General features: G+C 45.7%; 1 protein-coding gene, 1 long non-coding RNA gene and 7 other non-coding genes across 9 annotated transcripts; 2 read left to right on the top strand and 7 right to left on the bottom strand.

Annotated features, from left to right (window-relative positions):
- Positions 1 to 9145: 9145 nt before the first annotated feature.
- Positions 9146 to 9219, bottom strand: trnat-agu (transfer RNA threonine (anticodon AGU)). The gene has a single exon. It is a non-coding gene; the product is annotated as a tRNA-Thr (tRNA).
- Positions 9220 to 14536: 5317 nt separating this feature from the next.
- Positions 14537 to 14607, bottom strand: trnag-ccc (transfer RNA glycine (anticodon CCC)). Its single transcript has one exon. It is a non-coding gene; the product is annotated as a tRNA-Gly (tRNA).
- A 14197-nt stretch (positions 14608 to 28804) lies between these two features.
- Positions 28805 to 30203, top strand: LOC137318770 (uncharacterized). Its single transcript, XR_010961981.1, has 4 exons — positions 28805 to 29022; positions 29655 to 29833; positions 29903 to 30000; positions 30076 to 30203. It is a non-coding gene; the product is annotated as an uncharacterized lncRNA (long non-coding RNA).
- Positions 30204 to 30285: 82 nt separating this feature from the next.
- On the top strand, positions 30286 to 32232 carry LOC137318783 (zona pellucida sperm-binding protein 4-like; the record flags this gene model as incomplete). Its single annotated transcript, XM_067981434.1, has 5 exons — positions 30286 to 30479; positions 30714 to 30861; positions 31008 to 31080; positions 31874 to 31987; positions 32062 to 32232. Coding segments are annotated over 5 exons (678 nt in total), but the record flags the coding sequence as incomplete, so codon positions are not given.
- A 7890-nt stretch (positions 32233 to 40122) lies between these two features.
- On the bottom strand, positions 40123 to 40196 carry trnan-guu (transfer RNA asparagine (anticodon GUU)). The gene has a single exon. It is a non-coding gene; the product is annotated as a tRNA-Asn (tRNA).
- A 7487-nt stretch (positions 40197 to 47683) lies between these two features.
- Positions 47684 to 47765, bottom strand: trnal-uag (transfer RNA leucine (anticodon UAG)). Its single transcript has one exon. It is a non-coding gene; the product is annotated as a tRNA-Leu (tRNA).
- A 3928-nt stretch (positions 47766 to 51693) lies between these two features.
- Positions 51694 to 51775, bottom strand: trnal-uag (transfer RNA leucine (anticodon UAG)). The gene has a single exon. It is a non-coding gene; the product is annotated as a tRNA-Leu (tRNA).
- Positions 51776 to 57011: 5236 nt separating this feature from the next.
- trnal-uag (transfer RNA leucine (anticodon UAG)) lies at positions 57012 to 57093 on the bottom strand. The gene has a single exon. It is a non-coding gene; the product is annotated as a tRNA-Leu (tRNA).
- Positions 57094 to 61052: 3959 nt separating this feature from the next.
- trnal-uag (transfer RNA leucine (anticodon UAG)) lies at positions 61053 to 61135 on the bottom strand. The gene has a single exon. It is a non-coding gene; the product is annotated as a tRNA-Leu (tRNA).
- Between the last annotated feature and the right edge of the window lie 10308 nt (positions 61136 to 71443).

The following is a 71443-nucleotide window of genomic DNA, read 5'->3' as shown; positions in this document are numbered from 1 at the left end:
GTAAATAGGGGCATCGAATACAAAAGCAATGAAGTCACACTAAACCTTTACAAATCACTGGTTAGGTGTCAGCTGGAGTATCTTGTATACAGTTCTGGGCAGTACACCTTAGGAAGGATGGAGAGGCATAGAACGGGATTCAGAGAAGGTTGACCTGGATGATACCAGGGATGAGGACTTCAGTTTTGTGGAGAGATTGGAGAAGCTGGGATTATTCTCCTGACAGCAGAGATGGTTAACTGCAGACCTAATAGAGGTATTCAAAATAATGAGGGGTTTTGAAAGAGCAAGTAGGGAGAAACTGTTTTCTCTGGTAAGTTGGTCGGTAACCAGAGGTCATAGATTTAAAATAATTGCTAAAAGAACGAGAGGGGAATTGAGGAGAATTTTTTTCACACAGAGGTTTTGTTAAGATCAGGAACGCACTTCCTGAAACGGTGGTGGAAGCAGATTCCACAGGATCATTCAAAAAGCAATTGGACATGTACTTGAAGAGGACTAATTTGCAGGGTTATGGGGAAAAATCTGGGGTGTGGGTCCAATTTGGACAGGGATTCGAAAGAGCCAGCACAGGTACGACGGCCGAATGGCCTCCTTCTGTGCGGTAAGATTCTATGATTCTATGATTATCTTCTGAATCATTGCAATTGATGCTATTCAGTGTTGACGAAACAAGAAAGTTATAACCGTGATATTCGGCTTCTCCATTCCCTTATGGATATCGCAGATTATAATGTCCAGGCGGGGGTGGGTCTGAATGGGGGATAGAGTGCGGAGATTGGAATGGAAGCCCAGCAGAATGAACTTGGTCTCATCAGTTTTTGTTATTTTTCCGACCAGTTGCCCGAAGCAGGCGGTGAACCTTCTTCGCGAGAGAGGATGGTCATTTCAGTTCAGAAGGAAAAAGGTATCGAGAAAATCGGGTGACACAGGCACGAAATGATCCGGGTCTTACAGCACATCCCTTTTAAACAGACAGACACGGAATGATCCGGGACTTACAGCACATCCCTTTTAAACAGACACAGACACGGAATGATCCCGGACTTACAGCACATCCCTTTTGAACAGACACAGACACGGAATGATCCGGGACTTACAGCACATCCCCTTTAAACAGACACAGACACGGAATGATCCGGGACTTACAGCACATCCCTTTTAAACAGGCAGACACGGAATGATCCGGGACTTACAGCACATCCCTTTTGAACAGACACAGACACGGAATGATCCGGGACTTACAGCACATCCCCTTTAAACAGACACAGACACGGAATGATCCGGGCCTTACAGCACATCACTTTTAAACAGGCAGACACGGAATGATCCGGGACTTACAGCACATCCCTTTTAAACAGACACAGACACGGAATGATCCGGGACTTACAGCACATCCCTTTTAAACAGACACAGACACGGAATGATCCGGACATAAATCATAATTATGACCGATAAGTTTCTCTTACGTTGACCATAAGATAGACTCTTTTTACAAAGACACCACTGTACACTTTGATACTTCGTGATCTGACAATCTCAACACCTTCGTGGAAGGAACTGTTGCTGATTCCAGCAAACAACCCAAAAACCTCTCTCTGCCGTTTCGAGTAGCATGGGACTGACAACCACAACTTCTGGATGGACTGAATGAGAGAAACAAGAATTGAACACAAAAATAGACGAAGATGGGATCCGAAGCCACGCGTGTAAAGCACAATACATTAATAATCCATCGCCTTAAACTCTCGACCACTTCGTCACATAAGCAACTAATGGAAAGCCCTTTTATTCAAAATGAAAATATTGGCTATGTTGCCAATCTGAAACAATAATAGTAAATGCTGGAAATCCTCAGCAGGTCAGGCAGAATCTTCAGATATTGAAACAGAGTTAATGTTTCAGGTCGATGACCTTTCGTCTGAGCTGAATCAGAATAAAAGCGCTTTTATGTTCTTTTTTGAATGTAAAGCCCTGGACTCCGAGGACAAGAAAGTCTGACCGTACAATATGACCTGCCCACGCACCTAAATCGAGAATGTTGAAAATGTCCAGTCAGCTGCTGAAAGCAAACTTCGGTGGAAGAACAGCTTTTGCCAATGGATGCAGCGATGTTAGAAGGACCTAAGACTGTAATGGAGAGCGTGGAGAATTGCCAGGATACCAAGCAAAACGATTCACTCGATATTTTGGCGGAGAGGCCGTTGATGAATTTTAGATGGAACAGCAACATGCTGAAATCCAGTGGGTGTGTGAAAGAAAGTTAGTGCTGATGGAAGGGGCTAGGAGTTCAGCAGTGTGGGACCGTGTGCCGAACCACAGCAGTTAAATCCGATTCCCAATTAGTGAACCGATCCAAATGGTTTGTTTGTTTATTCGTCCATGGGATGTGGGCGTCGCTGGCAAGGCCATCATTTAATGCCCATCCCTAATTGCCCTTGAGAAGGTGGCGGTGAGCCGCCTTCTTCAACCGCTGCAGTCCGTGTGGTGACGGTTCTCCTACAATGCTGTTAGGTAGGGAGCTCCAGGATTTTGACCCAGCGACAATGAAGGAACGGGGATATATTTCCAAGTCGGAATGTGGTGTGACTTGGAGGTGGACGTACAGGTGGTGTTGTTCCCATGTGCCTGCTGCCCTTGTCTTTCAAGGTGGTAGAGTTCGCGGGTTTGGGAGGTGCTGCAGTGCATCCTATGGATGGTGCACACTGCAGCCACTGTGCGCCGGTGGTGAAGGGAGTGAATGTTTAGGGTGGTGGATGGGGTGCCAATCAAGCGGGCTGCTTTGTCCTGGATGGTGTTGAGCTTCTTGAGTATTGTTGGAGCTGAACTCATCCAGGCAAGTGGAGAGTATTCCATCACACTCCTGACTTGTGCCTTGTCGATGGTGGAAAGGCCTTGGGGGAGTCAGGAGGTGAGTCACTCGCCGGAGAATATCCAGCCTCTGACCTGCTCTTGTATCCTTAATATTTATATGGCTGGTCCAGTTAAGTTTCTGTTGAATGGTGACACCCAGGATGTTGATGGTGGGGGATTCGGCGATGGTGATGCCGAATCACTCACAGAAGAGATTTACTGGAAAGATTCCAGGGATGAGGGGCTTTAGTTACATGGATAGACTGGAGAAGCTCGGTCTGTTCTTTTTGAAACAGAAACGGTTGCGAGGAGATTAGATGGAGGTGATCGAAATCATGAATGGTCTAGACAGAGTACATAGAGAGAAACTGTTTCCATTGGTGGAAGGGTCAAGGACCAGAGGACAAAGATTTTTAAGGTGCTTGGCAAAAAAAATTATACGGTGACATGAGGAAAAACTTTTTCACACAGCGAGAGGTTGGGATGTGGAATGCACTGCCCGAGGGGGTGGTGGAGGCAGATTCAATCATGTGCTTCAACAGGGAAGTGGATAACTACTTGAAACGAAAATAAATGCAGGGCTGCATGGAAGGGGCGCAGGAATGGGTCTAGCTGGATTGCTCTTGCAGAGAGCCGGCACAGACTCGATGTGCTGATTGGCCTCTTTCCTTGCTGTAACCTTTATATGATTCTGTTCTATGTGTAGGAGGCGATGCAAAGCGACAGGAGCGTGACGTATATCGACCAGCTCATGTACTTTCCCTGATAATAAATCCGAGTATGAGGCAAAGATGAAATACATAACTATGGTACATATTTTTTATCTTATGCTCACCATAAGAGATACCCGCTTTACCAGGGGGCCATTGTGCACTTTGATTGATACTTCACCGAGATCACACCTTACACTCCCAAAACCTCCGTGCAAGAAACAGTTTGGGTGGTAATCAAGACTTTGCTGATTTGAGCAAACAGATGTAAGCCAGCAATGCGGAAAGGCACTTCTGAGGAAAGAAGGGTTTTTGGTGAAGAGGCCAAAATAAGCAGCGCCATTAATTCTTACAGCGGTGGGATTTGAACCAATATAATGCAGAGATCAAAATCCAACATTTTCGAAAACTAAGCTGCTCTCCCACATGGCAGTCGATTCATTTCGGATGAAAGATGTCATAGAGCTGAAACGTTACCTCTGGTTCTTTCTCCACAGGTGCTGTCTGACCTGCTGAGTGTTTCCAGCATTTTCTGTTTTCATTTTTGTGATTTCACAATGGCTGTTTTCCTGAAAACACCCAATTTGACTCAAGGACGCAGCTCGCACTTCACTTTCCTCACGCGCTTTAAAGTCTGTCGTTTCGGAACAAAATCCCCTCCGTGCCGAACATTCAAAGGACCTTTCGCTCACGGCCAACCTCCTGTAATCGACACTTTTTCGCCAATGCCGCTCTTTGCATTTCTCCTTTTCAATCGGACATTTCAACAGGCCTATTAAGATCAAGCGGAACATTTCCGACCTGACTGCACCGCCCAGATTGCCAAAAGTGCACCTTTCAGCCGTCATTCGCAGCTATGTAGCGCCGCCCGTCTCTCCCGCACATCAACTGCTCGGGGAAAAGCGCCAACGACCATGAAAACAAAACCCAGTTCTTCAGTTAACATCCCCCGTATCACAAGATATCCCATTGAAATTTCACAGAAAAGTCTGCCGCGGTCCTTCCGAATGCCCGCCCTGCTTTCTTAGTGCTTGTCTCTGGAGCAGACACGCAGATCCAAATGTATCGATTGGTTTCAAGGCACAAATGTACATTGATGCGAACGGGACATGTGTCCCCGAGAAACAGCGGTCGATGTAGAGCAAACTTAAAAGCGTAAGAATGTGAAAGTGAGTGTTAGAGTAGGCAAGGCCGCAGTAAAGTCTCAATAAAATGGACCATGTTTGTGGAAGGAAAAAAAAGCTGGAAGAAGCGGCGGGTCTGAATTTTGGATCACCCAGCAGGGACACACGAGAGAACAAAGACAGGATACAGACAAAGGTGCAGAAAGAAAAAGAACGAAATAAGAGGAATGAAAAGAGAGTGAAAGAAAGGATGGGAGAGAAGGCGGTGAAAGAAAGAAAGAAAGAGAGAAAGAAAGAAAGGAGTGAGAAAGTGAACCCTGCAATTGGGCGCTGCTCCCAATCAGCTGCACTTCGCTCCACAGACCCTCGTCCCATTCACACCATCCTACAATACACTTTCAATGCTGTGCAGTGAAACAGAGAATTTAAAGGTATATATATATATATTTTTTATTCGTTCACGAGATGTGGGCGTCGCTGGCAAGGCCGGCATTTATTGCGCATCCCTAATTGCCCTCGAGAAGGTGGTGCTGAGCCGCATTCTTGAACCGCTGCAGTCCGTGTGGTGACGGTTCTCCCACAGTGCTGTTCGGAAGGGAGTTCCAGGATTTTGACCCAGCGACAATGAAGGAACGGCGATATATTTCCAAGTCGGGATGGTGTGTAACTTGGAGGGGAACGTGCAGGTGGTGTTGTTCCCATGCGCCTGCTGCCCTTGTCCTTCTAGGTGGTAGAGGTCGCGGGTTTGGGAGGTGCTGTCGAAGAAGCCTTGGCGAGTTGCTGCAGTGCATCCTGTGGATGGTGCACACTGCAGCCACAGTGGGGCGGTGGTGAAGGGAGTGAATGTTTAGGGTGGTGGATGGGGTGCCAATCAAGCGGGCTGCTTTATCTTGGATGGTGTCGAGCTTCTTGAGTGTTGTTGGAGCTGCACTCATCCAGGCAAGTGGAGAGTATTCCATCACACTCCTGACTTGTGCCTTGTAGATGGTGGAAAGGCTTTGGGGAGTCAGGAGGTGAGTCACTCGCCGCAGAATACCCAGCCTCTGAACTGCTCTCGTAGCCACAGTATTTATATGGCTGGTCCAGTTAAGTTTCTGGTCAATGGTGACCCCCAGGATGTTGATGGTGGGGGATTCGGCGATGATAATGCCGTTGAATGTCAAGGGGAGGTGGTTAAACTCTCTCTTGTTGGAGATGGTCATTGCCTGGCACTTATCTGGCGCGAATGTTACTTGCCACTTATGAGCCCAAGCCTGGATGTTGTCCAGGTCTTGCTGCATGCAGGCTCGGACTGCTTCATTATCTGAGGGGTTGCGAATGGAACTGAACACTGTGCAGTCATCAGCGAACATCCCCATTTCTGACCTTATGATGGAGGGAAGGTCATTGATGAAGCAGCTGAAGATGGTTGGGCCTAGGACACTGCCCTGAGGAACTCCTACAGCAATGCCTTGGGGCTGAGATGATTGGCCTCCAACAACCACTACCATCTTCCTTTGTGCTAGGTATGACTCCAGCCACTGGAGAGTTTTCCCCCTGATTCCCATTGACTTCAATTTTACTAGGGCTCCTTGGTGCCACACTCGGTCAAATGCTGCCTTGATGTGAAGGGCAGTCACTCTCACCTCACCTCTGGAATTCAGCTCTTTTGTCCATGTTTGGACCAAGGCTGTGATGAGGTCTGGAGCCGAGTGGTCCTGGCGGAACTCAAACTGAGCATCGGTGAGCAGGTTATTGGTGAGTAAGTGCCGCTTGATAGCACTGTCGACGACACCTTCCATCACTTTGCTGATGATTGAGAGTAGACTGATGGGGCGGTAATTGGCCGGATTGGATTTGTCCTGCTTTTTGTGGACAGGACATACCTGGGCAATTTTCCACATTGTCGGGTGGATGCCAGTGTTGTAGCTGTACTGGAACAGCTTGGCTAGAGGCGCAGCTAGTTCTGGAGCACAAGTCTTCAGCACGACAGCTGGGATGTTGTCAGGGCCCATAGCCTTTGCTGTATCCAGTGCACTCAGCCGTTTCTTGATATCACGTGGAGTGAATCGAATTGGCCGAAGACTGGCTTCCGTGATGGTGGGGATATCGGGAGGAGGCTGAGATGGATTATCCACTCGGCACTTCTGGCTTAAGATGGTTGCAAACGCTTCAGCCTTGTCTTTTGCACTCACGTGCTGGACTCCGCCATCATTGAGAATGGGGATGTTTGCAGAGCCTCCTCCTCCCGTTAGTTGTTTAATTGTCCACCACCATTCACGACTGGATGTGGCAGGACTGCAGAGCTTTGATCTGATCCGTTGGTTGTGGAATCGCTTAGCTCTGTCTATAGCATGTTGCTTCCGCTGTTTAGCATGCATGTAGTCCTGAGTTGTAGCTTCACCAGGTTGGTACTTCATTTTTCGGTACACCTGGTGCTGCTCCTGGCATGCTCTTCCACACTCCTCATTGAGCCAGGGTTGATCCCCTGGCTTGTTGGATAATGGTAGAGTGAGGAATATGCCGGGCCATGAGGTTACAGATTGTGCTGGAATACAATTCTGCTGCTGATGATGGCCCACAGCGCCTCATGGATGCCCAGTTTTGAGCTGCGCGATCGATTCTGAATCTATCCCATTCAGCACGGTGGTCCTGCCACACAACACGTTGGATGGTGTCCTCAGTGCGAAGACGGGATTTCATCTCCACGAGGACTGTGCAGTGGTCACTCCTACCAATACTGTCATGGACAGATGCATTTGCGACAGGTCGATTGGTGAGGACGAGGTCAAGCAAGTTTTTTCCCTCGTGTTGGTTCGCTCACCACCTGCCGCAGGCCCAGTCTTGCAGCTATGTCCTTCAGGACTCGGCCAGCTCGGTCAGTAGTGGTGCTCCCGAGCCACTCTTGGTGATGGACATTGAAGTCCCCCACCCAGAGTTCATTTTGTGCCCTTGATGCCCTCAGTGCTTCCTCCAAGTGGTGTTCAACATGGAGGAGGACTGATTCATCAGCTGAGGGAGGGAGGTCGGTGGTAATCAGCAGGAGGTTTCCTTGCCCATGTTTGACCTGATGCCATGAGATTTCATGGGGTCCAGAGTCAATGTTGAGGACTCCCAGGGCCACTCCCTCCTGACTGTATATCACTGTACCGCCACCTCTGGTGGGTCTGTCCTGCCGGTGGGACAGGACATACCCAGGGATGGTGATGGAAGAGTCTGGGACGTTGGCTGAAAGGTATGATTCTGTGAGCATGGCGATGTCAGGCTGTTGCTTGACTGGTCTGTGGGACAGCTCTCCCAATTTTGGCCCAAGTCCCCAGATGTTCGTGAGGAGGACCTTGCAGGGTCGACTGGGCTTGGAGTTTTGCCGTTGTCGTGTCCGGTGCCTCGTGGTCTGTCCGGTTTTATTCTTGTTGTGACTTTTCGTAGCGAGATTTTACAACTGAGTGGCTTGCTCGGCCATTTCAGAGGGCAATTAAGAATCAACCACATTGCTGTGGGTCTGGAGTCACATTTAGGCCAGACCGGGTAAGGACGGCAGGCTTCCTTCCCTGAAGGACATGAGTGAACCAGATGGGTTTTTACGACAATCCGGTGGTTTCATGGCTATCATTACTGAGACTAGTATTTTAATTCCAGATTTTATTTTAATTAATTGAATTTAATTACGCCAGCTGCCGTGGCGGGATTTTAACTCATGACTCTGGATTTTTTTAGTCCAGGCCTCTGGATTACTAGCCCAGTAACATAACCACTATGCTACCGTACCGTCCTACAGTGCACTTTCAAAACCTGTGCATAGAGACAGAGAGTTTACAGGTACAGAGACACTCACACACCGTCCTGCGATACACTTTAAATGCACGTGCAGTGAGACAGAAAGTTTAAAGGTATCGTGACGCTTACCTTTTATTTCAAAAGTAGCACAGTGTTGATTTAATGGAATACCTCCAGCCTGACCGAGGTTAGGCTGACTGGCCAGTAATTACTCGATCTACCCCTTTCTCCCTTTTTAAACAACGGTACATCTTTAGCAGTCCTCCAATCCTCCGGCATCACACCTGTAACCAGGGAGGATTAGAAAATGATGGTCAGAGCCTCCGCTATTTCCTTCCTTGCTTCTATTAACAGCATGGGATATATTTCATCCGGGCCTGGGGATTCAGGTGGAGTGATTTGGGGACTTTCTTTTTCCTCTTTGCGAAAGCTTGCACCGCAGGTCAAGATCACAAGTCCAGATCCAAATTCGGACTACTTCCGGGTTTGAACCTCAAATCGTGAATTATACCACAACCCCAACAACAAATAAATTAACGCGTTGCAGACACATTCTGTGAGAGGTCTGTCTGTGCAATGAAAGGGCGTTTTTGATCAGTCATTCTGATATCCGTTTCCTCCTGAAACTTGAACTAATCCAAATACCACACTGTTCTTTTGTCATTCAATTCCACAAATTAGGTGAAAATAACAAATTACGGAAGGCACTGCTGGGAGTTGAACCCAGGATCTCCTGTTTACTAGACAGATGCTTTAACCAACTAAGCCACAGCGCCAATTGATAGCATCGTTTACCCACCTCCTCTCACTAATATCTAACAGCGACACGTTACTGTCGGTTTGGGGTTCAGACCGTTTTATCTTTGTCCATTTCGCTTGTCCGTTTCCCTGTGCATCCCAATTTCGCCTGCATTTCTCTCTGTGTTTAACTTTGTGTATCCCTCAGTGCGTTGATACACGGATGATTATGTGTGCTTGTGTTTGTTACATTAAATAAATTAGGGGTTCAGACAATTCTCGCTCTGACATTGGACAACTATTGAGCCAAACTTTACAGCGAAGTGTTGTTTATTATGGTACCGAAACTAAAAAATCGTAAGAGGTCCAAAAAGGGAAAAGGAGAAAAACTTGTGAGGGAAAATATTGACAACAATCTAGGTTTTTACACGTATATTAAGAGAAAGAAGGGTGACTAAGAGTAACGTGGGCCCCTTAAAGACAGATGGGGGTGATATTGTAATTGAAAATCAGGAAATGCCAGAGTTGCTAAATATTTACTTTTCATCGGTCTTCACAGAAATGGATGGAGCTAACATACCAGAGACACGAGGAAAACTGAAAATAAATCAAGGGGATTCGTATAAGTAAAATAATGGTAATGGAGAACATAATGAGACGAAAGATAGACAAATCTCCAGGACCTGATGGTTACCATCCCAGGGGACGAAGAGGAATAGGCGAGGAAATGGTACATGTTTTAGTCATGATCGTTCAAAAGTCTCTTGATTCAGGAATTGTTCCTTTCATTGAAACATTGTCACTCTCACTCCATTATTTAGGATGGGTAGGAGAGATAAAGTTAGAAATTAAAGACCCATTAGTCTGAAGTCTGTTGTGGGGGATTGACCATTATCTGTTATTAGGGAAATAATGACTGAACACTTGGATAAATATGAAGTCATCAGCGAGAGCCAGCATGGATTTGTAAAGGGTAAGTCAAGTCTAACAAAACTAGTTGAACTTTTTGAAGGTGTAACTAACGTGGTAGATAATGGAGTTTCCTTGGGTGTTATATAATATTCACTTCCAGATGCATTCGATAAGGTACCACATAAGAAGCTGTCAACAACAATAGAGTGCGTAGAATTTAAGGCAACCTAATGAAATGGGTTCGGAGTTGGTTAGAAGGTGGGAGACAGAGAGCCAGAATAATAAGGTATGTACTCAAATTGGCAGGATGTGATCAGTGCTGGGACATTAGCTTTTGACTATATGTATAAATAACGTAGGTGAAGGTATAGGAAGCCGTATCGCCACGTTTGTCGCTAGCATCAAATTCGATATCACAGTGAGTAGCGTTTCTGGGTGTATAAGGTTGTGGTGCAATCGGTCAGCCTGCGGTAATTAGAGGGTTCTAGAAATACCCAGGTTATGAATTCAAGTCGCACCTTGGATAGACAAACCTTCCAATCCGAGCATTTTGACCGGAGTTCAAGGTGCAACTGGCATGTTCCATAAGGCATCTAATTCTTAGTGTTCCTATGTAGGCACTTGTGGGTACTTGAGTTCCTCTGGCCGACCGCCTTGCAATAGCAGGTGCGAGTTTACTTGTTTATAAGGGAAGAGGGGGCGATTAGCGACAGCTGATAAAGCAAAGCGGCCGACACGAGGTCTTTAAATCTGAAGAACCAAACACACAATCCTTCTTTTCGTTGAGTGGATATTCGTCGATTGGAAGTTTCGTGTGAGGAAAATTTGGAAGGGAAATCTGCTGCCTGGTGTCACTGTGTAACGGGTGAAACTATTCAGTTTACAGATGTTAATACGCTGAAAGGTCGAGAGGTTTATTCCAACTCCCGTGTGGGACAAGTTTAGCTTTTGAGCCACTATATAAAGTGTTATTTTAATTGGTGCTAACGATTGACAAGACATTTGGCACAAACAAACAGAATTGTAAACTCACGAGTTCACTGTCCATGTTTCTCACATCATGTTCAACAGAAACAAGGATTCTCCTCAACACGTCACTGAGAATTTTCAAAAAGGGATCCTCATCATGGTTCGACGTCAACGATGGATAATTCATAGTGCAGGAATCTGCATAATGGAAACTTTTCTAATCGCGAGTCCGGGTAGCTCAATCGGAAGAACATCGGACTTTAAAAACCGATAATGATCTGAAGGTTCAAAGTCTGGTTCAGGCTGTAAATTTTGAAACAGCTGGCAAGTTCTGTCTTTGCAGCGGAGCAACAACTGCGGGAAAGACGAGGCCTGCGATGTGCTGTCAAAGCTTCGGTGGTATCCTGTTTCCCAAGGATGGACAGAAATGCGCTTTCTTCGGCGGCATTCGCTTCTTTCCGCCAGCAACGTGTGATTGGAGAGAGCGGGGCCGGACAGGCGGCCTGAATGTTGTTGCTGTCGTGGCTTCACTCAATCCGGGAGCCGGGGAACATCGAAATCGAAAAACTGATGGATGCAGTGCTGTTTCGAACTGCAGTTATTAACCGAGGCAGCGCTGCAGGATTCTTTAATGATCTCTCACAAATCAACTGAAAACAGTCGCAATGTGCAGCTTTGAGAGGGGCTTTCTGCACCGTTAGGGCAGGAAACGGGAGTGAGGGAGAGACACTGTCGGTATCTCTGTAATGCTTGAGTTTGTGTAGAACTGTGCAGAGGTTCTATGAGGTGTTGTGTTTTTTTCATATTTAACTACAGAGTGAATTCTTGCTTCATTTATATTCACTAATTGTTGGTGGATAACGTTTTCAAAATGTTTCCGCTCGGTTTCGAACCGGAGTTATTTAGTGCGTGATAATTACTGCACGACGAAAAGTTCACTGTGTAAATGCATATTGGCATAACTCAGATGATAGCTGCCGTCTACAAATGCTCTCAGTGCGAGAGCCGGGTCAGATTCCCGTTCAGGGAATTAAGTTTTACAAAATAGTTTATTGTATTAATTTCGCAAAACTCATTAAACTCTGTAAAAAAAGACGAATACTCGTTCTAATCGCAATTAATCAACCAGCAACATTCTGTTTCAGACTGAAGGAAATCCTAACATTTTTTTCATCATTCATGGGATGTCAGCGTCGGTGGAAAGGCCAGCACTTATTGCCCAATCCTAATTGCCCTTGAGAAGATGGAGGTGATCCGTCTTCTTGAACCGCTGCAGTCCGTGTGGTGAACGTTCTCCCACGGTGCTGCAATGTAGGGAATTCCAGGATTTTGACCCAGTGACGATGAAGGAACGGCGATATATTTCCAAGTAACGATGGTGTGTGACTTGGAGGGGGCGTGCAGGTTGCGGTGTTCATATGTGCCTTCTGCCCTTGTCCTTCCAGGTGGTAGAGGTCGCGGGTTTGGGAGGTGCTTCTTGTGGATGGTACACACTGCAGCCACGGTGCGCTGGTGGTGGAGGGAGTGAATGTTTAAGGTGGTGGATGATGTGCCAATCAAGTGGGCTGCTTTTTCCTGGGTTGTGTCGAGCCTCCTGAGTGTTGTTGGAGTTGCACACATCCAGGCAAGTGGAGAGCATTCCATCACACTCCTGACTTATGCCTTGTAGATGTTAGAAAGGTTTCGGGGAGGCACGAGTCTCCAGTGCAATCACATCTTTCATGTAATTTGATGACCAGAACTGCACGCAGTACTCAAGTTGTGGCCTAACTAATGTTATGTACAGTTCGAGCATAACCTCACTGCTATTACAGTCTATGCCTCGGCTAATTGAGGAAAGTATCCGGTATGCCTTTTAACCACCTGATCTACCTGTCCATCTACCTTCAGCGATCTGTGGACATGCACTTCAAACGTCCCTGTGTTCATCTACACCTCTCAGTATCCTCCCAAGCAATGTAGTTTCAGAGCAACTAATTCTGAAACGTCTTACTTGATAATACAGGTCGTACAGTCAAAACCATTTGGTAAAGGGAGACTAATATTAGTGACTGAAAATAGTAAGTGCACAAGTTGATATTGCTGTACACCAGAATAGAATACGAGATGGGATGGACAGAAACGGTCTGAAAGATGGCTGATCGGCTATGGGAGGCAGCGGACATTTATACTGGCTGTCCGACAGCCAGTGGTTTGTTTTTCTCGGGGTATGTTTCTCACTTGGGGGATTATATTGATTAATGATACGAACGGTCCCGGGTTCGAATCCACGACGAACCTGACAACCACAAGGCTTTTTGTGAAAAGTCACCAATTGGCTTCTGATACATTTTCAGTGTTGCTGTTGGTCGAAGTGAATTATATCGAGAGCATTTTTAAGATCCAGAGGAGAGAGTGCGGAACTTTCCAAGGCGAAACGCATGTGAAGTAAATAAATGTCTCAAGCTGATGAGGAGATTGAAGCTCGATGTGAATTTACCTTCAGGCGGCCTCATTGACATTAGATGACAGGATAGAACGCCACATATCCAAGTTAGCCGATAACACCAAGATGGGCAGCATTGTACGCAGTGCAGATGGAAGAACAATATTACAGAGACATTAATATAATAAATGAATGGGCAAAACTGACAAATGGATTTCAATTTAGTCCAGTGTGAGGTCATCCACTTTGGACCTGAGGAGGATATTTCAGAATACTTTCTAAATGATGAAATGCTCGAAACTGTGGAGGTCCAAAGGGACTCAGGTGTCCAGCTACATAGTCATTAGAATGTCATGGACAGGTGCAGAAAATAATCAAAAAGGTTAATGTAATGCTGGCCTTTTTTATTTAGAGGAATAGAATACTAGAGAATAGACATTATGCTACAGCTAATCAAAGCTCTGGTTTGACAACACCTGGAGTACTGTGTTCAGTTTTGGGCACCGCACCTGAGGAAGGATATATTGTCTGTGGAGGGAGTGCAGTGTGGATTTACTACAATGATACCTGGACTCCAAGGGTTAAATTCCAAGGAGAGATTACACAAACTCGGGTTGTTTACCCTGGAATTTGGTAGGTTAAGGGCTGATTTTATCGAAGTTTTCAAGATATTAAGGGGAATTGTTGTGGTAGTTCGAAAGAAACTATTTCTGCTCGTTGGGTGCCTGGGACGAGGGGACATCGCTGAACCATTAGAGTCAGCAATTTCAGGAATGAAGTTGGGAAACACTTCCACAAGCAAAGGGAGGTAGAAGTTTGGAAATCTCTTTCGCAAACAGCAGTTGATGCGAGCTTAATTGTTAATTTTAAACCTGAGATTGATAGGTTTTTTTGAACCAAAGGAATTGAGGTATATGATGCTCAGGCGGTTTTATGGAGGGAGGTCACAGAACAGCCATAATCTCATTGAATTGCGGAACAGTCTCGAGGTGCAAAATGGCCGACTCCAGTTCCCAAGTTGCTCATTGGTGCAGAATGCAAAACGATTCTGCATTGGCCGGGAATCGAACCCGAGTCCCTCGCGTGGGAGGCGAGAATTCTACCACTGAACCACCAATGCTGGCACATCTGCTATCTGCAAATGCCCACTTAGGTCTCTTCGCTCACATAGTGAATGAAAGCAGCAATTTGAGTAAAGTTCACTGATGGTCAAGTGTGCGTTGTGACGATATCGAGACAGTCGACAATATTCAGCGCAGTTGATTCTGCAAATTGTTGCTTGATATTACAAGTCGTACATTCAAAACCATTTTGATAAAGACACTCTAATATTGTTGATTTGAAATAATTGGTGTAGAACCTGATATTGCTCGACATCGTATTTGGTACAAGAAAGAGAGATTGGATGGACAGAGCGTTCTGAAAGGATGGCGGATCGGGTATATGGGAGCGGAATTTTACCCTGGCTGAACATCTCCGTTGCCTTTGGGTCTGATTTTTGCTCAGGGAGTTTCATTGGTTCAAACCGGATCAGCCCCGTTGTGTCCCCATTTTTAATCAAAAATCACCAATTGGTTTCTCACATCTTTTCAGCGGTGCAGAAGGCAGGTTTGACTTATCTCCAGCAGAGCATGTTTGAACACCAGAGGACAGAATGCAGAGGGTTTGTCCACGTAACACACGTAGACGAAATGAAGATAATCTTTCAAGAAGTTTTACAGATTGAAGCCGGCACGTGAATTTATCCCAATTCAGTCGATCTCATGTGCGCAGAATGAAAAGGTAAAGAATGCTGCATTGGCCTGGAACCAAACCCCTGGTTTCCCACAGGCAGACGAGGGTTCCACCACTGAACCGCTAATGCACACACAGGGGCAGGTTGCACGTGTAGCGTTGGATATATGTCTTGAATATGCAGTCAGCAAAGCTCCTGTGCAGCCTGCTTTTGCAGCCGCGCGAGCGAACGAGGCAAGGCATGGACTTTGAAATTCACTGTGCTTTCGAAACCAACTGACAATCATGGTGCAAAATGCTCAAATAAATAAGAGCTTTAATTACCAGGCAGTGCTTCTCTCAGAGATAAAGAGATAATCCAGCCAAATGTTTACCTATAAGATTTCACGATATGGGATTTAATTTAAGTTGCACCTTAAATTCAGTTTGATCACCGAATGTGGAGATTTATGCTATTATTTTCTTTGCGTGCTTCTCTCTATCTCTGTCTGCATTTCTTCTCTCTCTGTGTTTTCCCCTACTGGACTTATCAGGCTTCCTTGAACGGCCAGGTCTGGATGGGATATGCCTGTCGGATCTTCAGTCAAATGTTGTATTTCGACGGGATGATCTTTGCGATTTTCCGTCTCTGTTTTCGGAAAATATAAACCCAGATGGGATTCCCCCTCCTCAGGTCCCGTCACCTGCGGGTAATGAGAATGAGCCTGATCTATCACTCGGTCTTAATATCTGTATTCTCATTGCTTAAGAATAAGATAACGGGGTTACAGTTATTTTCAGGTCACATTTTAGAAATTAACACATGACAGATTTATTCGAAAACTAGAAGCACGTGGGGTTAAAGGACCAGTGGTAATGCGGGCACGTAATTGGCTGAGGGATAGGAGACAGAGAGCAGTGGTGAACGTATGTTTTTCTGACTGGAGGGAAATATGCAATGGGATCCCCCAGGGGTCGGTACTGGGACTATTGCTTTTCTAGTTACGTATAAATGACTTGGATGTGGGAATAGGGAGTACAATTTCGAAGTTTGCGGATGTTACAAAACTTGACAAAGTAGTAAATAGTGAGGAAGATAGTAGCAGACTTCAGGAGGACATGGACAGAATGGTGAAATGGGCAGTCACGTGACAGATTTAATGCAGATCAGTGTGAAGTGATGCACTTTTGGAAGACGAACATGGAGAGGCAGTATAATCTAAATGGAACAATTTATGGGGGTGGGGGGGGTGGGGGGTGGGGTGGGATGCAATAGTAAAGGGACCTGGGCGTGCATGTTTTGAAATCAGGGCAAGTTGATAAGGCGGTTTACAAATCATAAAGGATACTTTGCTTTGCAAATAGGGGCATTGAATACAAAAAAAAGGAAGTCATACTAATCCTTACAAATTTGTGTTTAGGCCTCAGCTGGAGTATATTGTAGGGTTCTGGGCACCACACTTTAGGATGAAAAGGCATTGAAGAGGATCCAGAGCAGGTTGGCCTGGATGATACCAGGGATGAGGGACTTCAGTTATTTGGAGAGATTGGAGAAGCTGGGATTATTCTCCTTACAGCAGAGATGGTTAACCGGAGACCTAATAGAGATATTCAAAATAATGAGGGGTTTTGAAAGTACAAGTAGGGAGAAACTGTTTCCTCCGGCAAGTGGGTCGGTAAACAGAGATCATAGATTTAAAATAATTGGGAAAAGAACGAGAGCGGAATTGAGGAGAATTTTTTCACAGGGAGGGTTTGTTAAGATCAGGAACTCACTCCCTGAAAGGGTGGTGGAAGCAGATTCCACAGGATCATTCAAAAGGCAATTGGACATGTACATGAAGAGAACTAATTTGCAGGGAAAAATCTGGGGTGTGGGTCTAATTGGACAGTTCTTCGAAAGATCCAGCACAGGTACCACGGCGGAATGGCCTCCTTCTGTGCTGTAAGCTTCTGTGATTCTATGATTACCTCCTGAATCATTACAATTGATGCTATTCAGTGTTGAGGAACCAAAAAAATTATTAACGTGATATTCGTCATCTCCATTCCCTTACCAATATCGCAGATTATAATGTACAGGCGGGGGTGGGACTGAATGGGGGATAGACTGCGGAGATTGGAATGGAAGCCCAGCAGAATGAACTTGGTCTCATCAGTTTTGTTAATTTTCCTACCAGTTGCCCGACGCAGGCGGTGAATCTTCTTCTCGAGAGAGGCTCGTCATTTCAGTTCAGAAGGAAAAAGGTATCAAGAAAATCGGGTGACACAGGCACGGAATGATCCGGGACTTGGAGCACATCCCTTTTAAACAAACACAAACACGGAATAATCCGGGACTTACGGCACATCCCTTTTAAACAGACACAGACACGGAATGATCCGGGATATAAATCACAATTGTGGTCGATTAGTTTCTCTTCCGCTGATCACAAGATCAACTATTTTCACCAGGACACCGCTGTCCGTTTGATGCGTCGCGATCTCCCAATCTCTGCACCTTCGTGGAAGGAACTGTTGCTGATTGCAGCAAACAACCCAAAAAGCTCGGTCTGCCGTTTCGGGAAGCACGGGACTCACATCCACACCTTCTGGATGGAGTGAATGAGAAAAACAAGACTTGAACACAATCACGACGAGTATGGATTCGAACCCACGCGTGCGAAACACAATAGATTAATAATCCGTTGCCTTAACATCTCCGCCATCGCATCACAAGAGTAACACTCCGAAAGTCCTTTTATTCAAAATGAAAATACTGGCTAAGTTGCCAATCTGAAATAATAACAGTCGATGCTGGAAATCGTCAGCAGGTCAGACAGAATCTTTCGATACAGAAACAGAGTTAATGTTTCAGTTCGATGATCTTTCGTCTGAGCTGAGTCAGAATAAAAGCGCTTTCATTTTCTTTTTTTGAATGCAAAGCCCTGGACTCTGAGGACAAGAAAGTCGGACCATACAATGTGACCTGCCCATGCACCCAAATCGAGAATGTTGAAAATACCCAGTCAGCAGAAAACTTCGGTGGAAGAACAGATTTTGTCACTGCATGCAGCGTGGGGAATTGCCAGGATGCCAAGCATTAGGATTCACTCGATATTTTGTCAGAGAGGCCGTTGATGAATTTCAGATGGAACAGCAACATGTTGAAATCCAGTCGGTGTGTGAAAGAAAGCGAGTGCTGATGGAAGGCGCTGGGAGTTCAGCAGTGTGGGGCCGTGTGCCCAAACACAGCAATTAAATCCGATTCTTAATTAGTGAACCCATCCAAAAGATCTGTTTGTTTGGTTGAGGTTTTTTCTTATTCGTTCATGGGATGTGACCGTCGGTGGCGAGGCCGGCATTTATTGCCTATCGCAAATTGCCCTTGAGAAGGTGGTGGTGAGCCGTCTTGTTGAACCGCTGCAGTCCGTGTGGTGAAGGTTCTCCCACAGTGCTGTTCGGTAGTGAGTTCCAGGATTTTGACCCATCGACGATGAAGGAACGGCGATATAATGTCGATGAAAACATAAATTACAAAGGGAGATTGATAGATTAGGTGAATGGGCAAAATTGTGGCAAATGGAATTCAATGCAGACAAATGTGAGGTCATCCACTTTGGATCAAAAAAGGATAGAACAGGGTACTTTCAAAATGGGAAAATGTTAAAAACAGTGGATGTCCAAAGGGACTTAGGGGTTCAGTTACATAGTTCATTGAAGTGTCATGAACAGGTGCAGAAAATAGTCAATAAGGCTAATGGAATGCTCGCCTTTATATCGAGAGGACTAGAGTACAAGGGGGCAGAAGCTATGCTGCAGCTATACAAAACCCTGGTTAGACCGCACCTGGAGTACAGTGAGCAGTTCTGGGCACCGCACCTTCGGAAGGACATATTGGCTTTGGAGGGAGTGCAGCGTAGGTTTACTAGAATGATACCCGGACTTCAAGGGTTAAGTTACGAGGAGAGATCACACAAATTGGGGTTGCATTCTCTTGAGTTTCGAAGGTTAAGGGGTGATCTGATCGAAGTTTATAAGATATTAAGGGGAACGGATAGGGTGGAGAGAGAGAAATTATATCCGCTGGTTGGGGATTCTAGGAGTAGGGGGCGCAGTCTAAAAATTAGAGCCAGACCTTTCATGAGCGAGATTCGAAAACATTTCTACACACAAAGGGCGGTAGAAATTTGGAACTCTCTTCCGCAAACGGCAATTGATACGAGCTCAATTGCTAAATTTAAAGGAGCGATCGATAGCTTTTTAGCAACTGAAGGTATTAAGGGATATGGTCCAAAGGCAGATATATGGAGCGAGATAACAGATCAGCCATGGTCTTATCAAATGGCGGAGCAGACACGAGGGGCTGAATGGCCTACTCCTGTTCCTTTGTCCTATGTTCCTATATTTCCAAGTCGGGATGGTGTGTGACTTGGAGGGGAATGTGCCGGTGGTATTGTTCCCATGTGCCTGCTGCCCTTGTCCTGCGAGCTGGTAGAGTTCGTGGGTTTGGGAGGTGCTGTCGAAGAAGCCTTGGCGAGTTGCTGCAGTGCATCCTGTGGATGGTACACACTGCAGCTACAGTGTGCCGGTGGTGGAGGGAGCGAATGTTTAGGGTGGTGGATGGGGTGCCAATCAAGCGGGCTGCTTTGTTCTGGATGGTGTCGAGCACTCATCCAGGCAAGTGGAGAGTATTCTATCACACTTCTCACTAGCGCCTTTTCGATGGTGGAAAGGCTTAGGGGAGTCAGGAGGTGAGTCACTCGCTGCAGAATATCCAGCGTCTGACCTGCTCTTGTAGCCACAGTATTTATGTGGCTGGTCCAGTTAAGTTTCTGGTCAATTGTGACCCCAAGGATGTTGATGGTTGGGGATTCGGCGATGGTAATGCCGTTGAATGTCAAGGGGACATGGTTAGATTCTCTCTTGTTGGAGACAGCCATTGCCTGGCATTTGTCTGGCGCGAATGTTACTTGCCACTTATCAGCCCAAGCCTGGATGTTGTCCAGGTCTTGCTGCATGCGGGCACGGACTGCTTCTTTATCTGAGGGGTTGTGAATGGAACTGAGAACCGTGCAATCATCAGCGAACATCCCCATTTATGTCCTTAGGATGGAGGGAAGGTCATTGATGAAGCAGCTGAAGACCATTGGGCCTAGGACACTGCCCTGTACTGTACACTACTTTTTAAAATATTACAGATAAGCAGAGCACTTGAGCAGTCACAGCTGTGACTTTGACTTTTCTCCCTCTCCTCCAGATCTCCCCCGCAACTGCCACTAACCAACCGCAATCTTCTGTCACACTTCTCCACGAGAAATTTCCGTGCCTCAGTTTTCAGATGAAATAACGTCCATCTCTTCAGTCACGGACAGCCCAGAGAAAGTTTCTGAGTTTCAGGTCCCACTTTGCCTCAATCCTCCTTGAGGTACCATGAAAAAATGTCCTTCAGTGAATAATAATACAAATAAAAGTTCTTATCTTTTGGGGTTTTGTTTAGATTCCACGGCTTTTAAAGATCATTGCGGATATTTGACGAAGCGCCTCTTGATTGGCGGCTTCTCTTTGACAAAAATCCCGAAGCGATCATTGAGAGGCTGAAAATCAAGCTGTTTGATAAAAGCACTGATACTTCGGTATTCATGTAAGCAGTATGGGTTCTGGAAGTGCTCAGGTTGTGAGTTCAAGTTTCACCTTCAACAATCAAACCTTTCACTCCGGGCATTTTGACTGGAGTTCAAAGTGCAACTGGTAGGTTCCATGATGCATCTACTTCTTAGTGTTCCCATGTGGGCACTTGGGTTCCTCTGGCCTTCCGTCTTGCTTGAGCAGATGCGAGTTTCGTTGTTTTCGATGGAGAGGGAGATCTCAGCGTCAGCTGATATGGCAAAGGGGCCGGGATGAGATCTTTAAATCGAAGGAACCAAACATACGATTATTCTTTTCGTTAAGCGGATATTCATCGGTTGCAAATTTCGTGTGGGGAAAATTTGGAAGGGAAATATGCTGCCTGGTGTCACTGTGTAACGGGAGAAATTATTCAGCTTACAGATGTTAATACGCTGAAAGGTCGAGAGGCCTTTTCCAGCTCCCGTGTGGGACAAGTTCAGCTTTTGGGCCACTGGGTAAAGTGTTATTTTAATTCGTGCCAACGAATGACAAGACATTTGGCACAAACACGAAGAATTTTAAACTCACGAGTTCGCTGTCCATGTTTCTTAGATCATGTTCAATAAAATCAAGGATACCCCTCAACACGTGACTGAGAATTTTATAACAGGGACCCTCACCCCCGTTCGACGTCTTAGAGGGATGATTCAGAGTCCTCTTATGAATATTTAAGATGGGAACTTAAGGACGAGCGTGCCTGGGTAGCTCAGTCGTTAAAGCATTAAACTTTTAAAGCGGGTAGTGACATCAGAGTCCAGTGTTCAAGCTATAAATTTTGAAACAGCTGGTAAGTTCTGCCTTTGTTGCGGAGCAACAGCTCCGGGACAGACGATGCCTGTGATTTGTTGTCAAAGCTTCGGTGGTGCCTTGTTTCCCAGGGATGGGCAGTAATGCGTTGTCTGTAGCGGGAATTGCAGCTTCCCGCCAGCAACGTGTGATTGGAGAGAGCGGGGCCGAAAGAGGGGCTTAATGTTGTTTCTGTCGTGGCCTCAATCAATCCGGGAGCTGGGGGACATCAAACATCGAAAAACTGATGTTTGTTGCCGCGGCCGCAAAGCTGTCAAGAACTGTGGTTATTAACCGAAGCTGCACTTCAGGAGCCTTTAATGATCTCTCACAGATCAGCTGAAATTATTCGCAATGTGCAGCTTTGAGAGGGGCTTTCTGCACCGTCAGTTCAGGAAACGTGAGTGAGTGTAGAACACTGTCTGTATATGTGTAGTGTTTGAGTTTGTATTGAACTATACAGAGAATGGAAAATATACCTGTTCTGTGAGGTGTGGTATTTCATTCACATTTAACGACAGACTGAATTCTTGCTTTTTTCACACTCATTGATTTTTAGTGGGTAACGTTTTCAAAATATTTCTGCCCGGTTTCGGGCCGAGGACGTTTCGCGTGTTAGGCGAACGTGATAACCACTACACTACAGAAACTCTGCTACACAGGAGCTTATAGGAAACCCTCAGAAGATAGCTGCCGTCTGCAAATGCTCTCTGTGGGAGACGGGTCCCTTTCCCGTTTTGGGAATTAACTTCTGCAAAATAGTTCACTGTATTAATTTCGCAATACTCATTAAACTCTGAAAAAAGTCGAATAGTTGTTCAAATCGCCATTAATCAACTAATAACTTTTTGTTTCAGGCTGACGGAAATCCTAACTTTTTTTGATGTATTCATTCACCAGGCAGAATATAGAAAGTTCAGAGGGGTTGTGAAAAGGGAAATAAGAGGGTCAAAGAGAGAGTATAAGAATAGACTGGAGGCCAACATAAAAGGGAATCCAAGTCTTCCACAGGCCTGTAAACATTAAACGGGTCGTAAGAGCGTTACTCTGATTAGGGACCATAAAGGAGATCTGCACATGGAGGCAGAGGAGTTGGCACGAAATGAAAACTCTGCATATGTCTTTACCAAGGATGAAGATGCTGCCAGAGTCTCAGTATAGGAAGATATAGTTGAGATACCAGATGGGCTAAACATTGATAAAGAAGAGGTACTTGAAAGTCTATCTGCACTTAAAGTAGATAAGTCACCCGATCCGGATGGGATGCATCTTAGGTTGCTGATATAAGTAAGAGGGGAAATTGCAGAGGTACTGGCCATAATCATCCAAATATCCAAAGATACGGCAGTGGTGCAGAGGACCGGAGAATTGCAAATGTTACACCCTTGTTCAAGAAAGAGTGCAAGGGTGAACCCAGCAACAAGAGGCCAGTCAGGTAATCTCAGTGGTGGGGAAACGTTTAGAAACGATAATCCGGGACAGAATTAACAGTCACTTGGACGAGTGTCGATTGATTAGGTAAAGCCAGCGCGGATTAGTTAAAGGCAAAACGAGTTTAACTAACCTGATGGAATATTTTGATGAGATAACAGAGAGGGTAGATGAAGGCAATGCAGTTGATGCAGTGTATATGGACTTTAAAAAGGCATTTCATAAAGTGCCCCACTGTCGGCTTATCAGTAACATTGCGGCCCATGGATAAAGGGGGCAGTAGAAACATGGATATAGAATTGGCTAAGGAACAGGAAACAGAGAGTAGTGGTGAGCGGTTGTTTTGTGGACTTGAGGGAGGTGTACAATGGTGTTCCCCAGGGTTTAGTGATGGGACCACTGCGTTTCTTGATATATATTAATGAATTGGACTTGGGTGTACTGGGCACAACTTCAAAATTTGCAGTTGACACAAAATTTGGAATGGCAGTAAACACTGTGGAAGATAGTGATAAACTTCAAGAGGTGATAGACAGGCTGGCTGCATGGCGGACACATGGCAGATGAAATTTAAAGCAGAAACATGCATAGTGATACATTTCGGTAGGAAGAACGAGGAAAGGCAATATAAACTAGAGGGCACAAATCTAAAAGGGGCACAGGTTCAGAAGACCTGGGGGTTCATGTGCACAAATCTTTGAAGGTGGCAGAGTAGGTTGAGAAAGCCGTTAAAAATCCGACGAGATCCTGGGCTTTATAAATGGAGGCATAGAGTAAAAAAGTATAGACGTTATGATGAACCTTTATCAAACACTGGTTTGGCCACAACTGGAGTATTGTGTCCAGTTCTGTGCACCGCACTTTAGGAAAAATGTGAAGGCCTTAGAGAGGGTGCAGAAGAGATTTACTAGAATGATTCCAGGGATGAGAGACTTTAGTTACTTGGATAGACTGGAGAAGTTGCGTTGTTCTCCTTGGAACAGAGACGGTTGCGAGTAGAATTAAACAGGTTATTCAAAATGATGATGAGTCGAGAAACTGTTCCCATTGGCAGAAGGGTCAAGAACCAGAGGACATAGATTTCAGGTGACTGGCAAAAGAACCAAAGGTGACATGAGGAAAAACTTCTTTACACAGCGAATGGGTAGGACTTGGAATGCACTGCCCGAGGGGGTGGTGGAGGCAGATTCAATTATGGTCTTCAAAAGGGAACCAGATAATTATTTGAAAGGAAAAGAATTGCACGACTACGGGGAAACGGTGGGGGAGTGGGACGAGCTGGATTGCTGTTATATAGAGCCGAATCGCCTCCTTCCGTGCTGCAACCTTTCTCCGAAATCTATGATTTCATGGGATGTGGGCCGTCGCTGGCAATGCCAGCATTTATTGTTTATCCCTAATTGCCCTTGAGAAGGTGGTGGTGAGCCCCCTTCCTGAACCGCTGAAGTCCGTGTGCTGAAGGTGCTCCCACAGTGCTGTTAAGCAGGGAGTTCTAGGATTTTGACCCAGCAGTGATGAAGGAACGACGATATATTTCCAAGTCGGGATGGTGTGTGACTTGGAATGGAACGTGCAGGTGGTGTTGATCCCATGAGCCTGCTGCTCTTGTCCTTCTATCTGGTAGAGGTCGCGGGTTTGGGTGGTGCTGACGAAGAAGCTTGGCGAATTGCATTGCTGCAGTGCATCTTGTAGATGGTACACACTGCAGCCACGGTGCGCTGGTCGTGGAGGGAGTGAATGGTAAAGAAGGTGGATGGGGTGACCAATCAATTGGGCTGCTTTGTCCTGGATGCTGCCGAGCTTCTTGATTGTTGTTGAAGAGGCATTCGTCCAGGCATGTGGAGGGTATTCCATCACACTCCTGACTTGTGCCTTTTAGATGGTAGAAATACTTTGGGGAGTCAGGAGGTGAGTCACTCGCCGTAGAATTCCCGGCCTCTGACGTGCTATTGTAGCCACAGTATTTATGGTCTTTATATATAGATATATATATATTCGTTCATAGGACGTGGGCGTCGCTGGCGAGGCCGACATTTATTGCCCATCCCTAATTGCCCTTGAGAAGGTGGTGGTGAGCCGCCTTCTTGAACCGCTGCAGTCCGTGTGGTGAAGGTTCTCCCACAGTGCTGTAAGGAAGGGAGTTCCAGGATTTTCACCCAGCAGTGATGAAGGAACGGCGATATATTTCCAAGACGGGATGGTGTGTGACTTGGAGGGGAACGTGCAGATGGTGTTGCTCCCATGTGCCTGCTGCCCTCGTCATCCTAGGTGGTAAAGGTCGCAGGTTTGCGAGGTGCTTTCGAAGAAGCCTTGGCGAGTTGCTGCAGTGCATCCTGTGGATGGTACACACTGCAGCCACAGTGCGCCGGTGGTGAAGGGAGTGAATGTTTAGGGTGGTGGATGGGGTGCCAATCAAGCGGGCTGCTTTGTTCCGGATGGTGTAGAGCTTCTTGAGTGTTGTTGGAGCTCCACTCATCCAGGCCAGTGGAGAGTATTCCATCACACTCCTGACTTGTGCCTTGGAGATGGGGAAAGGCTTTGGGCAGTCAGGAGGTCAGTCACTCGCCGCAGAATACTCAACCCCTGACCAGCTCTTTTAACCACACTATTTATATGGCTGGTCCAGTTAAGTTTCTGGTCAATGGTGACCCCCAGGATGTTGATGGTGGGGGATTCGGCGATGGTAATGCCGTTGAATGTCAAGGGGAGGTGGTTAGACTCTCTCTTGTTGGAGATGGTCATTGCCTGGCACTTGTCTGGCGCCAATGGTACTTGGCACTTATCAGCCCAAGCCTGGATGTTGTCGAGGTCTTGCTGAATGCGGGCTCGGACTGCTTCATTATCTGAGGGATTGCGAATGGAACTGAACACTGTGCAATCATCAGCGAACATCCTCATTTCTGACCTTATGATGGAGGGAAGGTCATTGATGAAGCAGCTGAAGATGGTTGGGCCTAGGACACTGCCCTGAAGAACTCCTGCAGCAATGTCTTGGGGCTGAGATGATTGGCCTCCAACAACCACTACCATCCTCCTTTGTGCAAAGTATGACTCCAGCCACTGGAGAGTTTTCCCCTGATTCCCATTGACTTCAATTTTACGAGGGCTCCTTGATGCCAAACTCGATCAAATGCTGCCTTGGTGTCGAGGGCAGTCACTCTCCCTCACCTCTGGAATTCAGCTCTTTTGTCCATGTTTGGACCAAGACTGTAATGAGGTCTGGAGCTGAGTTGTCCTGGCGGAACCTAAACTGAGCATCGGTGAGCAGGTTATTGGTGAGTAAGTGCCGCTTGATAGCACTGTCGACGACACCTTCCATCACTTTGCTGATGATTGAGAGTAGACTGATGGGGCGGTAATTGGCCGGATTGGATTTGTCCTGCTTTCTGTGGACACGACATACCTGGGCAATTCTCCACATTGTCGCATAGATGCTAGTACTGTAGCTGTACTGGAACAGCTTCGCTAGAGGTGCGGCTAGTTCTGGAGCACATGACCTCAGCACGACAGGCGGGATGTTGTCCGGGCCCACAGCCTTTGCTGTATCCAGTGCACTCAGCCGTTTCTTGATATCACGTGGAGTGAATCGAGTTGGCTGAAGACTGGCTTCTGTGATTTTGGGGATATCGGAACGAGGCCGAGATGGATCATCCACTCGGCACTTCTGGCTGAAGATGGTTGCAAACGCTTCTGCCTTGTCTTTTGCACTCTCGTGTTGGGCTCTGCCATCATTGAGGATGGGGATGTTTACAGAGCCTCCTCCTCCCCTTACTTCTTTAATTGTCCACCAGCATTAACGACTGGATGTGGCAGGACTGCAGAGCTTTGATCTGATCCGTTGGTTGTGGAATCGCTTAACTCTGTCTATAGCATGTTGCTTCCACTGTTTAGCATGAATGTAGTCCTGAGTTGTAGCTTTACCAGGTTGGCACCTCATTATTTGGTATGCCTGGTGCTGCTCCTGGCATGCTCTTCTCCACTCCTCATTGAACCAGGTTGATCCCCTGGCTTGTTGGTAATGGTAGAGTGCGGGATATGCCGTTCCATGAGATTACAGATTGTGCTGCTGCTGATGGCCCACAGTCACCTCATGGGTGCCCAGATTTGAGCTGCTAGATCTGTTCTGAATTTATCCCATTTAGCACGGTGGTAGTGCCACACAACACGTTGGATGGTATCCTCAGTACGAAGATGGGACTTCGACTCCACGAGGACTGTGCAGTGGTCACTCCTACCAATACTGTCATGGAACAGATGCATTTGCGACAGGTAGATTGCTCAGGACGAGGTCAAGTAAGTTTTTCCCTCGTGTTGGTTCGCTCACCACCTGCCGCAGGCCCAGTCTCGCAGCTATATCCTTCAGGACTCGGCCAGCTCGGTCAGTAGTGGACATTGAAGTCCCCCACCCAGAGTACATTCTGTGCCCTTGCTACCCTCAGTGCTTCCTCCAAGTGGTGCTCAACATGGAGAAAGACTGATATCATCAGCTGAGGGAGGAGAGTGAGCGGTAATCAGAAGGAGGTTTCCTTGTCCATGTTTGACCTTATGCCATGAGATTTCATGGGGTCCAGAGTCAATGTTGAGGACTCCCAGGGCCACTCCCTCCTGACTGTATATCACTGTACCGCCACCTCTGGTCGGATCTGTCTGCCGGTGGGACACGACATACCCAGGGATGGTGATGGAAGCCGTCTGGGACGTTGGCTGAAAGGTTTGATTCTGTGAGCATGGCTATGTGTCAGGCTGTTGCTCGACTCGTCTGTGGGACAGCTCCCCCAATTTTGCACAAGTCTCCAGATGTTAGTGAGGAGGACTTTGCAGGTTCAATTGGGCTTTGTTTGACCTTTGTCGTGTCCCGTGCCGAGTGGTCCGTCCGGTTTTATTTTTATTATGACTTTTTTTGAGCGAGATTTTTACAACTGAGTTGCTTGCTAAGCCATTTCAGAGGACAATTACAAATCAATCACATTGCTGTGGGTCAGGAGTCACATATAGGCCAGGCCGGGTAAGGACGGCAGGTTTCTTTCTCTAAAGGATATTAGCGAACGAGATGGGTTTTCACGACAATCCGGTAATTTCATGGCAATCCATTATTGATACTAGTATTTTAATCCCAGATTTTATTCAATGAATTGAAATTAAATTCCTCAGCTGCGTGGCGGGATTTAAACTTATGACTTGGAGATTATTCATCCAGGCCTGCTGGATTACTAGTTCAGTAACATAACCGCTATGTTACCATTCCATATCTGGACACTAACATAGTGATTTGACTCTGTTTATTAAATGGTGTTTAAAAAACCCGCATTCCCACGGGTCACACGGAGATGGGGCCTATTTTTAATAAACTATTAAAGGTGACGTTGGGTCTAAAAATATAAATGTGACGACAAAAGCAAAAAAGAAACAAATAATGCGATTTGGTTCCAATTTCGTTTAATTTTGTGATGAAGAAATAAAGGTGTCAAGGGAAAAAAACAAAAATTCCAATGCAACCAAACAAAAAGTCCTGGAGCTGTCCTTGGACCCAGTCTCACTTTTATTCTTCCATTAAAAACAGGCCCATCTCCGTGTGAGCCGTGCGAATGCGGGTTGATGTTCCGGAGCCCGTGGGCCTCGGACTATGCCTCAGGCTGATTGGAACAGACAATTACTGCCAATTAAGCAGCGCTGCGATAAAAAGGGGGAGTCGGGTCTTTATTCTCACTTATCTGGGGTGGTTCGCTTTATATAATGGAGGAGTTGGGGATTTTTGGTTTATTATTTGTTGTAGTCTGTTCAGCTCAGCCGCCCTCTCTCCTTTTCCCCGCCAATAAATGTTGGCTGTCTCCCAAAAACCGTAAAGACTGCGGATTTCCAGGAATTGAAGCTAGTGAGTGTGTGCGGAGAGGCTGCTGCTTTGATGCGGGGAACCAGGATGTGCCGCCGTGTTTCTATTCACTGGACAACCTGCCAGGTGGGTGTATTCTCGGTCCGTCTATATTCTGGGCCAGGACTTTCTAGGGTCACCCGCAATCCAGTTGCTCTGTTTCCCTGGACAGTTTCATTTCTCTCCTTCCTGTCCTACAACGTCAGTTGGAATTTCAATCCTTTCCAGTCTGGGAAGTGGAACCGGTGGTGGGATTGAGAGCCTCTAATCCCACAGAGTATAATTGATGGTGGGATTGGGAGCTGTTAATCAGATACAGAAAGGACAATAGTTATTCGGCCTTTGACACAGTATCTGTAGTTCGAACCGTTGCTCGGTGACCTGGGACTCTCTCTCGTTGAATTCTGCCCGGTGTAATTGCCCAGGTTGCGGGAGGGGGAGGGGGAGGGGGAGGGGGAGGGGGGGGGGCAGAGTGAATGAGCCCCGGCCCCTGTTGTCACTGACCATTCGGATTTGATGTTTAACTTCTATCGGATATTCTGGTACTTTAAATCCAAGCAGCGCGGTGATGAACTGTAGTTGGTCCACTGGTCTCCATTAGAAAGATAATGGGACGGGATAGAAACTGACACATGGATAGGGTATGTCCCACTCCGGTTAACGGTTCTCTTTGCCCTCCCCGTGGGACAACTAACCGCCTTTCATTGACTATGTTGCAGTCTGCACCAAAGATGGGCGGGTGCTGATCGCGATTTCCAAAGATTTGACGCTGCCTCCTGTAAACCTGACAACCCTCCATCTGAAGGATGGAGACGGAGCTGAGTGCAGTCCGACCGTGGCCTCTGCAGACACTGTGCTCTTTCAGTTCGCAGTCACTGAATGTGGCGCTACTCAGCGGGTAGGTATTGCGGGCTGGGAGTCCCATCAATGGCTCAGCTCGGGACTGATTGTCTTCTGTCTCTTGTAGCTGGACGGCGTGAACATCCTTTATGAAACGGATGTGTTGGGTGAGTTTGAGATCTTGGATGGCGCTTTGGGATCAGTGACCCGGGACAGCACTTTCAGGTGAGAATAAGAGAACATTCAGCGGGTAGAGACAGTGAGGAGCTGAATTCTCCAGCCGTGTCCGTTCTGTTGCAGGCTCCATGTCCAGTGCAGTTACAAGGGAAGCCAGGAGTCTGATCTGCAGGTGAAGCCCAGAGTTTACACCCTTTCTCCACCACTGCCTGCCACTGAGGCCGGGATCCTGCTTCTGGAGCTGAGAATAGCGAGAGGTAACGAGTGCTCGCTGATAGTAGTGTCCAAATTCAGGCTCTCTCCAAATAGTGCCCGCCCTTCATCTTTCTCTTTTCAGATGGTGGCTACCGGAGCTGGTACGTGGCCAGTGACTACCCGATCCTGAGTGTGCTCCGGGACCCCGTGTTTGTGGAGGTTCGTGTTCTGAACCGGAACGATCCGTCCCTTGTGCTGGTGCTCAATGACTGCTGGGCGACCCCCACCCCCGAGCCGTATTCGGGGCTCCGATGGGACCTCCTGGTGGACAGGTAAGGGAGCGAGTGAGGGAGCTTGGGGTAGTGTGGGGATTGGCGAGGGGGGCGAAATGGGCGGGGATTAATACAGAAATCCTTACTGGAGTCCGAGTTAGTGACTGGGGAAATATTCCTCCGAAGTTGAGATTTTGTTCTGGACTCTGGTTTAATTGGTTTGATGTAAACCTATAACCGTGCGGCCATCTGTTCGAGGTGTTCTCTCTCCGTGTGACCCCCGCTGTCTTTCAGGTGTCCCTTTGCTGGTGATAACTACAAAACCCGCCTCCTCCCGGTAAACGCTGCTTCCCATTTGCGGTTCCCAACTCACCATAATCGTTTTGTCGTCAGCACATTCGCCTTCTGGGACCGAGTTTCGGGCCGGGCTCTGATCGGGGAGGTGAGTTTCCTTCACTGCTTCTTTCCCGGTCACTTGTTCCCTGGGCTTAATAAGTGAGCAGGCCCCTGTTGGTCGGTTGACTGTAGAAGCATTAATCTCCTGACTGGGAGCTGTGGGATTGACCATACCGCACTGTCCCTTTGCAGGTTTATTTTCACTGCAGTGCTGAGGTTTGCTACCCTTCCACCCGAGAGAACTGCACTGCACCCTGCAGCTCCAGTAAGTACCTGTGACCTGATTAGAAACTAAACCCTGATGGGGAGGGGTGGGTGTGGGACATCTGGACACGTGCCTCCCTCAGCAAGGGGCCGAACACTGGGCGCAGGGTGAGTGTCCCGAATCTGGCGGATCTGGGAACTTGCCCAGTTCCATTCGGTGCAGGTTTCCATTAGAATAGCAATCTAGGGCAGCGGGTCTGAGCACATCTTGCACCAGGTCAGTAATTGTGAAGGATGCTCTGATCCTTGAGCTGGGATGAATGAGTTATTTTTGGCTCCTTGCTACTTGCCCGGATGCTGAGCTGCCCTACTTGCCGACCCCTGAGGAGCAGAATCCTCCAATTGTTGGCACGGGTGTGTTCCACATCCGGTTCGGAATCGTCCACCCTTGGCCTTGGAGAACATTAAACCAGCATCTAACTATCATCATTCTGACATTGGGAATTCAGGGTGGAACCGAACGGATGTCCCGGGGCCGGACACCTGGCCAATTATGAATGTCTCATGAAACTGCGGGTCAAAGTAGTGCATCAAATAGTGTCTCCTTCACCAGCAGACCAGACTGGCCATTGTGGCAGCAGCAATTGCTTCATCTGCTCAGTTTGCGCGTCCTTCTGAGAATCGGTTTGGTGAGAACCGGATGGAACTATAGCCGGAACTGCAATCTACAAAAGCTGTCCGGTACCCAGGGCCCTGATGTGTTTTGCATGAGGCCATCTGATTCAGGATTTCCAGACAGATGAAGATTTAATCATTCACCATGAACTCTTGTGTCTTTCTCTCCTTCGCCACAGAGAGGCGAAGAAGCGCCGATGACCAGTCTGGGGTATTGGTGACCGCTGATGGACCCATCCTTTTCCTGGAAGGTGAGGCGAGATTGGCTGCTCTGATCCACCAGGACGAGAAAGGTAAAGCAGGGAGCTCCACCTGTGTCTCGTGATGGAGTAACTGGTGCCCATGTAACCCTGGCTTCTCCCCACAGATACTGCTGTTGATTCCCCCTTCCGTGTTCCTGGATTAGCGGTTGGGGTAGCGCTGCTCTCCGTGGCCCTGTTGGTCGGGACTGTTGCTATATGGAAAATGGAGCAGGGCCGCAGGCTAGGCTCCGAGTGCAGCTCCATGGACCTGTAGATGTGTCTGTTGGATAATAAAATCCTGTTATTGATGATTGCTGGTCTCGTGTTATCTTCCAAATGCTCGCTGGATTGTACTCTTTGCAGTGAGTTAACTTGATGTCTGCTTTGAGAATTGTTTTTGCTGCAGCCAACAATTGCAACATCCCCAATTCGGAATGAGATCCGTGTCAAAGCTGTGGTGGGTTTGTCGTAAAATGGTGTCGGGAAGGAATGACTAGTTCCCTTGCCTCCAACTCTGATCCTGTGTGCTGGTCCTGGGCCCATATCTCTGGAATTGCCTCTTCCCTGAAGGCATCCATTGACCAGTTTGCCAAGCCGGGAGAATTTTGGGCTCTCTCCTTCCACGACCACTGGCTGCTGGTCTCTCCGGCTAAAGGAACAGGAGAATCGACGAGATCATTGCGTGACTACAGGGATGGTATAGGAGGGAGGGATTTAAATTCCTGAGACTTTGGGACCGGTTCTGCGGAAAATGGGACGGGTAACACCGGACCAGGACCGATGTCCTCATGGGGGCTGTTTGCTAGTGCTGTTGGGGAAGGTTAAAACTAGAATGGCAGGGGGATGTGAACTCAAGCAGGAAGACGGAGGAGGGGGAAAGAATGATAGAAACAGAACGGGAAGAAGCAATAGTGGCAGGCAGAGAAAACATGGTGATAAACAAATAGGTCCATAGTGCAAAATAATACTAAGATGGCAAGCAATCTTTAAAAGTCTAAAGGTGTTAATGTGCGGATCATTTGCAATAAGGTCGATGAATTTACGGATCAGATAGATATTAACGGGTATGATATAATTGCGCTTAGAGACATTGCTGCAGGGTGACCAAGGATGGGAAATGAACGGCCAGGGGTATTCAATATTTAGGAAAGACAGGTAAAAATGGAAAGGAGGTGGGTAGCGTTGTTAGTAAAAGAAGAAATCAAAGCAATCGTGAGCAAGGATATTGGCTCGGAAAATCACGATGTGGAATCTGTATGGATAGAGTTAGCACCAAGTGGCAGAAAACGTTGGTTGGGGTTGTCTATTGGCCCCAAACAGTAGTGGAGATGTAGGGGAGGGCATTAAACAGGAAATTAGAGACACAGGCAAGAAAGGTAAACCATAATCAGACTTAAATTTACATACAGCTTGGTCAAACCAAATTAGCAATAATACAGTGGGGGAGGAATTCCTGGAGTCTAGAAATAAATCATGTACACTCACACATTGAGGAACTAACTAGCGAAAAGGCGATCCTCGATTGGGTATCGTGCGATGAGAAAGGATTGATTAATAATCTTGTGCGGGCTCCCAGAGGGAAGAGCGACCATTACATGATAGAATTCCTCATTAAGATGGAGAGTGAAGTAGTTAAATCCGAAACGAGGGTGCTGAATCTAAATGAAGGAAATTACGAAAGTGAGTTGGCTAGGATACATTGGAGAACTTGACAAAAAGGGATGACGGTGGATAGGCAATGGCTAATATATAAAGAACATGTGGAGAAATTATAACAATTATTAATTCCTGTCTGGCACAAAAATAAAACAGGAAATGTGGCTTACGAAAGAAATTAGCCATTGGTATTAGTTCCAAAGAGGAGACATATAAAATTGCCAGAAAAAGCTGCAGGACTGAGGATTGGGAGCAGTTTAGAATTCAGCAAAGGAGGACGAAGAGGGGGAAAAAGTAGAGTATGAGTAAACTAGCCAGCAACACAAAAACTGACTGTGTAAGTTTTTATAAATGTCAAGAGAAAAAGATTAGTGAAGACAAATGTAGGTCCCTTACAGTCAAATGCGGAACAAAGAAATGGGAGAACAATTAAACACATACTTTGGTTCTGTCTTCAAAGGAGGACACAAACAACTTTCCAGAAATGTTAGGGAAGTAAGGGTCGACTGAGGGAGAAACTGAAGGAAACCAGTATTAGTTTTAAAGAAAAAGTGCTCGGGAAATTAATGGGGCTAAAGGCTGACAAATCCCCAGGGCCTGATAATCTACATCCCAGAGTACGAAACGAAGTGGCCCTGGAACTAGTGCATGCATTGGTGATCATCTTCCAAAATTCTACAGACTCGAACAGTTCCTACAGATTGGAGGGCGGCAAATGTAACCCCACTATTTAAAAAACAGGGAATTAAAGACCAGTTAGCCTAACATCAGTCGTGGGGAAAATGCTCGAGTCTATTTTAAAAGATGCGATAACAGAACGCTTGGAAGGCATTAACGGGATTGGACAAAGTCAGCATAGGTTTATGAAAGGGAAATTATGCTTCACAAATCTACTGGAGTTTTTTGAGGAGGGAACTTGTAGAATAGATAGGGGTGAACCAGTGGATGTGGTGCACTGGGACTTTCAGAAGGCTTCTGATAAGGTCCCACACAAGAGGTTAGTGTGCAAAATTAAAGCACATGGGATTGGGGGAATATACTGGCATGGATTGAGAAGTGGTTGACAGACAGAAAAGAGTAGGAATAAACGGGTCTTTTCCCGGGTGGCAGGCAGTGACAGTGGGGTACCGCAGGGATCAGTGCTTGGGCCCCAGCTATTCACAATATATATCAATGATTTGGATGAGGGAACGTAATGTAACATTTCCAAGTTTGCAGATGACACAAAGCTGGGGTGGAATGTGAGCTGTGAGGAGGATGCAGAGAGGGTCCAATGTGATTTCGACAAGTTGAGTGAGTGGGCAAGAACATGGCAGATGCAGTATAACGTGGATAAATGAGGTTATCCACTTTGGTTGTAAAAACAGAAATGCAGATTATTATCTGAATGGTGATAGATTGGGAAAATGGGGAGGTGCAACGAGACCTGGGTGTCCTTGTACACCAGTCGCTGAAAGCGAGCATTCAGATGCAGCAAGCAGTTATGATGGCGAATGGTATGTTGGCGTTCATTGCAAGAGGATTTGAGTACAGGAGTAGGAATGTCTTACTGCAGTTGTACAGGACCTTGGTGAGACCACATCTGGAGTATTGTGTGCAGTTTTGGTCTCCATATCTGAGGAAGGATGTCCTTGCCATGGAGGGAGTGCAACGAAGGTTTACCAGACTGATTCCTGGGATGGCAGGATGATGTATGACTAGGCCTGTATTCACTAGAGTTTAGAAGAATGAGGGGTGATCTCATCGAAACATATAAAATTCCAACAGGACTAGACCGACTAGATGCAGGGAGGATGTTCCCGTTGGTTGGGGAGTCCAGAACCAGGGGTCAGAGTCTCAGGATAGGGGGTATGTCATTCAGAACCGAGATGAGGAGAAATTTCTTCACTGAGGTTGGTGAACCTGTGGAAATCTCTACCATAGAAGACAGTGGAGGCCAAGTCATTAGACGTGTTCAAGAAGGAGATAGATATATTTCTTAATGCTCAAGGGATCTGGGGAAAAAGCGGGTTCAGGGTACTGAGTTAGACATCAGCCATGATCATTTTGAATGGCGGAGCAGGCCCGAAGGGACGAATGATCTATTCTTGCTCTTATTTACTATCTTTCTATGAAATTGATAAAGAAAAAACAGTCTGAACCCCCAACAGAATATGACGTGCAGCATAGATATTAATGAGAGGAAGTGAGAAGCGTTCCCGTGGATTGGCTCCGTGGCTCAGTTGGTTGAAGAACTCCGGTCCTGGATTCAACTCCCCGTGGTGCTTTTGTGGAATTTATGATGTGTCGTGAATTTGACCAGCAAAAACATCGTTCGGTGTTTGTATTTTGTTCAGGGTCCAATACGGAACTTCTCAGAATATCTCTTCAAAATGCCCTTTTATTTTACAGACTGACCTCTCATAGAATGTGAGCGTAACATCTTAATATAAGGACACGTTCTTGTTTCTGGGCTCGTTGAAGTCGGGGTATAATTTACGATTCGAGGTTCATATTCTGGAGAATCCCCAATTTAGCCTTAGAATTTTTATCTTGAGCTGCGGTTCAGACTTTTGCAAAGAGGGAAAAAAAGTCCCCAAATCACTCCACCTCTATCTCAAACGCTTTCGGAAGATGTTCAGTTCAAACAATCACTACCTTTCAAGGCACGTCAATAACCTACACTTTCATTGAACGAGCTTTGCTTTCAATTGCATTCGACCTTGAAACCGCTCTGGGCTTTCATCTCACTGAAGCAGAGTCTGGCCGCTTTGTATCTGTGAGCATGCCACTGACCAGGTTTGCATTGATATTGGTCTCTTTCAATTTTAAAAATTTCACCAAGCCTCAGGGAAAAGAAACCGATAATCGAATTGTCCCTGCAAGTGAAGAATTGAAGGGATTGGTGCACCAAGCAGATCTGGAAAATGCACAGTGCAGTCGCTCAGGAATTTCAAATCCACCCTCTCGCCACTCAGCGATCATATTAACTGACCTTTACACTGGCCTTCTGTCACCGCGCTGAAATCGAGTATTTCTCCGGCACGTTTCTCTTAACTTCACAGTTGCTGGTTTAAGTGTGAAGACCGGCTCGTTGGATTTTCACTCCTGCAAGCTTCAACCATTCATTTTGGAGAAGTAAACTAACAGTAGACAGCTGTTTTATTGGTGGCTGCAATCATAAAGTTTAGCTCATTGAATTACTGGTTTAGCAGGTGATCTCTTCGTCTGTTTCGGTGGTGCTATCACTTAGTGAGAAAGTGTGATGGTTCGAACCCTTATTTCATTTTCCCGAAGGATTCATCGCCTCAAAGTTCCAGGGTTTCAATGTGTGTTTGGTCTGCAAGAAAATGTATCGTGATCATAGCCGGCTGCGCAGGGCTGATATTCCACCATTTACCCTGTGGTCGGAAATCAGGCACATGAAACATATAAAGGAATGGAACAGTTGCTTCACGGAAATCACAATTCAGAACCCATTTCTTTTAATCGGGTTTATTTTAAATCAGTTAACGCCTGCCTTAAATAGTAGACTCAGGACTGTCTCACAAACAGGTTAAATCATCATCGAATAATTACCACAGTCATTTTTAGACTGGACGCCGCACGGCGACTTTGCTGTCAGTGAAGAGAGACGGGAAAGACCAAAGTGCCGTTTGCCCCTCTCACTGTGGCCGTGAAGGACTGTGTTCAGGCAGAAGTTCTGTTCCCACCGGACGATCCTCCCCAGATTGTCCTTTCTGAGCTCTCGCCAGGTGATGCTAAACACTCAGGTGGGAAAAAACAAAATCTACAACAAGGTGTTTAAAACAAAGCTGATTTATTTAACACATATCCAGAATATTGAACTCCAGCTCAGTTATGGGGGTTATTAATATCAGCAGTTCTGCATGCGATTAACAGCAGAATCCAAGCCCTGCAATCAGATGTGAACTCGCTGGTGTCTCAGCACGTCTGATGATTGAGCGAATCCCTCCACACACGGATCACAGAATGATAGAAAGTTACAGAACAGAAGGAAGCCATTCAGCCCATCGTGTCTGTACCGACCGAAAAAGAGCTATCCAACATAATCACACTTTCCAACACTTGGTCCATAGCCCTGTAGATTACGGCACTTCAGATGCACATCCAAGTACTTTTTAAATGAGTTGAGGTTTTCTGCCTCGACCACCCTTTCAGACAGTGAGTTCCAGACCCCTAACACTCTCTCCGCTTCTGTGTATCCTGTTACTTTTTCACTGCTGTCCGGAAGTCTATGAACAACTCCCACCAAACTCTTGCATTCTATTCTGTTGCTAATTTCTACGCAAAGCCTTTCCACTGCGTGCTCACCTTTACTGATATGTCTTCTTTCTAATGCAGTAATAGTATCACTCCTCAATATCGCTGCTCCACCGCCATTTGCAATGTCCCTATCCTTTCTAAACGGCATATAACTTGAAATATTTATCTGCCAGTCATGCCACGTTTGTAGTCAGGTCTCAGTGATGAGCACTACGTCATGCACTATAAGCTGAATTTACGCTTCTAATTCACTTGTTTTATTTCTTATGCTACGTACATTAATGCATAGAACATTTAATTGGGCAATAGAACTTGTAATACTCTTATGCCCTGATGCTGTGTTTAACACACTTGGTAAATAATGTTGGTGAGCTGCAGACACAAGTGGTAACATCGGATTATGTTATAGTGTCAGTAATGGAGACCTGGCTCAAACAAGCGGAGGAATGGCCACTTAAATATTCCTGGCTACAACGTATTCAGGAAAGGCAGGGAAAAAAATGGGTGGAGGTGGTAGAGGGGAGCAGCCACTATTGATCAAAAATACTGTTACAGCGGTAGAAAGGGTCGCCATGATTAAGGGTTCAAAGGCAGAATCTTTTTGGTTAGAATTAAGGAACAATTGAGGAGCTATTACGCTGCTGGATGCATTCTACAGGCGACCAAATAGTGGGAAGGAGATAGAGGAGCAAATTGGCAGGTAAATTGCAGAAAGATGCAATAATTTTAGAGTGGTGATAAAAGGGAACTTCATTTATCCGAATATAGACTGGGATATAGCAGTGTAAAAGTCAAAGAGGGCGAGCAATTCCTGAAATGTGTACAAGAGAAATTTCTTAATCCGTATGTTTTCAGCCCAACGAGGAAGGAAGCAGTGCTGGATTTATTTAGGGGAAAGAAATGGGGCAAGTGGAGCATGATTCAGTGGGGGAACATTTGCAGCAGGTTTAGTGTAGTTATGGACAATGCAAGGAAAAATCAAGTATGAAAATACTCAACTGGGAAGAGCGAATTTCAGCGAGTTGAAAAGAGATCGGGTCCAGGTGGATTGGAATCAAAGATTGGCAGGTAAAACAGTAAATGAGCAATGGGAGGCTTTGAGTGAGGAGATAGTTCGGGTACAGACTGGACACATTCTTACTCGGGGAAAGGTTGGGCACGCAAAACTAGAGCTCCCTGGATGACAACAGAGTATTTGCGACAACATTTTGTACATTCTGAATACCAATATCCGGACAGGTGTGCCCACGGTTATCAACCACAATCTCGTCACTTCCACGCTGACAGATAAAAAGCGGCCACATTCTGCTTGAGTGAGATTAAATCCGAGAGCGGTTTCAAGGTCAATTGCAATTGCGAGCAGAATGCATTCAGAAGACGTGAGATCATTGAGATACCTCCAAACACCTTGCCAGTTTGAATAGCAGCTCAAGATCACAGGTCGGGGGGAAAAATGAGGGCTCGTCCGGGATCTCTCACATATTTCAAACAACACACCCGAAGCGAGAATCATACCCCTCGACCAACGAGCCCGCTGGAATAAAAAACGCAACAAGCAGTAGTTTCTGAGTATCAGCGGCCACTTTCCCCACATATCCCTTGAAGCACCATAAATAAAAATGTGTCCGTACATTAGTGAAGAATCATAAAGCCAATTTCTGCTCTGTTGGGTTTTGTTTCGGGCTCCTGACGCTGATAAAGATGATTGGGGACAGTTGATGAGTTAATGGTTGTAAGGGCGCAGATCCTCCGGTGTGAGGGTGCAGATCCTCCGGTGTGAGGGTGCAGATCCTCCGGTGTGAGGGTGCAGATACTCCGGTGTAAGGGTGCAGATACTCGGATTTAAGGTTGCAGACACTAGGATGTAAGGATTTGTTGCCACGACTGAAATGCGGCTTAGAACTGTTGTTATTATCCAAGGCAGCGCTGCAGGATCCTTTCATGATCTCTCATAAATCAACTGAAACCCATCGGAATGTGAACACAATTTTACGTTTCCAAAATAAAAGGGAGTGACATTCATTGTGGAAACAGTCTGGTGTCGCTCACTGCAGAAATATCCATGTCAGAGTGAAGCGGCTCTCCTGCAACCTTCGGACCTTGTCTGTCAAGAAGAATTCAGATTTCCGCGAAGCCAATCAGAGGTTAAATGGTGGAAGATCGGCCGTGCTCAGCTGGCCATCGAAACCGGGCATTTGTTTTGCAGCCAAAACAAACATCAAAAACCAGGAAATGCGAGACCATGAAGATAAAAAATACCCTACCGTCCCTGGGTGGGCTCGAACCACCAACCTTTCGGTTAACAGCCGAACGCGCTAACCGATTGCGCCACAGAGACAGCACACGTTTGATTCTGAACCACTGATTCAACGAGCTAAAAATTCAGGTTGCAGCGATCACTCTGACCTCTCTCTTCGATCAGTTTCCTTTTCCAAAATGAAGTGTGTGAAGTTTGCACGAGTGAAAATCTGCGCTCTATCATTCCTGAACATTAAACTCACTTTGTCATTGAACACTGTATGTTGGAGGACTCAGTCCCCTCGTGGTCGAGAGGATTGATTATTCGAGCTGTGATTCGCCATTCTCAATTCCAGTAATATTCAGGTTTGCTGAAAATGAGATGAGATGAAATGAGCAGGTCCGACGAGCAGGTCTGTGACACGACTCGGTGTCTACAAACTTGTCCCGTGCACTTACAGTGAAGCGGACGGCAGTTTTCACTCAAACAAGTAACTATGATGTTAAGAAAAAGTGTCGATGGTAGCATGATGTGGAGATGCCGGTGATGGACTGGGGTTGACAATTGTAAACAATTTTACAACACCAAGTTATGGTCCAACAATTTTATTTTAAAATTCACAAGCTTTCGGAGGCTTCCTCCTTCCTCAGGTGAATGTCAAGAAATCCTCGAACCTCTCGCATTTATAAATCACAGAACAATACCTGGTGATTACAGACAGTCTTTGCAACTGCCCGTTGCCAAGGCAACCAAAGTGTTCAGACAGATAGGTGTTACCAACAAGGCCACCGAATATACAAACGGCCAGAACAAAAAAAAAAACAGAGAGAGAGAGGCCGAAACATCCGGAAGGAAAAGACAGCAATTGACCCGTTATATTAAAAATAGATAACTTTTGTTCACTGGTGGGGCTACGTGTAGCGTGACATGAACCCAAGATCCCGGTTGAGGCCGTCCTCATGGGTGCGGAACTTGGCTATCAATTTCTGCTCGATGATTTTGCGTTGTCGTGTGTCTCGAAGGCCGCCTTGTAGTACGCTTACCCGAAGGTCGGTGGCTGAATGTCCATGACTGCTGAAGTGTTCCCCGACTGGGAGGGAACTCTCCTGTCTGGCGATTGTTGCGCGGTATCCGTTCATCCGTTGTCGCAGCGTCTGCATGGTCTCGCCAATGTACCATGCTTTGGGGCATCCTTTCCTGCAACGTATGAGGTAGACAACGTTGGCCGAGTCACAGGAGTATAAACCATGCACCTGGTGGGTGGTGTCCTCTCGTGTGATGGTGGTATCTGTGTCGATGATCTGGCATGTCTTGCAGAGGTTACCGTGGTAGGGTTGTGTGCTGTCGTGGACGCTGTTCTCCTGAAAGCTGGGTAATTTGTTGCGAACTATGGTCTGTTTGAGGTTGGGTGGCTGTTTAAAGGCGAGTAGTGGAGGTGTGGGGATGGCCATAGCGAGGTGCTCGTCGTCATTGATGACATGTTGCAGGCTGCGGAGAACATGGCGTAGTTTCTCCGCTCCGGGGAAGTACTGGAAGACGAAGGGTACTCTGTTGGTTGCGTCCTGTGTTAGTCTTCTGAGGAGGTCTATGCGATTTTTCGCTGTGGCCCGTCGGAAGTGTCGATCGATGAGTCGAGCGTCATATCCCGTTCTTACTAGGGCGTCTTTCAGCGTCTGTAGATGTCCTTCGCGTTCCTCCTCGTCTGAGCAGACCTTGTGTATTCGCAGGGCCTGTCCATAGGGGATGGCCTCTTTGACGTGGTTAGGGTGGAAGCTGGAAAAGTGGAGCATCGTGAGGTTGTCCGTGGGCTTGCGGTAGAGTGAGGTGCTGAGGTGTCCGTCTTTGATGGAGATTCGTGTGTCCAAGAAAGAAACTGATTCCGAGGAGTAGTCCATGGTGAGCTTGATGGTGGGATGGAACTTTTTAATATTATTGTGTAGTCTCTTTAGTGATTCTTCGCCGTGGGTCCATAGAAAGAAAATGTCGTCGATGTATCTGGTGTATAGTGGTGGTTGGAGGTCTTGTGCAGTGAAGAAGTCCTGCTCGAACTTGTGCATGAAAATGTTGACGTATTGGGGTGCAAATTTGGTCCCCATGGCTGTTCCATGTGTTTGGGTAAAGAACTGGTTATCGAAGGTGAAGACATTGTTATCCAGGATGAAGCGGATGAGTTGTAGGATGCCGTCTGGCGATTGGCTGTTGTTGGTGTTGAGCATTGATGCTGACGCAGCGATGCCGTCATCGTGGGGGATACTGGTGTATAGTGCCGAGACGTCCATCGTGGTGAGAAGTGATCCTGGTTCAACTGGTCCGTGGGTACTGAGTTTTTGTAGGAAGTCTGTAGTGTCGCGACAGAAGCTGGGGGTTCCCTGTACGATGGGTTTCAGGATGCCCTCGATGTATCCGGAGAGGTTCTCACACAGGGTTCCGTTGCCTGATACGACAGGACGTCCGGGTGTGTTGGCTTTGTGTATCTTTGGGAGGCAGCAGAAGTCTCCCACGCGGGGAGAACGTGCGATGAGAGCGCGTAGGATGCTTTGAAGGTCTGGATCGAAGGTCTTGATCAGTTTGTTGAGCTGGTGTGTGTGTTCTTTGGTCGGATCTGCGGGTAACCGTCTGTAGTGTTCCTGGTTGAACAGCTGTCGGTATGCTTCTTTGCAATAGTCCGTTTTGTTCTCTATGACGATGGCTCCTCCTTTGTCCGCTGGTTTGATGACGATGTTGCGGTTGGTCTTGAGAGCGTTGATGGATTTGCGTTGTGCTCGGGTGACATTCTGGACTGTCTTCTGAGTGCGGCTGATGAATCTGTCATTGACGCATTTCCTGACAGCTTGAGCATACATGTCAAGCTGAGGGCAGCGATCTTCCGGAGTCGTCCAGTTTGACTCTTTCCTCTGCTGTTCCGGATCGTTGATTGTCTCATTGGGTTCGCTGCTATAATCTTCGGGTTTGTAGAAGTATTCCCGGAGCCTCATTCTCCTGATGAATTCCTCTGTGTCCGGCGCGAGACTAGTGGGGTCGATTTTGGTGGTGGGGCAGAAATTGAGCCCTCGGCTGAGAACTTCGATTTCGTCTGGTTGAAGGGTGTGGTCGGACAAATTGACGATAGCTTTCCCTGTGGTTGCAACCGTGGTACCAGGGGAAGCTTGGTCGATGCTGGTGGTGATGCCGAGTTTTTCAAGCTTCCTGCTCTTGGTTTGCATGCAGGAAGCGTAGTTCTGTTGCCTTGTCTGTTTGGCGGTGTCTCGTCGCTGGTCTGCTGTGTCCTGAGCACAGCTTGACAGTATGGACTCTATCTTGGTTTCGAGGTTGCGGCGTCTGTTGTTGAGCTGGTGTATGAGATGGTTGTGGAGTGTGCGAGAGGTACGAAGGCAGAGTCTCTCAGCGTAGTCTGTGTTGTATATCGACTTGAGTGGTTTCGTGATCTGCAGTCCTTTCGGGATCTTGTCTGCTTTCTTTCAGCTCTGTCGAAACTTGATGTCTGTGTCGATATGCGCAATCTTCTTGGAGATTCTCTCCACTTTTAGCCGGCAGTTTGTGGTGTCGATAGTGGCCACGATGTGGAAATGCCGGTGATGGACTGGGGTGGACAAATGTGAGGAGATGCACAACACCCGGTTATAGTCCAACAAAGAAAGTCAAGGCTAAACCTTTACCAATTACTCGTTAGGCCTCAGCTGGAGTAGGTTGTTCAATTCTAGGCACCACCATTGAGGACGGATCAAATTGCTTTGGAGACGGTACAAAGGCAGTTTACCAGGATGATACCAGGGATGAGGGACTTCAGTTATGTGGAGAGATCGGAGAAGCTGTGATTGTTCTCCTTAGAGCAGAGAAGGTTAAGTGGAGACCTAATAGAGGCATTCAATATCATGAGGGGTTGTGATAGAGCAAGGAGGGCGAGACTGTTTCCTCTGGCAAGCGGGCCGGTAACCAGAGGTCTTAGATTGAAAATAGTTGTCAAAAGGGGAATTGAGGAGAATTTCTTTCCACACAGAGGGTTCTTAAGAGATGGAACGCACTACCTGATAGGGCGGTGGAAGCAGATTGCACATGATCTTTCAAACGGGAATTGAAAAGTTATGTGAAGAGGACTAAATTGAAGAGCTATCGGGGTAAAGTGGGACTAAATTGGACTAAACTTTCGAAGAGCCAGCACAGGCACGACGTGCCGAATGGCCTCCTTCCGTGCTGTAAAATTCTATGATTCTATGGTTCCACAAACCTAAAACTTCTCTCATCTAGAAGATGTCACCAGGCGGTGGCTATATTTTTCGTGTTTCTGTCCTTCTGAAGTGTGATCGAACCGTACCAGAAGTTTCCTTCAATGAGTAAGGAAGGAAGGTGTCTGTGTAAATATCAGATATACACGTGGATGGTACCGTGGGAACCAGATACAATGCTCATTCCAGTTACTTGTTTAGCAGGAAACAGCGATCATTCTCTTCATCTGCACTTGCCTGAAGGAAAAGGAAACAAACGAAACTACTCAGTTCTTTGTTATCGCTTCTTCTACTCGTTTACGTCGACTCACCGAGAATGTGACGGAGAGATTGAGAGATTGCATTGGCTTTTTACTTTGTAATCTATTATCCTTTGTAATTATTGTAAGAGACGGATCCAACCCAACTGTCATGTGCCTGACATTATCATTGCTACTAAGATGTGCTATAAATGAATTTCTCCGAATTGCACATTGCGGACAAAAGCTGACCACCGAAACTTGCTCTCATACCAGCTTCGCATCGCATCTTTGGGTGGGAGGTGGGTTGCTGTTTGAAAGTAAAGAATCTTGTAAAATCAGCCCTCCAGAGCAGTAACCGCGAAATGTATTCAGGACACTTTCTGTTAGAGGCCTGTCTGCAGAACGAAAGAGGACTTCCGCACTGCAATTCTGGAATCCTTTCCTTGTTGGCTTCTCAACCGATACAAATACCGACCAGTGATATTTTGTTGCTTAAATTCACAAAGTGCTAAATATCACTAAGGAAACAAAAAGACACGACTGGGAGTCGAACGCACGATCGCCTGTTTATAAAACAAGCGCTTTGACCAGCTGAACCACGGCGCAGAACCACGTTGCTCAACAAACACATCTTCACACTGATACCTGTGAGCTGCTGAAGAGCAGAGACGGTTAATTTGAGGAATGCGGGGCCATTTAGAAGTTATCCATTTCTTTTGTCGATTTCTCTGTGTTTCCCGATACTGTCTGTGTCTCTCGCTGTGTTTTTCTTTGTGAGTCCATCTGTGAGTTGATTCTGATCTAATGCATGTGTTTGTGTTTGTGTTTGTTTCTTACGTGAAATAAATGAGGAGATCAAACAGTGCTCCCTTTAAGACTTGTAAACAATTTTACAACACCAAGTTATAGTCCAGCAATTTTATTTTAAATTCACAAGCTTTCGGAGGCTTCCTCCTTCCTCAGGTGAACGTTGTTGGAAATGGGGAATTTAAGACTGAGGAACTAAGAAACCAAACTTAATCGCAAGATATTGTTTGCTTTGATGCAGTAAATGAAATATGACACCTTGAATGATTTCGGTTCAGTTATGTGCAAAAAGAAACTGTGACCCGAAGATATTATGAACACGTCGCCTTGTAAGTTGTTGCCAGAAACGTTACGTTTGCAACTCAAGGTGTGTTTAATTTCGACAGGGAATGTTTCGCTAGTTTCGTATTATTTAATTTGCGTTAAATGAATGAAATCGGAAATAATCGCAGCGACCATTACAACAGTCTAAACCATTCTAATATTAACGGTAACAGAAGATGTTGAGAACAGTATCGAATATTCTGCAGGATAATGAATATAATCAGAAGGAATAGTCGCCAATAATTCCAATAGGGAATTCAACAGAAACCTCTTTACCCAGAGAGTGGTTAGAATGTGGGACGTGCTAAGAAAAGGAAAGATGAAGAAAATAATACAGATGCATTGAAGAGGAAGCCAGATAAGCCCATGAGGGAGACAGGAATAGAAGGGTATCCTGATATGTTTAGATGAAGTAGGGAGGGAGGAGGCTCGTGTGGAGCATAAACGCCGGCAGACACCAGTTGGGCCGAATGGCCTGCTTCTGTGTTCTTGTTTCGATGAAACTCGATGAATATTTTTTGGTGTTCTGCTCCCACATGACGCTGAGAGCCACAGTCACTACTTCCTTCCCGCCGACTGCGGAAATCTTGGGCGGGAGGTTAGGCCGTTGGACTCGACACTCACTGCGGTTTTCCTCGCTCAGGTTGTCGCCTTGATTGCAGAGCAATCTCTCAACAATCTAAGTTTCTGCTTTGAATTTGAATCCTCTCCCTGTGAAGAACATGATTCAAAAAACGGCTAGAATTCGTTCGGCTGCGTTTAGTTAAAAAATCCCGTTTATATGTTGATGCACAAGCTTGTTGCAGTTAATTGGAAACATGAATAATATTTCAGCGTAAATCGGATTTCGTGGCAGTTATTAATTAGAAATATTTCTGTCTTCTTCAATGTTTTTTTATGAATTGGAGATTTTTGATTAAAACTGTCCGCTTTATGCGGGACTTGGACACTGGGCCTCTCGCATTTCAATCAGTGCAAGTCCCTATGCTGGCGACTCATGCAACTTTATTAGAATCATTAAATTGTTGGGATTGGAACCCACGCCTACAGGGAAGATTGCGACATGAGCTCAGCACCTTACACCCTGTAGGCCATTCTGACCCCTGGAGCTGTTACACTGAAGCCCAGAGAACACGCAAAAATGAGCCTCATCATCTGCTTCACACAAAATTCAATCTGCTGGACGTCCAGCTCTGCCAGACTGCATGTTCTTTCATACAGGTTTCCAACTGGACAAAACACTCTTCTGCCGTGCGAGCATTGGTGCTTCAGAGGTAATATTGTTGCTTGTAGTAATTCTATTCCTGTAACAGTAGATCCTGAAGTGCAGGGTGGAAAGTATCGTGTCTGAGTGGTCTAAGGCGCTGTTTTAAAGCTCCAGATAAATCCCACATTTTGTAGATGGATCAAAATCATAGCCTATGGTTCCAAAACCACAGCCTCCCTCCTGTAAACAAGTAATGCTGAAGCGCTGCTTTTAACCTCTCATCTGCTATTGGAACACGACAGGCCGGAGGAACCTCATGGCAACACCAATAAGGAGATGTCGTTGGAAGAAGACCAATTGTTCCTTCAACTCCGTTCGAATTGTTCACAAGCAAAACGATTGTTTGTTCCAAGTGGGAATCGAACTCACAATCTCGGCATTCCCGGAACCTTTACTGACATCCAAATAGCGCGTATTGACATGTCCCACTCTGCTGGAAGAGATGCGGACATGAGCCGCACTTACCTATGAAAACGTGTCTTGTCCCCTTGATGAAACGAATCCTGGATTAGAGCTAAATTCTCTCTGGGTACATGATATAGAATCGCAACGCTGCAAAAATTTGAAAGCGGCACGGACACGATGGGCCGAATGGTCCACCTTTGTGCAGCAACTGTCCATGATTCTCATTGCTGCACTTTTCGCTTCTTTTGCATTCTCCGCTGGACCACACTCCACCATGATTTTCTGTGAATACGTCAAAACAAACATTGCTACTAACCCTGACAGCAGTGGGATTCGAACCCACGTCCCCGCAGAGACTGGAGCCTAAATCCAGCGCCTTAGACCGCTCGGCCATGCTGCCACGAACAACGCTCATCATTACTGAAACACGAGGCTAGTGATTGAAATCCGGCTTTCTTGCTCTTTATCATTTGGGTCCAGTGCTTTTGAATTGTGCAGGAAGGAAATTAAAGGGCTTTCTGAACCCATCCTGCATTTAACACTTGATCAAAAAACTTGTCATCGAGCTCCACGTTGATAAACATAGAAAATTGAGGACAGGAGAAGACTATTCAGCCCCTCGAACCTGCTGCGCGATTGAATTCGATCAGGGGTGATCTGTGTCCCAACTCTATTTACCAGACTGTGACACATATCCCTTGATACACTTTCGGGGAAAAATCCATCGATGTCAGTCTTCAAAATATGAATTGACCCAACATCTGCAGCCTTTTGTTGAAATGAGTTCCAGATTTCTACGATATTTTCTGTGATAAAGTGCTTCCTGATTGATCAGCTGAATGGTTTTGCTCTACTTTTCAGATTAAGCCCTCTCATTCTGGATTCTCCCAACAGAGAAAGCTGCCGAAACCCGAGATTGAACTATAAACCTGTAAATCTTCTGAGAAGGTATCAGGGAGTTTAATGGCTTCTTCGTGGTGATCCGGTCGGGCAAGGGGATCTGCTATAGGGGGAACGGATTGTGAGAGGGTGTCAGAGAATGTGAGGGGTCTCCGGGCATATCAATGCGTAAGTGGCACTCAGTGTATCAGAGAACGTAAAGGGCGCTGACAAGGTATCAAAGAGGATCATGGACTCTCTGAGGGGATCGGAGAAGGTAAGAGACAGAGCGTATCAGAGAAGTCAATGAGCTCAGGGAGAATTAAAGAGGGAGAGGCGCGTTCAGGAGGTATCAGAGAGGCTCATGGATCCAGAGTTGTCATCTTCTAAACATTACATTTCTTAATATTTAATAACAGCAAAAAATGAATCCGAATTGAACAGATAATCTGCCGTGTCCCACGTGCAGGGAATGAAAAGGTAGAATCGGGACGGCACTGGATGTTTGCCAGTGCTCACGGTTTTCTTTCACACAGCTCATTGTTGTGTCCGTTCATCTTACTGCATTTCATTAATTGAAGATAAGAGGTTGCACCTGCAACTCTTTGTGAGCAATAAAATATGAACCACCCAACGTGGGGCTTGAACCCGCGACCCTGAAATTAAGAGTCTCACACGCGAACGACGAGAGATAGCCGGGACCACTGGCAACATTTGTTGCCTCCTCTGGCAGGAAGGGAGCAATTGGTTTGGCTTCATTGGGTCAATTTGTCCAACAATCCGAGGAGAGTTCCTTCTGAAGACCCGATTTTTCAATCTGGAGTCTGTCTGTATTTTTAACTTGTCATACAGCCCCGCGTTGAGCAATATGGGAACATCGGGACAGGAGAAGACCATTCAGCCCCTCGAACCTGCTGCGCTATTCAATTTGATCTTGGGTGATCTGTCCCTCATCTCTGCCCTGTGATATTATGTTGGTTAAATTCACAAAGTGACAAATATCACGAAGGAAACAAAAAGGCACCGCTGGAAATCGACCCCAAGATCTACCTATTTACTAGATAGTGTAGATAGTGTGTTTTGAAGAGCTAAACCAAGGCGCCAAATCACAATACTAAAATACCACATCTCACTGATATCTGTCAGCTTCGTTTGAGCAGAGAAGGTGAGTTTGAGGAGTGTGGGGCCATTTTGTACTCATCCATTTCTTGTGTCTGTTTCTCTGTGTTTCCCGATACTGTCTGTGTCTCTCGCTGTGTTTTTCTTTGTTTGTCCATCTGTGAGTTGATTCTGATTTAATGCATGTCCTTGTGTTTGTGTTTGTTTCTTACGTGAAATAAATGAGGAAATCAGACAATTCTCCCTTTGACACTGCAGCTCCCTAAGCAGCCAAACTTAATGGCAAGATATTGTTTATTTTTAAGCATTATAAAGCTGCCATCTTGAATGATTTAGGTTCAGTTCTGTTCAAAAAGAAACTGTGACCACAACGTGTTTCAAACACATCGTTTTATAAGTTGTTGCCAGACACGTTCCGATTGCACCTCAAGGTGTGTCTCGGCAGGAAATGATTCGCTAGTTTAGTATTATTCAATTTGCATGAAATTAATGAATCGGAAATAATCGCTGCAACCATTACAATAGTATAAACCCTCCAACATTAACGGGAACAGAAGATGCTGAGAACAGTCTCGAATATTCTGCAGGATAATGAATATGAACAGAAGGAATAGTCGCTAATAGACTGGTTAGAATGTGGAATGCGCTACCACAAGGAACAGTTGAGGCAAATAGTCGAGATGCATTGAAGAGGAAGCCAGATAAGCCCATGAGGGAGAAAGTAATAGAAGGGTATCCTGATAGGGTGAGATAAAGTAGGGAGGGTGGAGGCTCGGGTGGAGCTTAAACGCCGGCACAGACCAGTTGGGCCGAATGGCCTGTTTCTGTGCTGTAGTTTCGATGTAATTCGATGAATATTATTTGGTGGTCTGCTCCCACGTGACGCTGATCAGCCTCAGCCTCTCCTTCCTTCCCACCGACTGCAGAAACCTTGGGCGGGAGGTTCCACCGTTGGACTCGACACTCACTGCGGTTTTCCCCGCTCAGGTTCCCTTCTTGTTTGCAGCGCATTCTCTCAACAATCTGAGTGTCTCCTGTGAATTTGAATCCTCTCCCCGTGAAGAACAGGAGACAAAAAACGGCTACAATTCATTTTACTTCGTTTCGTAAAAATCTCTCATTTATATTTTGATGCAACGCTTGTTGCTGTTTGTTGGAATCATGAATAATATTTCAGCGTAAATCAGATGTTGTTGCAGTCATTAATTCAAAATATTTCTGTTTTCTTCAACGTTTATATGAATTGGAGATTTTTGACTGAAGATGCCCGCTTTATCCGGGACTTTGACCATTGACTTATCGCATTTCAATCAGTGCAAGTCCCTGAACAAGCGACTCATGCTACTTTATTAGAATAATTAAATTATTGGGATTGGAGCCCACGCCTCCAGGGAAGATTGCGACCTGAACCCAGCACCTTACACCCGTGAGGCCATTTTGACCCCTGGAGCTGTTACACGAAAGTCCAGAGAACTCACAAGAAGGAGCCTCATCATCTGCTTCGCGCAAAATTCAATCTGCTGGACGCCTAGCTCTGCCAGACTGCATGTTCTTTCATATAGGTTTCCAATTGGACAAAACACTCTTCTGCCGTGCGAACATTGGTGCTTCAGAGGTACTATTCTTGCTTGTAGTAATTCTGTTCCTGTAACAGTAGATGCTGAAGTGCAGGATGGAAAGTATCGTGTCTGAGTGGTCTCAGGCGCTGGTTTCAAGCTCCAGATAAATCCCACATTTTGTGGATGGATCAAAATCAAAGCCTCTGGCTCCAAAACCACAGCCTCCCTCCAGTAAACAAGTAATGCTGAAGCGCTGCTTTCAACCTCTCATCTGCTATTGGAACACGATAGGCCGGAGAAACCACATGGCAACACCAATGAGGAGATGCAGTTTGAAGAACACCAATTGTTCCTTCAACTCCGTTCGAATTATTCACAAGCAAAACGATGATTTTTCCACGTGGGAATCGAACACACAATCTCGACATTCCCCGAACCTTAACTCGTACACCAATACCGTGTATTTACCTGTCCCACTCTGGTGGAAAGAATGCAAACATGATCCGCACTTACCTATGAAAACGTGTCTTGCCCCCTTGTTGAAACGAATTCTGGATTAGAGCTAAAGTCTCTCCGGGTACATGGTATCAAATCGCACCGCTGCAAAAATTTGAAAGCGGCACGGACACGATGGGCCGAATGGTCCACCTTTGTGCAGCAACTCTCCATGATCCTCATTGCTGTACTTTTCGCTTCTTTTGCATTCTCCGCTGGACGACACTGCACCATGATTTTCTGTGAATTCGTCAAAATAAACATTGCTGCTAACCCTGACAGCAGTGGGATTCGAACCCACGTCCCCGCAGAGATTGGAGCCTAAATCCAGCGCCTTAGACCGCTCGGCCATGCTGCCACAAAATTGCCCCATCATTAATGAAACATGAGGCTAGTGATTGAAATCCGGCTTTCTTGCTCTTTATCATCTGGGTCCAGTGCTTTTGAATTGTGCAAGAAGGAAATTAAAGGGCTTTCTGAGCCCTTCCTGCATTTAACACTTGATCAAAAACTTGTCATCGAGCCCGACGTTGATAAATGTCGAAAATTGGGGACTATTCAGCTCCTCGAACCTGCTGCGCCATTTAATTCGATCAGGGGTGATCTGTGCATCAACTCTATTTCCCCGACTGTGACACATATCCCTTGACACACTTCGGGGAAAAATCCATCGATCTCAGTCTTCAAAATATGAATTGACCCAACATCTGCAGCCTTTTGTTGAAATGAGTTCCAGATTTCTACGATATTTTCTGTGATAAAGTGCTTCCTGATTGATCAGCTGAATGGTTTTGCTCTACTTTTCAGATTAAGCCCCCTCATTCTGGATTCTCCCAACAGAGAAAGCTGCCGAAACCCGAGATTGAACTATAAACCTATAAATCTTCTGAGAAGTTATCAGTGAGTTTAATGGCTTCTTCGTGGTGATCCGGTCGGGCAAGGGGATCTGATATAGGGGGAACGGATTGTCAGAGGGTGTCAGAGAATGTAAGGGGTCTCCGGGCATATCAATGCGTAAGTGGCACTCAGTGTATCAGAGAACGTGAAGGGCGCTGACAAGGTATCAAAGAGGATAATTGACTCTCTGTGTGGATCGGAGAAGGGAAGAGACAGAGCGTATCAGAGAAGTCAATGAGCTCAGGGAGAATTAAAGAGGGAGAGGCGCGTTCAGGAGGTATCAGAGAGGCTCATGGATCCAGAGTTGTCATCTTCTAAACATTACATTTCTTAATATTTAATAACAGCAAAAAAAAAGAACAGATAATCTTCCGTGTCCCAGGTGCAGGGAACGAAAAGGTCGAATCAGGACGGGACTGGATGTTTGCCAGTGCTCACGGTTTTCTTTCACACAGCTCATTGTTGTGTCCGTTCATCTTACTGCATTTCATTAATTGAAGATAAGAGGTTGCACCTGGAACCCTTTGTGAGCAATAAAATGTGAACCACCCAACGTGTGGCTCAAACCCACGACACTGAAATTCAGAGTCTTATACTTTATCGACTGAGATAGCCAGGCCCACTGGCAACATCCCCTTCAAGCAATAAGGGAGCAATTGGTTTTGCTTGATTGGGTCAAGTTTTCCATCAATCCGAGGGGGGTTCCTTCTGAACACCCGATTTTCAATCTGGAGTCAGTCTGATGTTTTTTTTTACCTGTCATACAGCCCCGCGTTGAGCAGTACGGGAACATCGGGACAGGAGAAGACCTTTCGGCCCATCGGACCTGCTGCGCTGTTCAATTTGATCATGGGCGATCTGTACCTCAACTCCGCCATGTGATATTTTGTTGCTTAAATTCACAAAAGTTGTCAATATCACTAAGAAAACAAAAAGGCACCGCTGGCAATCGAACCTAGGATTTTCTGTTTACTGAACAGGCGCTTTGACCAGCTAAATCACAGCGCCGAATCACATTACTACAGTATCACATCTTCTCACTGATGTCTGTCAGCTTCCTTTGAGCAGAGACGGTTAGTTTGAGGAGTGTGGGACCATTTTGTACTCATCCATTTCTTTTGTTTGCTTCTCTGTGTTTCCCGATACTGTCTGTGTCTCTCGCTGTGATTTTCATTGTGTGTCCATCTGTGAGTTGATTCTGATCTAATGCATGTGTTTGTGTTTGTTTCTTCCGTGAAATAAATGAGGAGATCAGACAATTCTCCCTTTGACACTGAGGAACTAATCAGCCAAACTTAAAAGCAAGATATTGTTTATTTTGATACAGTAAATAAAATGCCATCTTAAATGATTTCGGTTCAGTTATGTGCAAAAATAAACTGTGACGCCAACGTCTTTCAAACACGTTGCTTTATAAGTTGTTATCAGACACGTTACGATTGAAACTCAAGGTGTGTTTAATCTCGGCAGGGAATGATTCATTAGTTTAGTATTGTTCAATTTGCATGAAATTTATGAAATCGGAAATAATCGCAGTGACCATTACAATATTCTAAACCCCTCCAATATTATGTTCAGAACAGTGTCGAATATTTTGCAGGGTAATAAATATAAACAGAAAGAATAGTCGCCAATAATTCCAATAGGGAATTCAACAGAATCCTCTTTACTCAGGGACTGGTTTGAATGTGGAACTCGCTACCACAAGGAATAGCTGAGGCCAATAGTATGGATGCATTGAAGAGGAAGCGAGATAAGCACATGAGGGAGAAAGTAATAGAAGGGTATCGTGATTGGGTGCGATAAAGTAGGGAGGGTGGAGGCTCGTGCGGAGCATAAACGCCGGCAGAGATCAAATGCCCGAATCGCCTGATTCTGTGCTGTAGTTTCGATGTAACGCGATGAATATTATTTGGTGTTTTGCCCCCACGTGACGCACATCAACCTCAGCCACGACTTCCATCCCACCGACTGCTGAAACCGTGGGCGGGAGGTTAAGCTTTTGGACTCGACACTCACTGCGGTTTTCCCCGCTCAGATTCCTGTCTTGTTTGCAGCGCATTCTCTCAACAATCTAAGTGTCTCCTGTGAATTTGAATCCTCTCCCTGTGAAAAACAGCTAGAATTTATTCCACTGCGTTTCGTAAAAACTCTCATTTATATTTTGATACAAAGCTTGTTGCTGTTAGTTGGAAACATGAGCAATAATTCAGCGTAAATCCGATTTTGTGGGAGTTATCAATTCAAAATATTTCTGTCTTTTTCAACGTTTGTACGAATTGGTGATTTTTGACTAAAAATTCCCGCTTTTACCGGGAAATGGACCCTGGACTTTTCGCTTTTAAATGCGAAAGCAAGCAACTTCGTTAGAATCAGAGAATTATTGCGATTGAAACCCGCACCTCTAGGGAAGTTTGCGACCTAAACTCAGCACCTTACACCCGTTAGGCCATTCTGACCCCCGGAGCTGTAACACTGAAGTCCAAAGAACTCTCAAGATGGAGCCTCATCATCTGCTTCGCGCAAAATTCAATCGGCTGGACGTTCAGCTCTGCCAGACTGCATGTTCTTTCATACAGGTTTCCAACTGGACAAAATACTCTTCTGCCGTGCGAGCCTTGGTGCTTCAGAGGTACTATTCTTGCTTGCAGTAATTCTATTCCTGTAACAGTGGATCCTGAAGTGCACGATGGAAAGTATCGTGTCTGAATGGTCTGGGGCGGTCTTTCAAAGCTCCAGGTAAATCCCACATTTTGTAGGTGGATCAAAATCATAGCCTGTGGCCCCAAAACCACAGCCTCCCTCCTGCAAACAAGTAATGCTGAAGCGCTACTTTAAATCTCTCATCCACTCGGAACATAAGAACATAAAAAATAGGAGGAGGAGTAGGCCAATCGGCCCCTCGAGGCTGCTCCACCATTCAATAAGATCATGGCTGTTCTGATCCTAACCTCAAATCTAAATTCATGTCCAATTTCATGCCCGCTTCCCGTAACCCCTAATTCCCTTTACTTCTCGGAAACTGTCTATTTCTGTTTTAAATTTATTTTACGATGTAGCTTCCACAGCTTCCTGGGGCAGCAAATTCCACAGACCAAATACCCTCTGAGTGAAGAAGTTTCTCCTCATCTTAGTTTTGAAAAAGCAGCCCCTTATTCTAAGGTTATGCCCCCTCGTTCTAGTTTCACACATCCTTGGGAACATCCTTACCGCATCCACCCGAACAAGCCCCATCACAATCTAATATGTTTCAATAAGATCGCCTCTCATTCTTCTGAACTCCAATGAGTAGAGTCCTAATCTACTCAACCTCTCCTCATCCGTCCGCCCCCTTATCCCCGGAATTAACCGAGTGAACCTTCTTTGTACTGCCTCGAGAGCAAGTATGTATTTTCTTAAGTATGGAGACCAAAACTGTATGCAGTATTCCAGGTGCGGTCTCACCAATACCTTATATAACTTCAGCAATACCTCCCTGTTTTTATATTCTATCCCCCGAGCAATAAAAGCTAACATTCCGTTGGCCTTCTTGATCACCTGCTGCACCTGCATAATAACTTTTTGATATTCTTGCACTAGGACCGCCAGATCCCTTTGTATTGCAGCACTGTCCAGTTTCTCACCATTAAGATCATAACTTGCTCTCTGAAATTTTCCTGCCAAAGTGCATAACCTTACATTTTCAAATATTGTATTGCATCTGCCAAATCTCCGCCCAGTCACCCAGCCTATCTATATCCCCTTGTAGGTTGTTATGTCCTCCTCACTCTCTACTTTCCCTCCCATCGTTTTATCATCTGCAAACTTTGATATGTTACACGGTCCCCGCCTCCAAATCGTTTATATAGATTGTAAAGTGTTGGAGATCCAGCACCGACCCCTGCGGAACACCACTGACTACTGGTTGCCAGTCCGAGAATGAACCATTTATCCCAACGCTCTGCTTCCTGTTAAATAACCAATCCTCCAGCCATGCCAGAATATTACCCCCAATCCAGTGACTCTTTATCTTGAGCAATAATCTTTTATGTGGCACCTTGTCGAATGTCTTCTGGAAGTCAAAATACACTACGTCCACTGGTTCCCCTTTATCCACCCTGTACGTTATGTCCTCAAAGAACTCAAGCAAATTTGTCAGACATGACTTCCCCTTCGTAAAGCCATGCTGACTTTGTCCTATTAAATTAAGTTTATGAACACGATTGGAACAAAATATGTCGGAGGAACCTCATGACATCACCAGTAAGGAGATGTAGTTTGAAAAACACCAATTGTACCTTCAACTCCTTTCGAATTGTTCAAAAACAAAACGATTGCTTGTCCCAAGTGGGAATCGAACTTACAATCTCGGTATTCCCCGAGCCTTTCCTGACCAAAAAATACCGCATATTTACCTTTTCCACTCTGCTGAAAAGGATGCAAACGTGAGCGGCCCTGACCGATGAAAACGTGTCTTGTCCCCTTGATGAAACTAATCCTGGAATAAAGCTCCAGTCTCTTCGGGAACATGGTATGGAATCACACCGCTGCAAGAATTTGATAGCGGCACGGACACGATGGCCCGAATGGTCTCCCTTTGTGCAGTAACAGTCCATGATTCTCTATGCTGCACATGCAGTTTCTTTGAAATCCGACGCTGGACCACACTCCACCATGATTTTCTCTGAATATGTCAAAACATAAATTGCGTAAAACCCTGGCAGCAGTGGGATTCGAACCCACGTCCCCGCAGAGACTGGAGCCTAAATCCAGCGCCTTTGACCACTCGGCCATGCTACCACACAACACGGTCATCATTACTGAATCATAAGGCTAGTGATTGAAATCCGGCTTTCTTGCTCTTTATCATCGGGGTCCAGTGCTTTTGAATTGTGCAAGAAGGAAATTAAAGGGCTTTCTGAGCGCTGACTGCATTTATCACTTGGTGAAAAAAACTTGCCCTCGAGCCCCACGTTGATAAATGTAGAAAATTGGAGACAGGAGACGACTATTCAGCCCCTCGAACCTGCTGCGACATTTAATTAGATCCGGGGTGATCTGTGCATCAACTCTATTCACCCGACTGTGACAGATATACCTTGAAACCCTTTCAGGGAAAAATCCATCGATCTCAGTCTTCAAAATGTGAATTGACCCAACATCTTCAGCCTTTTGTTCAAAAAAAAACCTCCAGATTTCTGCCACACATTCTGTGATAACGTGGTTCCTGATTGATCAGCTGAATGGTTTTGCTCTATTTTTCAGATTAAGCCCCTTCATTCTGGATTCTCCGAACAGAGAGAGCTGCCGAAACCCGAGATTGAACCATAAACCTGTATATCTTCTGAGAAGGTATCAGGGAGTTTCATGGCTTCTTCGTGGTGATCCGGTAGGGCAAGTGGATCTGAGATAGGGGATCGGATTGTCAGAGGGTATCAGAGAATGTAAGGGGTCTCCGTGCATATTCGTCAATAAGGGGCACTCAGGGTATCAGAGAACGTAAAGGACGCTGAAAAGGTATCAAAGGGGATCAGGGACTCTCTGAGGGGATCGGAGAAGGTAAGAGACAGAGCGTATCAGAGAAGACAATGAGCTCAGGGAGAATTAAAGGGGGTAATGGGCGTTCTGGAGGGATCAGAGAGGCTCATGGATCCAGAGTTGTCATCTTCTAAACATTACATTTCTTAATATTTAATAACAGCAAAAAATGAATCCGAATTGAACAGATAATCTGCCGTGTCCCACGTGCAAGGAATGAAAAGGTAGAATCGGGACGGGACTGGATGTTTGCCAGTGCTCACGGTTTTCTTTCACACAGCTCATTGTTGTATCCGTTTATAAAACTGGATTTCATTAATTGAAGATAAGAGGTTGCACCTGGAACCCTTTGTGAGCAATAAAATGTGAACCACCCAACGTGGGGCTCGAACCCACGACCCTGAAATCAAGAGTCTCATGCTTGAACGACTGAGATAATCGGGCCCACTGGCAACATTTGTTGCCTCCTCTGGCAGGAAAGGAGCAATTGGTTTTGCTTCATTGCGTCAATTTGTCCAACAATCCGAGGGGACTTCCTTCTGAACACCCGATCTTCAATCTGGAATCAGTCTGATGTTTTTTTTTAATTGTCGTACAGCCCCGCGTTGAGCAGTGTGGGAACTTCGGGACAGGAGAAGACCATTCAGCTCCTCCAACCTGCTGCGCTCTTCAATTTGATCATTGGTGATCTGGACATCAAATGTGCCCTGTGATGTTTTGTTGCTTGAATTCACAAAGTGGTAAATATCACTAAGGAAACAATAAGGCACCGCTGGGAATCGAGCCCAAGATCTCCTGTTTACTGGACAAGCGCTTTGACTAGCTAAGCCACGGCGCCAAATCACGTTGGTGCAGTATTACATCTTCTCACTGATATCTGTCAGCTTCCTTTGAGCAGAGACGGTGAGTCTGAGGAGTGTGGGGCCATTTTCTGCTCATCCATTTCTTTTGTCTGTTTCTCTGTGTTTCCCGTTACTGTCTGTGTCTCTCGCTGTAATTTTCATTGTGTGTCCATCTGTGAGTTGATTCTGATCTAATGCATGTGTTTGTGTTTGTGTTTGTTTCTTCCGTGAAATAAATGAGGAGATCAGACAATTCTCCCTTTGACACTCAAGAACTAAGCAGCCAAACCTGACAACAAGATATTGTTTATTTTGATGCAGTAAAAAAAAATGCCATCTTAAATGATTTAGGTTTTGTTCTGTGCAAAAAGAAACTGTGACCCCAACGTGTTTCAAATACGTCGCTTTATAAGTTGTTGTCAGACACGTTACGATTGTAACTCAAAGTGTGTTTAATATCGGCAGGGAATGTTTCGCCAGTTTAGTATTGTTCAATTTGCATCAAATTAATGAAATCGGAAATAATCGCAGTGATCATTACAATCGTCTAAACCCCTCCAATATTAACGGTAGTAGAAGATGTTGAGAACAGTATCGAATATTCTGCAGGATAATGAATATGTACAGAAAGAATAGTCGCCAATAATTGCAATAGGGAATTGAACAGAAACCTCTTTGCTCAGGAACTGGTTTGAATGTGGAACTCGCTACCACAAGGAATAGCTGAGGCCAATAGTATGGATGCATTGAAGAGGAAGCGAGATAAGCCCATGAGGGAGAAAGTAATAGAAGGGTATCCTGATAGGGTGAGATAAAGTAGGGAGGGTGGAGGCTCGTGCGGAGCATAAACGCCGGCTGAGACCAAATGCCCGAATGGCCTGTTTCTGTGCTGTTGTTTCGATGTTACTCGATGAATATTATTTGGTGTTCAGCTCCCACGTGACGCACATCAGCCTCAGCCTCCACTTCCTTCCCACCGACTGCTGAAACCGTGGGCGGGAGGTTAAGCCTTTGGACTCGACACTCATTGCGGTTTTCCCCGCTCAGGTTCCTGTCTTGTTTGCAGCGCATTCTCTCAACAATCTAAGTGTCTCCTGTGAATTTGAATCCTCTCCCTGTGAAGAACAGCAGTCAAAAACGGCTAGAATTTATTCTACTGCGTTTCGTAAAAAACTCTCATTTATATTTTGATACAAGGCTTGTTGCTGTTAATTGGAAACATGAGCAATATTTCAGCGTAAACCAGATTTTGTGGCAGTTATTAGTTCAAAATATTTCTGTCTTTTTCAACGTTTGTATGAATTGGTGATTTTTGAATAAAAATTCCCACTTTTTCCGGGAAATGGACTCTGGACTTTTCGCTTTTAAATGCGAAAGCAAGCAACTCATGCAACTTTGTTAGAATCAGAGAATTATTGCGATTGAAACCCACACCTCCAGGGACGTTTGCGACCTGAACTCAGCTCCTTACACCCGTTAGGCCATTCTGACCCCGGGATCTGTTACACTAAAGTCCAAAGAACTCTCAAGATGGAGCCTCATCATCTGCTTCGCGCAAAATTCAATCTGCAGGACATCCAGCTCTGACAGACTGCATGTTCTTTCATACAGGTTTCCAACTGGACAAAACACTCTTCTGCCGTGCGAGCCTTGGTGCTTCAGAGGTAATATTCTTGCTTGCAGTAATTCTATTCCTGTAACAGTAGATCCTGAAGTGCAGGATGGAAAGTATCGTGACTAAGTGGTCCAAGGCGCTGTTTTAAAGCTCCAGATAAATCCCTCATTTTGTAGATGGATCAAAATCATAGCCTGTGGCACCAAAACCACAGCCTCCCTCCTGTCAACAAGTAATGCTGAAGCGCTACTTTAAATCTCTCACCTTCCATTGGAACACGATAGGTCGGAGGAACCTCATGGCAACACCAATAAGGAGATGTAGTTTGAAAAACACCAATTGTACCTTCAACTCCTTTCGAATTGTTCAAAAGCAAAACGATTGCTTGTTCCAAGTGGGAATCGAACTCACAATCTCGGAATTCCCCGATCCTTTCCTGACCGATAAATACCGCATGTTCACCTGTCCCACTCTGCTGAAACGGATGCAAAATGAGCGGCCCTTCCCTGTGAAAACGTGTCTTGTCCCCTTGATGGGACGAATCCTGGATTAAAGCTCCAGTCTCTCCGGGTACATGGTATGGAATCCCACCGCTGCAAGAATTTGAAAGCGGCACGGACACGATGGCCCGAATGGTCTCCCTTTGTGCAGTAACAGTCCATGATTCTCTATGCTGCACATGCAGTTTCTTTGAAATCCGACGCTGGACCACACTCCACCATGATTTTCTCTGAATATGTCAAAACATAAATTGCGTAAAATCCTGGCAGCAGTGGGATTCGTACCCACGTCCCCGCAGAGACTGGAGCCTAAATCCAGCGCCTTAGACCGCTCGGCCATGCTATCCCATAACGTACCCATCATTACTGAATCATAAGGCTAGTGATTGAAATCCGGCTTTCTTGCTCTTCATCATCGGGGTCCAGTGCTTTTGAATTGTGCAAGAAGGAATTTAAAGGGCTTTCTGAGCGCTGACTGCATTTATCACTTGATGAAAAAAACTTGTCCTCGAGCCCCACGTTGATAAATGTAGAAAATTGGGGACAGGAGAAGACAATTCAGCCCCTCGAACCTGCTGCGCCATTTAATTAGATCAGGGGTGATCTGCGCATCAACTCTATTTACCCGACTGTGACAGATATCCCTTGAAACCCTTTCAGGGAAAAATCCATCGATCTCAGTCTTCAAAATGTGAATTGACCCAACATCTTCAGCCTTTTGTTCAAAAAAAACTCCATATTTCTGCCACACATTCTGTAATAACGTGCTTCCTGATTGATCAGCTGAATGGTTTTGCTCTATTTTTCAGATTAAGCCCCTTCATTCTGGATTCTCCAAACAGAGAGAGCTGCCGAAACCCGAGATTGAACTATAAACCTGTAAATCTTCTGAGAAGGTATCAGGGAGATTAATGGCTTCTTCGTGGTGATCCGGTAGGGCAAGGGGATCTGAGATAATGGAACGGATTATCACAAGGTATCAGAAAATGTAAGGGTGTCTCCGTGCATATCAGTTTGTAAGGGGCACTCAGGGTATCAGAAAACGTAAGGAACGCTGACAAGATATGAAAGAGCATCATGGACGCTCTGAGGGGATCGGAGAAGGTTCGAGACAGAGCTTATCAGAGAAGACAATGAGCTCAGGGAGAATTAAAGAGGATAAGGAGGTATCAGAGAGGCTCATGGATCCAGAGTTGTCATCTTCTAAACATTACATTTCTTAATATTTAATAACAGCAAAAAATGAATCTGAATTGAACAGATAATCTGCCGTGTCCCACGTGCAGGGAATGAAAAGGTAGAATCGGGACGGGACTGGATGTTTGCCAGTGCTCACGGTTTTCTTTCACACAGTTCATTGTTGTGTCCGTTTCTCAAACTGCATTTCATTAATTGAAGATAAGAGGTTGCACCTGGAACCCTTTGTGAGCAATAAAATGTGAACCACCCAAAGTGGGGCTCGAACCCACGACCCTGAAATCAAGAGTCACATGCTCGAACGACTGCGATAACCGAGCCCACTGGCAACATTTGCAGCCTCCTCTGGCAGGAAAGGAGCAATTGGTTTTGCTTCATTGCGTCAATTTGTCCAACAATCCGAGGAAACTTCCTTCTGAACACCCGATCTTCAATCTGGAGTCAGTCTGATGTTTTTTTTTACTGGTCGTACAGCCCCGCGTTGAGCAGTATGGGAACATCGGGACAGGAGAAGACCATTCAGCTCCTCGAACCTGCTGCGCTCTTCAATTTGATCATGGGTGATCTGGACATCAAATGTGCCCTGTGATATTTTGTTGCTTGAATTCACAAAGTGGTAAATATCACTAAGGAAACAAAAAGGCACCGCTGTGAATCGAACCCAGGATCTTTTTATTAGACAAGCGCTTTGACCAGCTAAGCTACGGCGCCAAATCATGTTAGCATAGTGCTACATCTTCTCACTGATATCTGTCAGCTTCCTTTGAGCAGAGACGGTGAGTCTGAGGAGTGTGGGGCCATTTTGTACTCATCCATTTCTTTTGTCTGTTTCTCTGTGTTTCCCGATACTGTCTGTGTCTCTCGCTGTAATTTTCATTGTGTGTCCATCTGTGAGTTGATTCTGATCTAATGCATGTGTTTGTGTTTGTGTTTGTTTCTTCCGTGAAATAAATGAGGAGATCAGACAATTCTCCCTTTGACACTGAAGAACTAAGCAGCCAAACCTGACAACAAGATATTGTTTATTTTGATGCAGTAAAAAAAATTCCATCTTAAATGATTTAGGTTTTGTTCTGTGCAAAAAGAAACTGTGACCCCAACTATTGTTGCTTGTAGTAATTCTATTCCTGTAACAGTTGATCCAGAAGTGCAGGGTGGAAAGTATCGTGTCTGAGTGGCCTAACGCGCTGTTTTAAAGCTTCAGATAAATCCCACATTTTGCAGATGGATCAAAATCATAGCCTGTGGCTCCAAAACCACAGCCTCGCTCCTGTAAACAAGAAATGCTGAAGCGCTGCTTTTAACCTCTCATCTGCTCTTGGAACACGATAGGCCGGAGGAACCACATGGCAACACGAATAAGTAGATGTAGTTTGAAGAATACCAATTGTACCTTCAACTCCGTTCGAATTGTTCACAAGAAAAACTATTATTTGTTCGAAGTGGGAATCGAACTCACAATCTCGGCATTCCCCGAGCCTTTCCTGACATACAAATACCGCGTATTTATCTATCCCACTCTGCTGGAAAGGATGCAAACGTGAGCCGCCCTTACCGATGAAAAGATGTCTTGTCCCCTTGATGAAACTGATTCTGGATGAGAGCTCATGTCTCTCCGGTGACATGGTGTGTGAGTCGCACCTCTGCAAGAATTTGAAAGCGGCACGGACATGATGGGCCGAATGGCCTAACTTTTTGCAGCAACTGTCCACAATAATCATTGCTGTCGTTTCAGCTTCTTTGACATAATCCGTTGGACCACATATCACCATGATATTCTGTGAATACGTCAAAACAACATTGCTAGAAATCCTGGCAGTCGTGGGATTTGAACCCGAGACGGGAGCCTAAATCCAGCGCCTTAAACTGCTCGGCCACACTACCACGCAGCAAGCGCATCATTACTGAAACATGAGGCTAGTGATTGAAATCCGTCTTTCTTGCTCTTCATCATCTCGGTCCAGTGCTTTTGAATTCTGCAAGAAGGAAATTGAAGGCCTTCATGAGCCCTTAATGCATTTAACACTTGATGAAAAAACTTGTCATCGAGCCCTACGTTGATAAATTTAGAAAACTGGTGACAGGAGAAGACTATTCACCCTATCGAACCTGCTGCGCCATCTAATGAGTTTTGGGGTGATCTGTGCATCAACTCTATTTACCCGACTGTGACAGATATCCCTTGAAACCCTTTCGGGGAAAAATCCATCGATCTCAGTCTTCAAAATGTGAATTGACCCAACATCTACAGCCTTTTTTTCAAAGAAAAGTTCCAGATTTCTGCCACACATTCTATGATCAAGTGCTTCCTGATTGATCAGCTGAATGGATTTGCTCTATTTTTCAGATTAAGCCCCCTCATTCTGGATTCTCCGAACAGAGAGAGCTGCCGAAACCCGAGATTGAACTACAAACCTGTAAATCTTCTGAGAAGGTATCAGGAAGCCTAATGGCTTCTTCGTGGTGATCCGGTAGGGCAAGGGGATCTGAGATAGGGGAACGGATTGTCAGAGGGTGTCAGAACATGTAAGGGGTCTCCGTGCATATCAGTTTGTCAGGGGCACTCAGGGTATCAGAGAACGGAAAGGGCGCTGACAAGGTATCAAAGAGGATCATGGACTCTCTGAGGGTATCGGAGAAGGTAAGAGACAGAGCGCATCAGAGAAGACAATGAGCTCAGGGAGAATTAAAGAGGGTAAGGGGCGTTCAGGAGGTATCAGAGAGGCTCATGGATCCAGAGTTGTCATCGTCTAAACATTATCTTTCTTCATATTTAATAACAGCAAAAAATGAATCCGAATTGAACAGATAATCTGCCGTGTCCCACGTGCATGGAATGAAAAGGTAGAATCGGGACGGGACTGGATGTTTGGCAGTGCTCACGGTTTTCTTTCACGCAGCTCATTGTTGTGTCCGTTAAGATAACTGGATTTCATTAATTGAAGATCAGAGATTGCACCTGGAACCCTTTGTGAACAAGTCAACGTGGGGCTCGAACCCACGACCCTGAGATTAAAAGTCACATGCTCGAACGACTGAGATAACCGGGCCCACTGGCAACATTTGTTGCCTCTCCTGGCAGGAAGGGAGCAATTAGTTTTGCTTCATTGGGTCAATTTGTCCAACAATCAGAGGGGAGTTGCTTCTGAACACCCAATTTTCAATCTGGAGTCAGTCTGATATTTTTTCACTTGTCAGACAGCCCCGCGTTTACCGGTATGGGAACATCGGGACAGGAGAAGACCATTCAGCTCCTCGAACCTGCTGCGCTCTTCAATTTGATCATGGGTGATCTGGACCTCAAATGTGCCCTGTGATATTTTGTTGCTTAAATTCACAAAGTAGTAAATATCACTAAGGAAACAAAAAGGCACTGTTGAGAATCGAACGCAGGATCTCGTGTTCACTAAACAAGCGCTTTGACCAGCTAAACCACGGCGCTAAATCTCGTTGCTGTGGTGCTATATCCTCTCACTGATAGCTGTCAGCTTCATTTGAGCAAGGACGGTGAGTTTGAGGAGTGTGGGGCCATTTTGAACTCATCCATTTCTTTTGTCTGCTTCTCTGTGTTTCTCGATACTTTCTGTGTCTCTCGCTGTAATTTTCATTGTGTGTCCATCTGTGAGTTGATTCTGATCTAACGCATGTCCTTGTGTTTGTGTTTGTTTCTTACGTGAAATAAATGAGGTGATCAGACAATTCTCCCTTTGACACTGAGGATCTAAGCAGCCAAACTTGATAACAAGATATTGTTTATTTTGATGCAGTAAAAAAATGCCATCTTAAATGATTCAGGTTCAGTTCTGTGCAAAAATAAACTGTGACGCCAACGTGTTTCAAACACGTCGCTTTATAAGTTGTTGTCAGACACGTTACGATTGCAACTCAAGTTGTGTTTAATATCGGCAGGGAATGTTTCGCTAGTTTAGTATTGTTCAATTTGAATGAAATTAATGAAATCGGAAATAATCGCAGTGACCATTACAATAGTATAAACCCCTCCAATATTAACGGTAGTAGAAGATGTTGAGAACAGTATCGAATATTCTGCAGGATAATGAATATGAACAGAAAGAATAGTCGCCAATAATTGCAATTGGCAATTCTACAGAGACCTCTTTACTCAGGGACTGGTTTGAATGTGGAACTCGCTACCACAAGGAATAGCTGAGGCCAATAGAATAGATGCATTGAAGAGGAAGCGAGATAAGCACATGAGGGAGAAAGTAATAGAAGGGTATCCTGATAGGGTGAGATAAAGTAAGGAGGGTGGTGGCTCGTGAGGAGTATTATCGCCGGCAGAGACCAAATGCCCGAATAGCCTGCTTCTGTGCTGTTGTTTCGATGTAACTCGATGAATATTATTTGGTGTTCAGCTCTAACGTGACGCACATCAGCCTCAGCCTCGACTTCCATCCCACCGACTGCTGAAACCTTGGGCGGGAGGTTAAGCCTTTGGACTCGACACTCACTGCGGTTTTCCCCGCTCAGGTTTGCAGCGCATTCTCTCAACAATCTAAGTGTCTCCTGTGAATTTGAATCCTCTCCCTGTGAAGAACAGGAACCAAAAAACGGCTAGAATTTATTCTACTGCGTTTCGTATAAAACTCTCATTTATATTTTGATACAAAGCTTGTTGCTGTTAATTGGAAACATGAGCAATATTTCAGCGTAAATCAGATTTTGTGGCAGTTATTAATTTAAAATATTTCTGTCTTTTTCAACGTTTGTATGAATTGGTGATTTTTGAATAAAAATTCCGGCTTTTTCCGGGAAATGGACTCTGGACTTTTCGCTTTTGAATGCGAAAGCAAGCAACTCATGCAACTTTATTAGAATCAGAGAATTATTGCGATTGAAATCCGCACCTCCAGGGAAGTTTGCGACCTGAACTCAGCACCTTACACCCGTTAGGCCATTCTGACCCCGGGATCTGTTAAACTCAATTCCAAAGAACTCTCAAGATGGAGCCTCATCATCTGCTTCGCACAAAATTCAATCGGCTGGAGGTCCAGCTCTGCCAGACTGCATGTTCTTTCATACAGGTTTCCAACTGGACAAAACACTCTTCTGCCGTGCGAGCATTGGTGCTTCAGAGGTACTATTCTTGCTTGCAGTAATTCTATTCCTGTAACAGTAGATCCTGAAGTGCAGGATGGAAAGTATCGTGTCTGAGTGGTCTAAGGCGCTGCTTCAAAGCTCCAGATAAATCCTACATTTTGTAGATGGATCAAAATCATAGCCTGTGGCACCAAAACCACAGCCTCCCTCCTGTAAACAAGTAATGCTGAAGCGCTACTTTAAATCTCTCATCTTCTATTGGAACACGATAGGTCGGAGGAACCTCATGGCAACACCAATAAGGAGATGTAGTTTGAAAAACACCAATTGTACCTTCAACTCCGTTCGAATTGTTCAAAAGCAAAACGATTGCTTGTTCCAAGTGGGAATCGAACTTACACTCTCGGTATTCCCCTAGCCTTTACTGCCCGATAAATACCGCATATTCACCTGTCCCACTCTGCTGAAACGGATGCAAAATGAGCGGCCCTTCCCTGTGAAAACGTGTCTTGTCCCCTTGATGGGACTAATCCTGGATTAAAGCTCCAGTCTCTTCGGGTACATGGTATGGAATCCCACCGCTGCAAGAATTTGAAAGCGGAACGGACACGATGGCCCGAATGGTCTCCCTTTGTGCAGCAAACAGTCCTTGATTCTCTCTGCTGCACATGGAGCTTCTTTGAAATCCTCCGCTGGACCACACTCCACCATGATTTTCTCTGAATGTGTCAAAACATAAATTGCGTAAAATCCTGGCAGCAGTGGGATTCGAGCCCACGTCCCCGCAGAGACTGTAGTCTAAATCCAGCGCCTTAGACCCCTCGGCTATGCTATCACGCAACACACCCTTCATTACTGAATCATAAGGCTAGTGATTGAAATCCGGCTTTCTTGCTCTTTATCATCTGGGTCCAGTGCTTTTGAATTGTGCAAGAAGGAATTTGAAGGGCTTTCTGAGCGCTTACTGCATTTATCACTTGATGAAAAAAACTTGTCCTCGAGCCCCACGTTGATAAATGTAGACAATTGGGGACAGGAGACGACAATTCAGCCCCTCGAACCTGCTGCGCCATTTAATTAGATCAGGGGTGATCTGTGCATCAACTCTATTTACCCGACTGTGACACATATCCCTTGAAACCTAGTTATTACAACGGCAACAAAAACTTGTATAATACAACGCCTTAAATGCGGAAAAACCATCCTAAAGGGCTTCTGGGTGGGGCGACGAAAAAGTTAAGCCAAGGAAGTAGATATTAGGAGGGATGACCAAAAGCTCAGTCAAAGAGATAGGTTGAAGGAGAGCGGGCTTTTTGCTCTCAAGATTGGAGGAGAGGGGAGAGGGAAGGGAAAGGATCAAGGAAAACTACATCTCCCTGGAAGGAGGGAGATTAACTGACTCATTCTGATTCATCCCAACCTCGATTGCGCGGGGTTGGTTGTATCTATCATCACATCACAGGAGGTGGAAGAAGTGGTCTGCGTTTGGGGCAATTTTCTGTATTTTCTTTTGGACATTTTGCTTCACCTGGAAAAGACAAGATCTAGGAAGAGGTTGAAGAGAGACAGGGGAAGGAAATAAGACACATTGTCTAAAGGGGGTGTGGATGGTGAATCGTATTGAATAAACACCCCCATTGCCTGGCCGAAGTTTTGCTGCAAAACACATCCTGTGGAGGACTGAGCCTGGGCTGTTCCAGCTGTCTGAGATGACGAGATCTCCTCCACCCGTCCACTCCCCACAAGAAGACAACATCGGCCAACAGGAAAGTGAACCCCACCGAAACCACCGTCCACTAATTCGTCAGATACCCACTCTCCTTCCCTCATTTCCTTCCCGCTCTCTCTCTGTAGAGAGAGCACCGTTTTTTGTTTGTTTACGGAAGTGAGAAAGCAGCTCTGACAACTCGGGTTGAGGTGTTGCCTCTTGTGAAGACTCCAGAATACAAGGGCCATTTTACAACCAGGCCTGAGACTCGGGGTGAGGGCAGCTACGAATAAATATCGATATGGCGGCTCCACCTTGGCCTGTGCCTCGTCCTAACTGGACGTGCACGGGCTTGGCCTCCACAACTGCTCCTGCTGCCTCGGCACCTTTCTGGGGAAGAGATGTTGCTTTGTGATGTGGGTTTGTGATGTGCTGTTTCGGATGTGGGGTCGTGATGTCAGTGAGATGTGATGTTGTGATATGTGGTGATGTGATTTTGTGATGTAAGTTGTGATGTGCGTTTGAGATATCAGTTGAGATGTGGGTTTTGATGTGGGGTTGAGATGTGTAGTGAGGCCAGGGCCATGGGATGGTAAGGTTCATGGGCAGATAGATCTTTTCTCCGGTACTTACCCCAGTTCTTTCTTCAGATGGAATCGAAACGTCTCCTACAATTATCCTTTCACGACAGCCATAATTTTGTGGTGGAGATGTTGCAGCCGGCTTATGTAAAAGTCTATGATTACTACGAAACAGGTCGGGTCCCTCAAACAGTACACTTCCACCTCTCCCTGTCAAACCCTCGGGTATTTTTTTCCCTTCCATCTCTCCCTGTCCAATCCTCGTGTGTTTATTCAGTTCGATCTCTCTCCGTGCAATCCCTTGGTGTTCAATTCGGGCGATTTCTCTCTGCGCAATCCCCTGGTGTTTATTCCGTTCGATCGCTCTCTGTGCAATCCCTGGGTGTTTATTCCGTTCGATCTCTCTCTCTGCAATCCCTGGGTGTTTATTCCGTTCGATCTCTCTCTCTGCAATCCCTGGGTGTTTATTCCGTTCGATCTCTCTCTGTCCAATTCCCAGTTGTTTATTCCCCTCCACCTCTCCTTGCCAATGCCGGGATGTTTCTTCTCTTCATTCTCTCCCTGTCCATTCCCGAGTGTTTAATCCCTTCCATTAATCGCTATCCAATTCCTGGTTTTAATTCCCGGCCACTTCTCTCTGTCCACTTCCCGTGTGTTTATTCCTTTCGATCTCACTTTGCACAATTCCAGGGTGTTTATTCCCTTCGACCTCTCCCTGTCCAATTGCTGGGTGTTTTTTCCTTACTGTTTCTCTCTGTCCAATTCCTGTGTATATTGCCTTCGTTTCACTGTCCAACTCCCTGGTGTTTTCTCCCTTCCATGTTTCACTGTCCAATTCCCAGGTATTTTATCCCTTCCATGTCTGTCTGACCAATTCACAGGTATTTTCTCCCTTCCATCTCTGCCTGTCCAATTTCCGGGTGTTAATTCACTTTGATCTCTCCGTGTCCAATCACTGGGTAAATATTCGTTTCTACCGCTCCCTGTACAATTCTCGGGCGTCCTTCCTTCGATATCCCTGTGTCCAATCCCCGTGTGTTTAATCTCTTCTATCTCTCACAATCAACTTGCTGGGTGTTTATTCCCTTCGATGTCTCCCTGTCCAATTCCTGGCACTTTTCTCCCTTTGGTCTCCCTGTGTCCAATATCCGATGTTTATTCCCTTCGAATTCTCCCTGTCCAATCCTCCGGTGTTGATTCGCTTCGAACTCTCCCTGTCCAATCCCCGGGTGTTTAATCTCTTCCATCTCTCCCTATCCAATTCTTCGCTGTTTATTCCCTTCGATCTCTTCATGTTTCATTTGCTGGCCCTTATTCCCTTTCATCTCTCTCTTTCAAAATTCCAGGGTATTTACTCCCTTCGATCATTCCCGGGTGATTTTTCCCATCAAGCTCTCCCACTCCAATCCTTGAGTCTTTATTGCACTACACCTCTCACTGTCCAATTTCCGCGAGTTTATTCCCATTGACCTCTCCCTGTCCAATTCCCGTATGTTTATTCCCTTTGATCTCTCCCCTGTTCAATTCCCGTGTGTTTATTCCCTTTGATCGCTCCCCTGTCCAATTCCAGTGTGTTTATTCTCTTTGATCTCTCCCCTTCCAATTCCAGTGTGTGTGTTCCCTTTGATTTCTCCCAGTCCAATTCCTATGTGCTTATTCCACTTGATCTCTCCCTGTCCAATTCCAGTGTGTTTATTCTCTTTGATCTCTCCCCTGTCCAATTCCCCCGTGTTTATTCCCTTTCATCTCTCCCTGTCCAATTCCCGTGTGTTTATTCCCTTTGATCTCTCACTGTCCAATTCCCCTGTGTTTATTCCCTTTAATCTCTCCCTGTCCAATTCCGGTGTGTTTATTCCCTTTGATCTCTCAATGTCCAATTCCCCTGTGTTTATTCCCTTTGATCTCTCCCTGTCCAATTCCCGTGTGTTTATTCCCTTTGATCTCTCCCTGTCCAATTCCCGTGTGTTTATTCCCTTTGATCTCTCACTGTCCAATTCCCCTGTGTTTATTCCCTTTGATCTCTCCCTGTCCAATTCCGGTATGTTTATTCCCTTTGATCTCTCCCTGTCCAATTCCCTTGTGTTTATTCCCTTTGATCTCTCAATGTC

This window comes from Heptranchias perlo, unplaced genomic scaffold (genome assembly GCF_035084215.1).
Source record: "Heptranchias perlo isolate sHepPer1 unplaced genomic scaffold, sHepPer1.hap1 HAP1_SCAFFOLD_73, whole genome shotgun sequence".
Taxonomy (NCBI): domain Eukaryota; kingdom Metazoa; phylum Chordata; class Chondrichthyes; order Hexanchiformes; family Hexanchidae; genus Heptranchias; species Heptranchias perlo.
The sequence above is the reverse complement of the archived record's forward strand: the minus strand, read 5'-3'. Positions and strand labels throughout refer to the sequence as shown.